At 35.8% G+C, this 72,089-nt stretch overlaps 1 protein-coding gene, 3 long non-coding RNA genes and 1 pseudogene across 4 annotated transcripts; 2 read left to right on the top strand and 3 right to left on the bottom strand.

Annotated features, from left to right (window-relative positions):
- Nucleotides 1-13,810: 13,810 nt before the first annotated feature.
- LOC149496292 (uncharacterized) lies at nucleotides 13,811-14,611 on the bottom strand. The gene is made up of 2 exons (XR_016320789.1): nucleotides 14,379-14,611; nucleotides 13,811-14,154 (listed from the first exon to the last, which is right to left on the bottom strand). It is a non-coding gene; the product is annotated as an uncharacterized LOC149496292 (long non-coding RNA).
- Nucleotides 14,612-15,749: 1,138 nt separating this feature from the next.
- LOC149496293 (uncharacterized) lies at nucleotides 15,750-17,700 on the bottom strand. The gene is made up of 4 exons (XR_016320788.1): nucleotides 17,526-17,700; nucleotides 17,375-17,431; nucleotides 17,139-17,204; nucleotides 15,750-16,148 (listed from the first exon to the last, which is right to left on the bottom strand). It is a non-coding gene; the product is annotated as an uncharacterized LOC149496293 (long non-coding RNA).
- Nucleotides 17,701-34,926: 17,226 nt separating this feature from the next.
- On the top strand, nucleotides 34,927-36,042 carry LOC105640806 (RPM1 interacting protein 13). Its single transcript, XM_089721121.1, has 3 exons — nucleotides 34,927-35,254; nucleotides 35,362-35,448; nucleotides 35,584-36,042. Exons 1-3 carry the CDS (start codon nucleotides 35,042-35,044, stop codon nucleotides 35,725-35,727), a joined length of 444 nt encoding a protein of 147 aa, XP_089577247.1. The 5' UTR covers nucleotides 34,927-35,041; the 3' UTR covers nucleotides 35,728-36,042.
- Nucleotides 36,043-36,612: 570 nt separating this feature from the next.
- Nucleotides 36,613-38,946, top strand: LOC105640812 (DEAD-box ATP-dependent RNA helicase 35 pseudogene; annotated as a pseudogene).
- A 4,629-nt stretch (nucleotides 38,947-43,575) lies between these two features.
- On the bottom strand, nucleotides 43,576-44,652 carry LOC105640807 (uncharacterized). The gene is made up of 3 exons (XR_001047193.4): nucleotides 44,413-44,652; nucleotides 43,979-44,067; nucleotides 43,576-43,837 (listed from the first exon to the last, which is right to left on the bottom strand). It is a non-coding gene; the product is annotated as an uncharacterized LOC105640807 (long non-coding RNA).
- Nucleotides 44,653-72,089: the final 27,437 nt, after the last annotated feature.

The following is a 72,089-nucleotide window of genomic DNA, read 5'->3' on the forward strand; positions in this document are numbered from 1 at the left end:
CTAGAATTCGAGATGCCTGTACAATGAATAGCTCCCCTCTTTATATAGACCTCCTGGAGGAAAATTTGACTCCGTTTAGGAAATAGAATCCTTATTAAGTATGAAATCTTCATTGGAGATCATAACTGATCAGGCCTTGGATTTCCTCTTAGTTAGGACTCTTCTCTCTTCCTAGATAGGTTTAGATCTTGTTTTGCACGTTTAGGAATATATTTGAGGTGGGCCCATGTGAGAAAAAGAGTGGCTTGCGTTTTTAGTTCAAGTCAGCTCTGCCTTCGTAGCACGGGCGTGCCATCTAGCACGGCTTGGGCATGCTAGAGTCTAGATCTATGAATGATTTAGCACAAGCCGTGTTCTGCAACACGCTTAGAGGAGTCTTTGTGGCACGGGTGTGCGCCCTAGCACGGCTAGGGCGTGCTAGGCTCTTACCTTCCAAGATATTTTTCATCACGAGCGTGCTAGACAAACACGCCCTGAGGTTCTTTTGGGCACGGGCGTGCCATATAGCATGGGCTAGCCGTTCTAGCCCCTGACTCTCCACTTGATTTCTTTTAGTTTTAGCATGGGCGTGTTATGGTGCACGGGCGGGGCGTGCTCGAGCTCAAGTATTTTGCTTTATAATGCTCTTTTCTGTTCCAAAAACTTGTAAATGTCTTTCAGATCATGTGGATTATGATTCAATGAAGTTTTGAACAAAAATTATAATTAAAACAGAGTAAAAATAAATTAAAGTGATAAAATTTACTAAATTTCTAAATAAAAACTATACTAAAAATACTTTAAAAATGACACCTATCAGGATTCTCAGAACTTTTGGAAGAAGGATGTAGAGGAGGTTTTCCTCTCCAGTCAGTTGACCTCCCAGTAGTGCGCTTGAATGTTTTTGACTTTTCAGAAGATGGAGGCTAGGGCGTAGCTTTGACCTTGAAAATAGCAAGCCTTCTGTCATTGATGTTCTTCACTTTTTTCATATACTCAATGAGAGACTGAGTGTGTTTCACTACAGCCTTGCCATGCTTGATGGCCTCATCAAGTTCTTTATTGTGCTCTTCAATGAGTTCCTTCTCTATTTGGATCAACATGGCCTCTCTACTTTTCTCTACTGAGATCTGCTCTAAAGTCCTTGTAACTTCAGTTGCAGGCTTCATTTTTTCTTCATCACTTATATCTAATTTTTCAATTTCAGTATCACTAGCCTCTTCAAGTATCACCTCTACCTCATCCTTTCTTGTCATCTTAGGTTCATTGCCTCCAAGATCCATAAAATCCTCTTTATATTGAGGAGCTTCTTTTTCAGTTTCAGCTTCTTTTCTTTCTTCTTTCCTTGATCTTCTTCTTTTTCTTCTTGTTTTTCTTCAGTTTCTTTCCCTTGTCCTTTTTAAGACTCTTCTAACTTCTCTTTTCCTTTTTCTAATCTTCTCTTTTTCTTTTCAACTTCAGTTTGATCCTTTTCTAGACTTAATTTCTCCTTTTCCAAACTGACTCTCTTCTTTTCTGTTCTTACTTTCTCAAGTTTTTCTTTTTCTAAGAACTCTTTCTCTTCTTTTTCTTTTTCTAAGACCTTTTTCTCTTCTTTTTCTTTTTCTTCCTCATCTTCTTCATCTTTTAACTTCAAAGAATTGCTATCCAATTTTGACACACTATAGCACCTCTTCTTTTCCAAATTTACTCCTAAAAACTCAAAAATAGGAGTCAACACCATACCATAAGGCAACTTCTTGGGATTGCTCTGAATCTTATCAAAAATAGCATAACACAAATTAAAGGGCTTCTTCTCCACTATATGCCACATTATGCACAACTCAAACTGATTAATATAGGTGAGAGAGCCACTTTAAGGAAAAATATAGTGCACAACTAGTTTGTATAGCCACTTCTATTCTCATGAAGGTTAGAGCAGTCAATCACACTAATTTGTATTTCTGCAGAACCCTTTTTGGCCATTTTTCTTATAAACTCATCCTTTTTATACTCATCAAGTCTAATGGTGGTTACCCTAGACCCACTGTTAGGAATTTTATAAATGTTGCTTATGTCAATAAAAGACAACACTCTAATTTCTTCATCTGGTCTCACAGAAAACACTTTTGAACTAGTTACTCTAAGAGACCCATAAGATTCCCTAACAACATTCTCATAACAAGGTTTGTTCACAGATAAAAAATCTATCTACCCTTGAAACTCAAACAACTCTCTAAACTTAAATTCTAGTTTCCTAAAGAATTTCCAATCAACCACATAAGAGCACATCAGAAAGTTTGGGAACAAAATAGATTTACCTTTGCCATAAGAAATAGAGTCCTTTTCTCTTGCTTTCCCTTTTCCTTTAGTTTTCTCTAGATTACTCCTTGATTTTCTTTTACTAAACTTAACTCCAGTACAGATTTCTTAACTTCCAGCTCAAGCTTCTTGAACTTCTTGGTTAACTTCATGGGCAGTTTTAATTCCTCACCAGACATATAATCAGAGGAGGAGGAACTGGATATGATCATGGCTAAGATTTTGGAGTAGAAAAGGATTAGGGTTTCATTGAGTGAGAAGAAGGAAGAACAAATGGTGTTTGGTAGAAGAAAGAGAAAATAGTTTAGAGAAGTTATGGTTTTAGGAGAGAGAGAAATAATTTAGAAGAGAAGTTTTGATTAAGAGATAGGTCATGTAAAAAACGTGGGAGAGAGAAACAAGAAGTTTAAATATGATAGTTTTGAAAGTTGAATAAGCTATTTTTGGGGAGGGAAAAATAACTGAATTAACTTTTAATAACCTTAGCCAATAAATTCAAGCAAGTAGACACACTCAATTAAAGACTTGTCACCACCAAAAAAAGGAAATAAAAATAAAAAAATAACACAAAATAACAAAAATAAAAAAAATGATTGATTTGACTTGTCTAGTAAAATTAAAATCTGACGTAGATGGCGACATTAGAATTCTACATTAGAACCATTTTAAGCTCTTTTAAACACAAAAACATTCAAAAAAAAATTCACACAGAATTAAACTTTGCAAAAACATATAACATGGAATAGGTCTTTCATTCTCAAACATAGAAAACATTTAGAACATAATAATCAGAGTTCTAAAGTTAAGAGTGTAGAACTAACATACACAATTCTTTTCTAATTAAGCAGAATTGGCTTTCATTTAAAGGTTTAGTGAAAATATCTGCCAATTGCTTTTTAGTAGGGATGAACTCAACCACTATGTCACCTTTTTTAACATGTTGCATATGAAATGATGTCCGAGTTCTATATGCTTGGTTTTAGAGTGCTGGACTGGATTTTTAGACAAGTTGATAGCGCATGTGTTGTCACATCTGATTGGAATTGTTTCTAATTTCAGACCATAGTCTGTCAATTGTTGCTTGATCCACAGAACTTGTGCAACACAGCTTCTAGCAGCAATGTATTATGCCTATGCGGTAGAGAGAGCAACAAAAGTCTGCTTCTTGCTAAACCATGATATAAGGGCGCTACCTAGAGATTGGTAAGTTCCAGACATGCTCTTTCTATCTATTCTACTTCTTATAAAATCAGAATCACTATACCTAACAAGATCAAATGTATCATCTTAGAATACCACAGACCCAGATTAGAAGTTACACAAAGATATCTCAGAATTCTTTTTACAATAATTAAATGAGATTCTTTGGGATATGATTGAAATTTAGCACATTAACAAACACTAAAGTGAATGTCAGGTCTGCTTGTAGTTAGATATATTAAAGAACCAATCATACTTCTAAACAACTTAATATCCATATCCTTTCGATTTTCAACCTTTTTCTAATTTTGAGGATGGGTTCATTGGTGTGCTACATACCTTGGCATTCTCCATTTTTAGCCTTTTCAACAGTTCACGAGTGTAATTGCTTGATTTATGAAGATTCCATTGTCACGTTGTTTAACTTGAAGTCTAAGGAAGAAGTTTAATTCTCCCATCATACTCATTTCAAACTCACTCTGCATAATCTTAAAGAATTTCTTACAAAGAACGTCATTAGTAGAACCAAAGATTATGTCATCAACATAGATTTGCACAACTCAAATATCAGAGGCTGCCTTTTTCATAAACAGTATAGTATCCACCTTTCCTCTAGAAAAACCATTTTCTAATAGAAACTTACTTAATCTTTCATACCAAGCTTTAGGAGCTTGTTTTAAACTATAAAGTGCTTTAGTAAGTTTGTAAACATGGTTTGGTTTTTCATAAACTTCAAAACCGAGTGGTTGTTAAAAATACACTTCTTCATTTAGAAAACTATTTAGACAAGAACTTTTTACATCCATTTCATACAACATGAAGTTTTTAAAGCATGCAAATACGCAAAGCTTTCTAATGGCCACAAGTCTAGCAATTGGAGCAAAGGTTTCATCAAAATTGACCCTGTTCTTGGTTGTAACCTTGAGCCACTAACCTTGCTTTGTTTCTCACAACATTACAATGTTTATCAAGCTTATTTTTAAACACCCATTTCATTCTAATAATAGAATATCTTTTAGGTCTAGAAACAAGTTTCCAAACTTGGTTTATCTCAAACTGATTCAGTTCTTCTTGCATATTGCATAGCAAGAATCCAATTTTCATGATTTTTAGTATCTTCTAAATTTTTAGGTTCTATTTGAGAAACAAAAGGAGCATTGCCAAAATATCTTTTAAGTTGAGCTCTAATCATCATCCTTTCTAAAGGGTTGTCAATAATATCCTGTTGAGGATGATACTTATGGAATCGCCACTCTTTTGGTAGGTTAGAATTCTCACTTTCTGATTTTGGCATTTGACTTTTACTTATGTTCTGATCTTCATGTCCATGTACTAGTTCGACCTGATTATCAACATTTTGCTCATTTTCGAGCTATTCTAGTTGTTTTGACTGTTCATTATGCTTTTCTTGATCAAAATCTACAACATCATCATTTTCTAAAATTCTAAAAGTAGAATCAGATTCATCAAAAACAACATGGATAGATTCTTCTACAACACACTCTATATGCTTTACTATTACTAGAATATCCTAGAAAAATTTCTTTATAAGATTTTGCATTAAATTTGGCAAGGTGATTTTTCTTGTCGTCTAGAATAAAACATTTACATCCAAAAATGTGAAAATATCCAATACTTGGCTTTCTACCTTTGTATAACTCATATGGAGTCTTTTAAGTTTAAATCTTATCAAAGCTCTATTTAGAATATAGCAGGCAGTGTTAACAGCTTCTGCCCAGAAGTACTTTGGTAACTTAAAATCACTAAGCATGGTTCTGGCCATTTCCTGAAGTGTTCTATTCTTGTGTTCCAGTACTTCATTTTGCTAGGGTGTTCTAGGTGCTAAGAAGTTATGGAAGATTCTTGATTCGTTGCAAAAAGCATCGAATTTCCGATTTTCAAATTCTCTTCCATGGTCACTTCTAATTGAAGTGATGTTGTATCATTTCTCATTCTGTATTCTTTGCAAAGATGAACAAATAAGTCATATGACTCATCCTTATTCTTAAGGAAGATTGTCTAGGTGAATCTAGAATAATCGTCAACAATGAACAAATGCATATAATTGACCTCCAAGACTAGAAGAGTGACAGGTCTAAACAAATCAAGGTGCAGCAATTCTAAAGGTCTAGAAGTAGAAACCATGCCCGTAGATTTGAAAGATGTTCTGGTTTGTTTGCCCAATCGACAAGCATCACAGATGTGATCTTTTTCAAATTTCAACTTTGGCAAAACACGAAATAAATCTTTCTTTGACAATTTAGAAATAAGGTGCATGATTGCATGTCCAAGTCTCCTATGCCATACCCAACTAGAATTGTCAACAGAAACTAAGAATATATATAGGTTATGCATATCAGAAAGGTCTACTAGGTAAATGCTTCCAAATCTTGTTCCCACAAACAGAGTTTTATTATCATGCATGTTCTGTACTTCACAATGAGAGGGTTCAAAGATCACTCTTCTATTTTTATCACAAATCCGACTTACATTTAACAAGTTATAATGCAATCCTTCCACTAAGCATACATCTTCTATTGAAAGATTAGAACCTACAACACAAATACCAACAAGTTTATGTTTGGCTTTGTCACCAAAGCCTGTACCTCCCTTCTTCTTTTCTAATCTGGTGAATTTCTTTCTATCATCAGTCATATGCCTAAAGCAAGCGTTGTCCATGTACCACATTTCTATTTTCAGCTCACTCCTTAGGCACACAACGCTTTCATTTTGTTTTTGGTCTACTGCATCTGCTTTGCTACTTTCAGCTTTCTACGTTGAAGTCAGAGTGCTGATTTTTTTAGAGTCAGAATTGGTAATAGCCATCAAACAGATATTTGTAACTTCTTAGAATCGTTTGAGTCACTCAAGCAGTTACAAATGCCTGCTTCAAATTTTCTTGCTTTGACTTCTTTTTCAACTTAAGACAATTAGGCTTGATATGACCGGGTTTGTTGCACTCATAACAAACCACTTCAGAAGGTTCTTTATGAGTCAAGTTACTATTTTTAGGTGAAAAGTTCTTTTTGATAAACTTTTTATGTGGCCTTCCACCTTTCTTATAATACTTCTTGAACTTTCTAGCTATAGAGAAATGTATGAGGCAAGAATAGAAGTTGCATATATCATTAGCTGTATAGCCGAATATGTATTACAGAAGTGTAAAGAATTTGTATTTAACCTAACTAGAGTTAGGTACATCAATTCCTATCTTATAGGAGTCCAAACTAATAGATAAACTTATCTATTTATAGTTCGCTTATCACGTCCCCTCAAGATTGGGGTGCCATGATGAACAGCGTTTGTTACTCTATTGAGATTGAACATAGCCTTTGACAATGGCTTAGTCAACTTGTTTGCAAGTTGATCTTTGGCTGATACATGTGCAATTCTAAGAAATCCCTTGTGAACTAAATCTCTTACAAAATGCACATCAATCTCGATGTGTTTCATCCTCGAGTGAAATACCGGATTTTGGTAAGTATATATAGTGGATATATTGTCACAATAGATCGAAGGAGTTAGAATTTTCGATTGAACTCCAAGTTCATTTAAGAGATTTTGAATCCACATTACCTTGGATGCTGTAGATGCCACAGCCCTGTATTTCACTTTTGTAGATGACCGTGCAACTGATTTTTGTTTTCTAGATGACTAAGAAATAGGCACGGAACCTAGATACAAAATACAACCAGATGTAGATGACTGATTGGATGGATCTCCAGCCCAATTCGCATCAGAGAAAGCATAAAATGCCAGAGAAGATTGAGGCGAGATTAGAAGTCCATAATCAACAGTAGATTTGAGATACCATAGCAATCTTTTAAGTGCATACCAATGGTGTTGATTTGGATATTGCATAAATTGAGAAAGTTTGCCAACAGTATAACTGATGTCTGGCTGTGTCCACGTAATGTCCACGTAAGATACTACAGTGCTCCTATAGTTTGCCTATATCTAGTAGCTTCATGAGACATAACCGAACTTGATGACTTGACAAGAACATCCTTCATAGCGATTAGTGTAGTAACCGGCTTTGCACCCTCCATTCCAAGTTGTTCCAATAACTTGCGAATGTAATGGTGTTGTGACAAAAACAAACCCTTGGTTTTTGTTTGAATGTCAATTCCCAGAAACAAATGTAGCGGCTGAGGATCTTTGAGAGCAAATTGACAAGATAACATATTGACAAACTTGTCAATAAAACTTCAGCTATTTCCTATAAGTAAGAGATCATCAACGTATACAAGGAAATAACAAACCACAGAACCCTTGGTATAGATAAATAATGAGTGATCATCACTTGATTGAACAAAACCATGCTCAAATGCACAACCTCGAAGAGCTTGATACCAAGCTCGTGGTGCCTTACAAAGTCCATATAAAGCTTTGACCAATTTGCAGACATGATTCGGGTTACTTTGATCAACAAAACGAGGAGGCTGTCTTATGAATACATTCTCCTGTTAGGGACCATGCAACAACGCATTATTCACATCTTACAAAATAGGCCAATTATTAGTGATAGCAAGAGTCAATACAATTCGAATCGTGACCGGTTTAAGAACAGGACTGAATGTATTGCCAAAATCTATTCCCAGTCTTTGACTATACCCCTTTGCAACTAACCGCACCTTATATTTATCAATAGAACCATCTGCCTTTTTCTCAGTTCTAAAGATCCATTTACATCCAATTAAGTTCTGCTCCTTAGATGGAGGAACCAAAACCAAAGTTCCATTTTTTATCAATGCATCATATTCTAAAGACATGGTCTGCCCACATTCAAGAACTTTGGCCTGCAAAACACACGTTGGCTCAATAGAACAAAAAGGATATTTTGTTACATTATTAATATACTTAGGTTTGAAAATATTATTATTTAAGACCTTGTTTTCATTGAATGGGTACGAACCGGAATGGGCAGAACAGTACGTACAGCACTCGAAGGTGGAGTGGCTATTGACGATGATGAAGACGACATCGAAGAACTTGATGACAATGTTGGAACAGTCAAGGACAGTGGAACATCAGCAACAGACTCAGATTGTGCAGGAACAGATGATGCAGAAATGGAAGGGAAAGTTGGAATTGGTGCAACAGGAACGATTGGGATTGCAGTTTGAAAAGGAATCTGCGTGTGTGCTAATTCAAATGACACTAGATCATACCAAGAAGAGGAATTGGAATTTTGAAACTCTGAAGATGATATTGACACACCTGGAAATTGATTTTCAATAAAAATAACATACCTAGAAGTATACATTTTGGTAAACTCCACATTATAACATAAGTAAGCACTTTGATTACTAGAATACCCAAGAAACAGACATGGGACAAATTTGGTATCAAATTTGTTTCGAGCATATGGATGTAAAAAAGGATAGCAAAGACACCCAAAAACACGTAAACTAGAATAATTAGGAGACTTGCAAAAAAATTTAGAATATAGTGACGAAAAATCAAGATTTGGTGTAGGAAGTCGATTAATAAGATAAACTGATATCCTAAAAGCATATGACCGGTACGATTTAGGTAGAGAAGCATTATGAAGAAGTGTCCAACCCATTTCAACCAAATGACGGTGTCGTTGTTCAGCCGTACCTTTGTGTTGCATTGTGCGAGGCGGAGTTTGTAGGTGATTGATTCCATGATCATGAAAGAGCTTTTTAAGAGCCTGAAATTCACCACCACCATCAGTATAAACAAAGACAATTTTTGTATCAAACATATTTTCAGCCAATTTTTGAAAGATAGGAAAAACAAAATAACCCTTAGATTTGACTTTTAAAGGATAGAACCAGATATACTTCGTTAAGTGATCGACAAAAATAAGATAGTATCTATAGCCATCAATAGATTGCACAGGGGTAGGTCCCTATAAATCAAAGTACAACAGTTCCAACGAACAAGTGCTAGATAATGAAGACTGACCAAAAGCTAACTGGTGACTCTTATTATAATGATAGGAATCACAAACTAAATCCTTTAGATGATGACAAAGGTAAATTAAAGGTTGACACAATAAAACTAAAAATCTTGGAAGATGGATGCCCAAGACGTTGATGCCAGAAGACACAAGATGCATGAACAAACGAGCAGTTGGATGACAGAATGGCAACCAGTAAAGAAAGTTCCTAAGCATTCCTTTGTGATTATCTCCCGCGTTTGAAGGTCCTTAATCACAAAACAATCAGGAAAGAATTCAATAGATACTCGATTATTAATACAGATTTGAGGAACAGAGATCAAATTTTCTTTAGAATTAAGAACATATAAAACATTATCCAAGGTGCATTGCTTTTTAGGAAAATAAAGACATTTTAAGCCAACATGTGTTATACGCAAATCTGAATCATCCGTTAAGTGAAGCTCATCAAGACCATCATAAGGGGCATGAAAGGATAGATTCTGAAGATAATTTGTTATATGATGTGTTGCTCCCGCATCCATCATCCAACTAGTGTCAAAAGACCCAGAGTGATTGACATGATTAGCTCGTGGCTGTGGAAAATTGTTTGCATTGAAGTAATCTTTAGCATGATAGCACTGCTTTGCATTATCACCCAGTCTATCACAAATCCAACAATTAATTTTATTCAGTCCCTGCCTTAAAGAGAAATTAGAACCTTGCTTGACTTGGTGTTGTCCTCCAATAGAGAAACCTTCATTGGAACTTGGTCCGTGCTGCTGTTGACAAGAACTACCCCACATCGAACCTGATTAGCAGAGATGGGTGCTGGATCATAGGAAGGATCAACCTTCCACAAATAGATCTCATGAGCCAAGAGCTTGTCTTGCAATTCTTCAAACGTGATCATGGAATCACGAACACGAACAACAGCAGCAATATCACGAAGCTCTGGTCTAATATCATTTGAAATATGAACAATTAAATCAACGTTTGAAATGGGATTTCCAAAAAGAGAGAGATCATCTGCAATGGTTTTAACAAGCTAAAGATAATCAACAACACTTTTATTTGCTCTCTTCGCATCAAATAGCGTTTCCCGAAGAGAAGAACTCTGGTAGCAGACTTATTTGTGAAGGAAACTTGAATTCGATCCCATGCATCTGTAGAGCAGTTTGCTGAAGCAACAACGTGCAAAGAGGAAAAACTCATTGAGGCCATGATGGCAGTGAGAACCAGTTGGTCTTGGCAATACGAAAATTCCAAATCTAGATTATCAATCTCCTTACCATCCCTTTGAATCATAGCAGGAGGAGGAAGCAAGGTTCAGTTAACATAACCAATCAGATTATGACCATGAAGAACCGTAGCAATCTGGCCTCTCCATGTGGGATAGTTGTGAACTATTAGCTTTAATGGCAATTAAGAACCATTGATAGAGATTAAAACTCTACCAGAAGAATGAGTGATATTGGCCGAAGATGAAGAAGCCACTGAAGATTAATGAATCGAAAACAGAGGAAATGTATAAGCTAAGAACAGAAGGCTTATTTGAGCTCTGATACCATATAGAGAAATGTATGAGGTAAGAAGAGAAGTTGCATATATCATTAGCTGTACAACCGAATATATATTACAGAAGTGTGATGAATTTGTATCTAACCTAACTACATTTAGGTAAATCGATTCCTATCTTATAGGAGTCCAAACTAATAGATAAACTTATCTATTTATAGTTGGCTTGTCACTAGCAACAAGAGCTAGGTCATTACTGTCAAGATCAAAAGAACTTTCTTCACTAGAAATTACTTTTAAAGCCAGTCCTTTCTTTTTCTTATCTTCTACAGTCAAAGAAGATTTCATCTCTTCTAAAACAAGAGCTCCCATCAAATAATCATAGGTTACTGGAGTCTCCTTATAGTCCATGACAGTTCCTATAGAATCTCATTTTTTGGTAGAATTCTAAGGATTTTCTTAATAAGCTCATCTTCTGAAATTTCCTTTTTGAGAGTTCTCAAAGGATTAACTATATTTGTGAATTTGAAATTTAGTTCTGCTACAATCTCTACTTCTTTCATGCTAAAAATCTCATATTTTCTCCAAAGGATATTGATTTTGGATTCCTTAACTCGGTCAGTACTCTCATAGGTAACTCTAAGTTTTTCATAGACTTCCTTTGCATACTTACATCCAAAAACTTTACTGGGTCTAACGCATAGTGAAGAATATTGATGGCTTTTGCATTTATAGAAATGTCATTCCAATCAACATCCGTATACACTTTGTTTGTCTCTTGAACTTTTACATTTTCTACAGCTTTCATAGGAATGTGAGGACCAGTAATTATGTTCCTCCAGTAGTTTCTGTCAACTGATTTTATGAAGTTTTTCATTCTTATTTTCTAGTAAGAGTAATTAGAACCATTGAGCAGAGGTGGTGTAGAAATAGATTGAACTTTTAAAGATGTAAGAGACAAGCTCTGATAATAGATTGTGGGTCCTGTTTATGTGTGGCACAAACCAAGAGGGGGGTGAATTAGGTTTTATTAAAAAATTGACTTTTAAAACACAAGATCAAAATTCTATTGCTGCAGAATTAGAAAACGTTTATGAGGTCAGTTATCAAGTTTAAAACTTTCTCACAAAGCTGTTGCAAGATTAAAAAGACTCTATGAAGAACAATTATTATGTTTAGAACTACTTCACAAAGCTTATGCAAAATTAGAAAACATATTATAACTCAAATTATGATTTCTACCGAATATAAAAAGGACAGATTAGAACTTGGTAAAATCACAGGACAGAAATTCAGAGTTCTAATAATCCACAAAGATAAAGCTTATTTACGTTTAGAAATAGAAACTCATTAACAATCTTGCATTTCTAAAAAAATTAACAGTTGCGTAAATAGAATATAATCAAGCAATAGTCCAAAAAATAAAAGAAGATAAACACAGAGATTTGTAATGGTTCGAACTAACTTGCCTACATCCACTCCCCAAGACTCATCTTGAAATCCTCCACTATGTTATCTCTTTTCAAGGGTAAGAGACAAACCAATTTTACAAAGAAATATATCAACACTTAGATCTAACCTTTGTCGCACTAGATTTCTAAAAGTTCTAATCAACCTCTACCCTTTCCATTTTGCAGAGAACAGAAAACTCAGATCAAGACATTAGAATCTCACACAAGGAAAATGTCGCTTGATAACTGTTTACACCATAGCTTTTTACCTAAGCTATTATTATAAATATTTTTCATTTAAAAACCTCTAGTCTACACTGGATTACAACAATCTATATAGACAGAGAGAAACGCAATTATAAGCATGGGAAGAACGGAAAACAGATTTTGAAAATAGAAAGAAAGTCCAGAACTATTCTTCAGAAAGAGTTGTTACTAGATTTCTTTTCTCTTAAAAAAAAATCTCTTGAAGAAAATAGATGCAAAGAATTAAAGGGGGATTGAAGAGAGAGTTTTGAAAGATCTGAAAATGTGAACAATAGACTCTTACTCTTGCCCATAATTTTTGAAAAAGGAAAACGTTTTTATAAGAAGGATGACAATCTAGCTATAAAAGGCGTTAAGGTTTGTCTTTAATGAGCAATGAATATTTCTGATATTTTAAAATGAAGAGTCAATGCATCCGTAACTTTTACAGGAACTTATTTAATAGTTACCAGAAATATTTTTTTCAAATTCTTTTCCATTTAGGTAAACGTAGAAGAAAGTGATTTTAAAGAGATAAAAGATATTTTTGTGCTTATAATGGAATTTTCTCACTATCCTACAATATTTCCTAAGACTTAATAAAGTACTAACCACTAAAAGATCTTCAATAATTTCCATGGTCTTCGATAAAAAGTCTTGGATTGTAAGAGCTTGATTTTTTCAATAAGTTCAACATTAAAATTATGCATAAAATAACTTTAACACATACAATAATATTAAGTTTATTTGGTTTGTCTAATCATCAAAATCTTAGAATAAAATTAACCTTGAGCCAATAATTATCTATTATCATATAAATAGTAATAAATCTACCTGAATCAACTTTGAATGTATAAATTTAACATTTTTTATTATTCAACTGTTCCATCCCTTAAACAAATCATCCGAAAATTCAATAAAAAATTATTCATTAATGGTTTTGTTTAATATTTTTGGATGGATTTGTGGAACTTGAACCTTCATCTACCTTATTTATTAGCGATCGTCTATTTTTTAAAAAGTTCATGCGTTAAGGAGGTGTCATTAAATAAAAAATAATTCAAAGCAAGATCATACATAGTACATGTTACGTTGCTTGGTTTGATGATAAAATACAACTTCTCAAACTCTATATTTTCAAACGTGCCTATATAAAACTAAACTACTTCACACCATATTTAGAGCAGTGGGTAAAGTGAATGCAAGATACCAAACATCTTCACCTGATCCAGTTCATTGTCTGATAATTTTTACATAGAAATTTTGCATCTCTTGCATTTTACCTACATTTCTAATTACAAAGACATTTTAGTCAATCTTAGATTAGCCATAAACATGCTCTAATAAGCATAATTATTCCAAAGTTTTAATCCAACCTTAATAAATACTCAACTTGAACTTCCTTTGTCAATGGCATGATCCTTTTTCCATATACTCAGCAACCTAGCCTGGATCTATTTTGTATACTGGATCAATTCTCTCATCTTGGAAACATATTGTAACCTCTTCAACTTTGTTGTAGGTAAGCAAATCAATCATTCTATCTCTATCCTGCAAATTTCAAATTTTCACAACAATTCAGAAAACATTAGTATTCTTAGCAGGAGTAAGACATAAATGCACTATAATGGCAACATCATATGCATCCAAAGTCTCAAAATTTTGCTTTTGCTACATATTTGTCATGATGAACTATTTTTTAGAGAGCCTGCAATCACAATAATACATAAGCAAATTAGGAAAAGGATGTCGATTGAGAATTAATGCAAGTCTACCTCTTGAGAGAGAATTATACTGATCGGATTAGATCAAAAATGAAAATTTTCAATAAAAAAACCATGAACCGTATATGAGATTTCATTGAAAGGGATGCAGAAATATATAATAAAGCACCTAAAATATCTAAGATTTTATATAAACAGATAAGATTGGAAAATTGAATTTAAATAAACAAATATGATTGCATTTTCAAATTTCAATTTAAGAAGATTCTATGCCGTTAGACCTTTAAAGTTATCATGAAAATAGGAACATTATTATTAGATTAGGTATAATTATTATTTAGAAACATTTAAAAAGTTTGTTTAATGAAAATGGAACTTTAAAAAGGAAAAATGGTTAAAAATTATTAAAAAATTGAAAAATTCGTAAAAGAAGATAAAAGTAATGCTTCAAGAAGAGGATGTCAAATCAGCTTGGTAGAGAATTTTTTACTTATATATATATATATATATATAGTCAAAATTGATCTTTTGGGCAAATTAAGCTTGTGATTCATAATTGTGCTTGCAACTTTGTGTAGACATTTACTAAAACTATAGTTGAGATATGGTTGTTTAGCTTATTAATATTTAATTAAGTATGACATAGAAGAAAAAGACATATGAAATATATTGCATTTGTCTTTATTTGAATTAATGATTTTGAGTTCATAAACATATATTAATTTGAACATTCTAAAACTAATCTTTATTACTGGATTTGTTACATATAAAATCCACATTTTTCTTATATCTAACACATTAAAGTTATACTACATGTTTTGTGAATTTACCATGTGTTGGAAGAAATTATGCTTTTATGGAATTTAAACTTCTATTCAAAATTATTGAAAAAGTTTGATCTGGTGCACTTTTTAGTGTAGAAGAAGAACGGATAAAATTCAATTATATTGAATTCAATCAATTCATTGATTTGCAAATATCAAAAGAAATTCAGGAGCTAAATTAGCCCAAAAGAGTAAATGAGGCCTTTCTAATCCTTTTAAACAAGTTGAGAGGCTAAATTGGCCCAAAAGGTAAATATGACCTTCTATAATATTTGTAAATGAGTTTTCAAACCAAATAGGCTTTGGTTCAAAAGTTATAATTAACCGTTTTTAATAAAAAGGCAAAAATATCCCATTAGCATATCAGACAAAATACATCTTGAACCAAAATCAAATCCCTAATCTTCAACATTCACAAACTTATTATTAATTACAACAAGTCGAGGGACAAAAAGAAAAGCTCTGCAATTTTCAACCATCTCAACTTTGTAATGGAAAGTATAAAGGAACTAACTGGAAAGATTCCATAGACCACATGTTAGTTGTTACCTTTAGTAAAAGTAAATACTACGGTACAAGATAAAATTCTTATTTCTCCTTGATCAAAACTTGGTAATTTAATTTAATTTAAATTAGGGTTCAAATATATTTCAAAAATAAGTTTAGAACTACTATGCTATTAATTAGGCATTACAATTCTTTCAAACAAATACAACACAGAATACAACTAATATTCCACCAAGTCTCCATTCAGCTATCAGGAACCTTAACAATTTACCAAAGCCTCTTGATGGTAATTAACACTAAGTTATTGTAAACTGTAACAAAGTCATCTCCATGTGCCCAACCAGGTATTATGCATGGCAGAAAAAATAGAAGTAAATCAATTCAGATTGTATTATGTATCAAAACAATGCAAAAAACTGAAAAAAGATCCTACATGGTACCTATTATGGTATGCATGATGATTGTAGCCATGGTACAAGAAATAAAGAACCTGCATGTCGAAAGATAAAATGTAACAGAAGTAAAGAAAATAAAGATGTACATGCCATATAGACTGAAGACTAAAGAGCAGTCAATCCATTTTTCTCAAAAAAAAAAAAAAAAAAATGCACCCTAAAAAGAACTCAATACAAAAGAGCCTTTCTATTTGGACCAGGCATTACTCATTCTGATACCAGTTCCCATAAAAACCTCAGTTCCCAACCATAAGAAGTGTCAACAAACAAAATAGAAGTCATTCATTTAAATAAAACATACTAAAAAGACAATAATTTTCGCAAGAATAATGCCAGTAATGCAGATCTTTTATCCCAAAAGAAACAGTTTAGCACATATAATCTACCTTCAACTAAACCATATCCGTGTCACACATCAATAGTTCATAACCAAAAAGGAGAATAGCATCAATAAATATAACTTCTTCTCTCCCCATTATCAACATGGAACAGAAGAGGAGGAGAAATAATGAATTTGCTATGACAGATCACTGAGTAAAAAAGAAAACAAGAAAAGAATTAGAAATATTGTAGTTATCTCATCTCATTTCATCTTCCTATCTGTTAAATCTTTTCATCTTTTTAAGACAATGACAAAACCAATAACTACTCACAGTCACTTACAGAGACAGAGTCAGAGTTTGTGAGCTTTAAAAAAAAAGAAAAAATCAGCTTGTCTAATCTCTAGAACTAGAAATGCAGGAGAAAACTAAATCAGCACATTCAATTAACTATTAACAAACAGTTCAAAATAACTTACCCGGAATCGGATACATCTTTGAAAACATTGAGAGACAAAAGTTGCAATTACTAAAAAATAAAAAATAAGAAAAGATATAAAGGTACTATATAAATAATGGTCTCCAAATTACATTTTATTAGAGGTGATTTAGTAAAGAATAATTGCATATACAATATCAAGCTTGAACAAAACAGTTAAAGTAATTGAAAATGATAAAATTTAACACATATAAGAAGAAGAATACCAAGATTGAAATTGCATATGAGGCTAGCTCTTGAAATGCAGAATCAGCTCAAGCAATAGCAGATTTCTTCAACAAAAGATGAAAACAAAAGGAAAGAATTGAGATTATGGCACTTAGAAAATGATCAACAAAAATAATAACCAAAAAGAAATTTTTAGATTACAGATACTGATTACAGAGCATGAAATTTTTCATGCTTTCCCAAAATCATTATAAACAAAAAAGAGAGAACTCACAATTTAGGCAATAAAGTCTCAAACTCTCTTCTTTCTCTTCCATTCTCTAGAAAATACCTAAAAGTGTAATGGCAGAAAAATTTTTGTTAAGAGAAAGAAAGGTAATTGATTAGTTTATCATCTCAAAATGCAGAAAATAAAAGGCACTTGCTATGCAAAGGAGGCCCAACGCTGATTTTCCAATTGCCGCAAACTTTCTTATCGGTTCTGAAGTTGCGGTAGACTGCCTCCGACGAAAACTCTTTGTTAGGAGCAACAGTGATGAACGAAAAGAGGATTATGTCGGAAAGAGGGTTATGTACGACTGAAAACCTAAGTTTTTTACAAAGTTTGAAGCCTCTTTTTGAATATAAGAATATAAAAAATTTTATTAAAACGATGTCGTTTTATTAACCATAAATCTGTAGCTAACATTCTAGTTACGGGTAATTCCGTAGCTATCTATCTCACGCCAAAATATATTTTTATCTGTAGCTATGTTGATGCTATTTCGTGGCTAATTTCGTGGCTACTGAAACGCGAGAAAAACAATTGCGAAATTTAACTACAAAATTTTTTTCCATAGCTAAATCCTTATAGAATAGCTTCAAAACTCTGTAGCTAATTTTTTCATTTAATTTTTCTTTTTATTAGAGTTTTTCTGTCTCCAGGCATAGCTAAGTGGTAGCAAAACAGCTACATAGTTGCGTCCGTAGCAATATTCCGTAACAATATCAATATTTTTTTGTTGTAGTGTGCTCTCTCTAACATTCCTTTCCTTGACCTTATCAGATATAATATTGAACTTGTTTTTCTCACTTGAAGTGAGAAGGACTCTGGCTGTAGAATGAATGCTAATGACTGTGTTATATGGAAACAGAAACATACAAACGCAGGAAGATAGAAATAAACACGGAAAAATGATGTTTTCAAAAATAAAAAATTGAGATTTGAGGAAATTATTTATTTGTTAATTTATTTATTTATATTTAAGTACAAGATTATATATATGAATATAAAAAAATAAATCATTATAAATTATCAAATGTGTCCAATAATCAAGTTCAATTATATTCAAAAAGGAAAAAACTACTCATTTACAACTCCTATACCTATAAAAAATATATATATTTTTTGGCTTTGTATTTATTTTAAATTTAAAAAAATGTATTTCTGAGAGTTTTCAGTTTGTAAAAATGTTTTTTTTTTCTAAAGTCAAAATGTTTTTCCAAAATATCCAATTTACAAAAACAACCTCATAACATTTCTTAGGGAATTTCAAATCCTTTCGTGCAAGAAATATTTTTGAATCACAAAGACGATAGCTAAAAAGAGTTCCCACAAGGGTTGCTTGTGATTGAAGAATAGTTACTATCAAATACATCTAAAAAACCAACTTTCTAAGCTCCATCTCATCCAAAATATGTTAGAAATTTTTATTTCTCTTATGCTTAAGATTGTATTTTATGTAGTCTATAAAATATTTGGGTTAACTTAATAATCTAAGAGGTTTAATTTAAAACTCATTATTAAAGAGAGACCATTGGAAGAATTAAATCGATATTAAATGTGTTTGGGTTAAGTGTGGTTAAATTCTAATCTGGGCTAGAATTATATATCTTATTAGGGTTATAATATGATTCTAATAACTTCCTACATATATAGACTATGTCTTCTCTCTCTAATTTACGTCATTACGATAACAAATTATTCTCCACAAATTGGGAGTTTGTAGATATAAAGAGAATGAACACGTAAGTTATTTTATTTATTGTAGTTTCAATTTATATATGAGTATCTTGGGTGAAAAAAATTCCAACAAAATAAGCTAAATAAGGAAAAACGAGTCTTTGAAGCATTTCAAGATGTTATCGTCGTCTATTTCTTGTTGAGTTGAAATCTTGCATGTGAGATGTAATATTATTACCAAAGAACAAAGTAATAAGTATAAACTTTCTCCAACAAAAAAAGTATAAGCATAAATGTCTTTACATCAAAATGATAACTGATTATATATTTCTCTCTGTTCTATTTAGATAAGAAAAATTGAGTATGCACAAGGATTAATGTGATAGTTAAACAGTAATTCTTAGATATTTCTTTCCTAATATTCATCCAACATAATATTAACTCCTACAATATTTCTATGTAAGGCCACACATAAATGAGAGAGAAAATGGGTGTATTAATTTCAAATTGCATCATTTAATGAGTGATTTTAGCATGTCCAAGAACATTAATTAGAAATGGAAATTTGTCTAATGTGATTGAAGTACACTCTGAAATTGTTAAGGAAGCAACAACAGCAGTGCAGCATCTAATTATAAATTTGTTCACATAATATCTAAAATTCCTTGAGGTAATTAGTTGAGTTAAGGTTTGTGTTTCAAGGGCTAAGTCTTGCCTGGAGTAAAGACTTTCGACAAGTCCTAGTGGAAACGGATACGGAAAGCTCCTTGGAGCTGATTTCACCTCCCACCTCTACGCATTTAAAGTTTTCACAAATTCATGAACTAGTGCATCGTTCATGGACTGTGCATCTCAAGCACTGCTATAGGGAGGCCAACAAGGTTGCACACAGCCTTGCTAATGCTGGTGTTCTTAGTGAAAAGGGCTATCATATCTTGGTTCATCCTCCTCAAATCATTTCTGACTTCTGATCCTGGGATTGCCAACATGTAGCTTGGCCTAGACTTCTTAGATGTAGCTAAACTCTCCTTTTGTTCTTTTCGGGGGTTTCTTCCCCTCCTATTTAACCAATAAAAAAATAAAATATCTAAAATGAAATCTTTTCCTATCTAAATAGAATGGAGGAAGTTATATTTATTTCCTTCTTATTTGTTTAGGATTATATTTATAGGAAATCCCGCTCCCCATGTATTCCTTTAGAATAAGCTTATATACATGTGTAGTATTATGTAATTACAAATATACCACTAACTCAATTTACATAGCCAAAATATACATCAGTACATAGTCTAACACTCCCCCGCAGTCAGAGCGGGAGTTTCACGAACGCAGAGACTGGATCTGAAATCATCAAACAGGATTCGTGGTAAGCCTTTTGTGAAAATATCGGCCACCTGAAATCGGTATGGAGTATGTTGAACTCTGACTTGCCCACGAGCAACCTTTTCACGCACAAAATGAATATCCATCTCTATATGCTTTGTTCGCTGATGCTGTACCGGATTACTAGACAAATAAACTGCACTAACATTATCACAGTAGACCAATGTGGCTAAGCTAATCGGCACCTTTAACTCCAATAGTAAATTGCGAAGCCAACAAGATTCTGCAACAACATTAGCGACTCCACGATATTCAGCTTCAGCGCTGGAGCGTGATAATGTCGGTTGTCTTTTAGAAGACCAAGATATCAGATTATCACCAAGAAAAACACAATAGCCAGAAGTGGAGCGTCTAGTATCAGGACAACCACCCCAATGAGCATCAGAGTAAGCTGTAAGACATGAAAAAGGGGAGTTCGAAAGGTGCAAACCATAAGAAAGAGTGCCTTTGAGATACCTCAAAATTCGCTTCAAAGCACTCATATGAGCCGTTGTTGGATTGTGCATATGTAAGCAAATTTGTTAAACAGCATAAGACAAATCCGGTCTAGTGAATGTGAGATATTGAAGTGCACCAGCTAGACGACGATATAAGAGAGGATCATCACATGAAGAACCAGAATCAGTACTGAGTTTCGGCTTGGTGTCAACAGGCGTCGAGACAGATTTGCAACTAGACATGCCTGCTCTGTCAAGAATTTCTGCAGCATACTTACGCTGAGAAAGGAATAAACCGGAGGAGTTTCGGTGAACAGAGATGCCCAGAAAGTAATTCAAAGGACCCAAGTCTTTCATGGCAAACTCTGAAGACAGCAAAGACATAATAGATAGCCGAAGCTTTTCTGAAGAAGTGGTGAGAATAATGTCATCAACATAGAGCAGAAGATACGCCAAATCAGTCCCCTTGCTATAAATGAAAAGTGAATGATCAGATTTGCTGTGAATAAAACCAATAGTAAGAGCATAATCAGCAAACCTTTGGTACCAAGCTCGTGGAGCTTGTTTTAAACCGTATAAAGATTTGCGAAGGAGGCAAACATAATCTGGATGTGTCGAATCCTTAAATCCCAAAGGTTGATACAAGTAGACTGTTTCACTTAAATTTCCATGCAGAAATGCATTTTGAACATCCAGTTGATTTATACACCACCGTTTTGAAACAGCGAGACTGAGGACAGTGCGAATGGTAGCCGGTTTAACAACTGGACTGAAAGTCTCATCACAATCCACACCAACCTGTTGGGACCTGCCATCACAAACAAGACGAGCTTTGTATCGCTCAAAAGAACCATCAGACGTAGTTTTGATGCGAAAAACCCACATATACCGAACCACATTAGCATTGGTAGGACGGGGTACCAACTCCCACGTCTTATTTTTAATTAAAGTAGCATATTCATCAATCATGGCAGCCTTCCAATTTGGATCGTTTAGGGCAGCAAGTGGGCTATTAGGTAGGGTGAAAGAAGACGAAGAAGCAAACAAATTAAAATGCTTCTTAGGACGGGTGGTGCCATGCATACTGCGGGTGGTCATGGTTCGGACTGGAGCAGGAGGAGGTGGTGATGTAACAGGTTGTGGTGGCTGTGGAGAAACATTTTCAGATGGGACGGGTTGCGTGACCATAGGTGAAGGAGAAGATGACAATGGAGGTGGAGAAGATGTGGAGTTTTGTAAATGAAATTGTAATAAGGGATGAACACTGTCATCCAAAAAGTGATAGGTAGATGGAAACTGAGGTTTGACGGAAGCGAAGGGAAAAATTGACTCATCAAAAGAAACATGCCTAGAAAGAATGATTTTGTTTGTGGACAAATCATAACACTTGTAACCCCTATGATTAGTCGGATAACCAAGAAAAACACAAGATGTAGAACGAGGTTGGAGTTTATGAATAGTAGGAGAGGGAGACAAAGGAAAACACAAACACCCAAAAACTCGTAAATGACTGTAAGATGGAACCCGGCCATAAAGGAGAGATGTAGGAGATGAAAAATTAAAATTTTTGTGAGGAACAATATTGATCAAATAAGTAGCCATTTGCAAAGCATGAGGCCAAAAAGAAGGAGGCATGGAAGATTGAGAAAGTAATGTTCTAACCATGTTATTTATGGTGCGGATTTTTCGTTCGGCTTTCCCATTTTGAGAGGATGTAAAAGGACATGAAAATCGAAAACTCATACCATTCACATGACAAAATTGTTTGAATTGATTATTATCATATTCTTTGCCATTGTCACACTGTAAACACTTAATTTTCCTACCAAATTGGGTCTTGATGAACACAGAAAATGATTGAAAAATTTGGAAGACTTGTGATTTTCGGCTTAATGGGAAAGTCCACAAAAAATCGGTATAATCATCAAGAAACAAAACATAATACTTATGACCAGCAGAACTCAATATAGGGGAAGTCCACACATCACTATGAATAATATCAAAAGGCATAAGAGTATTAGAATTGGAATCTGAAAAAGGTAAGCTAGCTTGTTTCCCAAAAACACAAGAATGACAACTATTAGAAAAAGAAAAATTACAATCAATTAATTTATTTCTATGAAGATATTGTAAAAGAGGAGGTCCCGGGTGCCCCAATCTACGATGCCATAAATCAGCGGACAAGGTAACAAAAGCCAATGGTGAAGACTTTGAGAGACTTGAAGGAAAACTGCTAGTTATGGGATATAAATCCCCAACGCTATTACATCGCATGAGAAGACTCCCCGTCCATAAATCCTTCACAGAAAACCCAAAAGGATCAAACTCAACAGTGACATGATTATCAATAGTAAAACGACGGACAGAGACTAGATTTTTAATTATTTTTGGTGCATGGAGAACATTAGATAAACATAAAGGAAGGTGGGGTGGTTTAAGGTAAGCATGCCCATATCCTGCAATTGGTATTTTCTGTCCACTACCAACAATAACATCATTATTTTTACTGCTCAAATTAAAATAAGACGAGAGAGTACCTGAAGAAGATGTCATATGCGAGGTAGCTCCTGTGTCCATGAGCCAAGGTTCTTCAGGTGGATTGAGAGACATACTTTGCATAGCAGCATCAATGTCCGTAGGTGCATAGCCAGAAGAAGATGCTTGAGCAGTATAGGCCTGCGGTGGACGAGAACCAAGTATGCCAGGTTGACGAGCAGATGGGCGTGCCCAAGCAGTGGTTGGATAAGGACATGGTGGAGGAACAGCCCAAGCTTGCTGCCCCCATGCAGGCCAAGGAGGATAAGCCGACCAAGGATAATAAGGTGGTTGTTGCTGATGAGAAAAATTATTGTTAAATTGCTGCCCACCTGATTGATTATTTCCTTGGCGATTACAGCCAGAATTCTGATTGCTATTATTATTTCGTCCTCTGCCGCGTCCATTATTGCCTCTCCTGCGATAATTATTAGGGTTGCGAGACTGTCCTCTACGTTGCCCAGTATAATTACGAGGAGCAGTATTGGTGTTGTCTGAAATAGCAACACGAGAAGAAGAAGAATTTTCCTCAGTAACACCTGTAGTAAAAAGTGCAGTGCCAGTGGCAGCAGAAGCAGTGGCAGCCTGCTTAGAATTGCGTGTTTCTTCAAGAATCAATTTTGATCGTGCTTCATAAAAGAGAGGCAACGGGTCACTTTGCTGAATTATGGTTGCTACACCATCATAAGCCTCATTTAATCCAGCAATCAATTGAAGAACAAGGCGTTGGTTTGAAACAGGGGCACCAACATTTGAAAGCTGATCGGAGAGCATTTTGATCTCTTGACAATAAGCAGAAATATTTGGAAAATCGTCCAACAGAACATGAGAAAATTGGCTTTCCAAATATAAGGCACGAGAATTCTTATTGTCTTGGAAAATACCTTTCAGACGATCCCAAGCGTTTTGAGCAGTGGAATCCATTTCAAAAATAGTATTGAGAAGATCAACAGAAATTGTCCCATAAATCCATTGAAGAACTGTAGCATCCAATTGAGACCGCAGTCTTGGATCGACTTCAGTAGCCGTAGAAGATTCCTTGTCTGTATCAGATGACAAGGGTGGAATAATGAAATCGAGAACTTTATAGGCACAGCAATGAATTTTGAACAATTCCGCCCAAGAGGAATATTGCCCCTTTTCAGTCTCAAGAATGATTGGAATAAAATTTCGGATATTGTTAACAGCAAGGGCTGGATGAAAATCATGCTTGCCTGCCATGGTTTAGAAAAGAGAAGAAAAGAGATAAAGATGAAGAAAAGAACTAGGGTTTAGAGAGAGCGGCTTGAAATTTCGAGCTCTGATACCATATAGGAAATCCCGCTCCCCGTGTATTCCTTTAGAATAAGCTTATATACATGTGTAGTATTATGTAATTACAAATATACCACTAACTCAATTTACATAGCCAAAATATACATCAGTACATAGTCTAACAATATTTTTTATTAATAAAAAATTTGCATAAATATGGAATTGTTATTCAACTATTCGAAAATACTTTGAAATTTAGGTTAAAAAATAATTGAGTTGTATCTTTTTAATTAAGTATAAGCGGTTGGATTAGATAGAAGACTAAGGATGTGATGATTTTATTATGAGTGCATTAGATAAGAATCAAGACAATATTTTTCAAAATGAAATTGAAAATCTTCTTTTATATTTTAAACAAGACAAAATACTAGAATGGTAATTTGGAAAGCTCAAAGAGAATATAATGAACGTTATTTTAGTATTCCCCATAGGCACTTAAATAGGAAAAAAATTACAATTTTTTATCAAATGACAATTTTGTTAAATGGTTGCAAATGAAAGTTCTTAGTAACATATTTTTTAAAATACAGAGAATAAGTTGTTTTTTTAACATATAAGGCCTAATAGATTGGAATGACATTGTAGGTTATATAGTAGGGTAGCCCTCCTTTTTAAATAACATTCACTAGATTAAATTGGTGATAATTTTTGCGGCTTGAAATGACTTGAACTCAATATCTTTTACGAGAGGTAAGAAGACTAATCAGATCACACATAATTGACACAGAGAATAAATTATTTATTTCACTAAAAAGTAGTAATTTTACCCAAACTAAAAACAAAGAGAATTTAGTGGTGTTAAATTGTCACGACCCATTTCCGTGGGCCGGACCGGCACTAGGGCCCGGGTAAGCTTAAGGCCCCTGAGGCCCATAGTAAGCCTGAAACACTAAAACTTTACCAGCTCAATATAATATTAAACATTCAGCCCATATAATTATATTGTTATCATACACGACTAATTGTATACAGTTTCTACAACTGCGGAGTCACTAACTAATAGACATACATAGATTTTTATACATCTAGATACATAGCAAAATATTTATTGGTCTAGGAAAATTTTCTTTCTAACTCTGCAACGAAAGAACATAGCTTAGTCGAATTAAAGAGAAACTTTCTTCCTGAAAAATTAAACAAGATATGTGAGCTTTCTAATGAGTAACTACTATTGCACAACACACACATTCACACAAATGTATATATATATATATATATATATCAATCTAGTCATCCGACTAGTATATGCTCACGCAGCCAGTCACACAAAATGGCATGTCACCAGCACTCACAAACAATATCACCTTCAAATAATCACATCACGTGGAAATTAGTCAGTGGAGTCACCAAACCCCCGATGAGCCGTCCTCCCACATGGCTCATCCTCTCACATGTGCACCAGGGAGCCGATCCCCCATACTGGTCGACCGGTCTAATCCTCACTTGACCAGCCCTCTCATTGTTTTTCTATCCTCTCTTTTCTTTTTCATACCAACAGGAGGCAACCCGGTCGTCTCCATCAAATCTAGATCATCAGGCGCTCACAACAAGAGGCCACCCTGCGGGCTGCGATCAAATCTAGATTATCAGGTGCGCCCAATAAAGAAGCCAACCTGTGGTTAACAGTAACGGTAACAGAAGGTGCACACGGGGGCGCCGATCTCCCATTTACCCGGTCGACGGTCCAGTTTCATAATTCATCATAATCCGGATCTATGCTTTTTCGACCGTCCTCACAAACCCATGGTGACCCACTTCATCCCAATTTCACACAATCAAAGCACGGGAATATCACATCACAATTAATCAAACATTGCAGTCAAATGCAAACATATTGATCGATTAGACACTGTAATGCAATGCGCACTTAAACATCCAAAATCAATGTAAATAAATAAATAAATAATAGTATTGACAATAAACAACAATGATAAAATAAATAACAATAATAACAATAAGGATGAAAATAAATAAGTAAATATGTAAATAATGAAATCTATAATAAAGATAATAAATAATCAGAGCACCAGATTTATTATGTACCAAATTATAGAACTACTCTAAGTAAACTTATTAATTATGTTATTAATTAAAATTTAGTCTAGTTTCTGTCAAAATTTCGGCAACACCTCCCCTAAAAATCGGACTATCTACCTGCTCACATATCACAATATCATTATCTCTTTCTCAATCAATGCACACAGCCCATCCGTCGGGCAATCAATCAATTTAAAATCCCATCCTCCTTCCATAACAACAATATCAACACTCAACTTAAAAATTTACAAACTAATTCTAATAATATCCATATAAGATCATTTATTAATTAAATTATTAGCTTTACGGTAACTAATTTTATCAAATTTCGATTCTAGCCGTTAACCAACTAAAATTCGCCTTACTTCTCTTATGCACAATCGGCTAGTTTTAATCTAATAGTTATCTAATTAACTAATTAACTAATTAACTAATTCTAATTTATTCTTTCTCCTCAAATCACCTAGTCATAATAACAATCATGTAATTTATTTGACAATGTTCTAAACTAATTTACGATTAATTTATCCTAAAGTCCTAAACCAGTTAACAAATCATGTTCGCTATCCAAATTCGCACACTAATCAATCTAATTTATTTACAAAAGACTATAAATATTCATATATTTTTAAGTTAATTCAATAAGTTAATTTCTTGTTATGCAATTTATTCTATTTAATAACTCGATTAAATTCATTTGTCAATTAATTCTTTATATATAAAAATTAAGAATTGAGTCTTAGAACGTACCCATTGGGAATCGGGCGACGATTCCATGATCAGCGTGAAGAGAAGAGGATTCTGTCTCTCGGGGCCTCGCCGGAGTGCCGCCGACCGGTCACCGGACCGCCGCCGCCGGCCGCCGACCGCCGTGCACGGTGGCCGGAAACGTCAAACCGCCCGGAAATTCACGACGATCACACTACTCGACTCAAAATTCACCAAGGATTCCATTTCTAGTGTTAATTTCATGGGATTGGTCCTCTAATTGGCTGGATCGGGTCCGACAGCCGCTGCACCTCCTCCGCACACAACCACGTCTCAAGCTTCGCTGAAATCGCAAAGTGATAGAGGGAAATTACTCACAGCGTCGTGGAGAGTTGATTGGCGCCTGTCTCCTCCACTGGGACCGCCGGAAACCGTGTAGATCGCCGTAGATGGAGAAGAGCGACTGTCGCGAGGAAGACAGCTCCATCCGCGCCGCTACAGGCCCGATCGACGTGAAGGGAGGCTAGAATCGTGACCACCGAAGTCAGACGAACCGATCGCCACTCCATTCCGATCGAGTGGTGGCCGGAAGTGTAGCGCAAGGGGGAGAGGAGCCTGTCACGCCATGGAGGAGAAAGAAGAAGGGAGGAAGGGGAGGAGGGAAAGGAAAAGAAAAGAGAAAAGGAAAGAAAGTGGCTTCTAGACCATTCCGGTTCGATTTGAACCGGTTTGGTCTGATTTAATGGTTTGGTCTCATTTTGTTTGGTTTTCGAGTTTTTCACTCAATTTTTGAATTATTCGTGGGGTTTTCGACAATTCAAATTGATTCCGGGTCCAGTTCGATTTATTTAATTATTTTAGTTGGGTCATAAAACATTTCTTCAACTTACTTTCTAATAATACAACAATAATAATAACACTAAGTTAATTCAGGATAATTAGTTTATATAGTAGCATTCCATTTTATTTCATCAAAATTTCCAGACAGTCTGCTATTGGGCTTGGGCCCAATTCAAATTCAGGCTCAAGTTAAACTTTCTCGGTCTTAACAACCCATACTATCAAAAATTTGGGTTTTTGATTTAATAAAAATTCCAAAGTTTCGAAAATAAAAATTCAGGGTGTTTCAATCTCCCCCCCCCCCTTAAGACAATTCGTCCTCGAATTGAAATCTAGTAAGAGAGATTAAGAATGAACACACAAAGAATTTCAAAGCCATAAGAATTTACTTCCAACACCAAGGGCACAGCTCGAGAGTAAATAATATGAACCTAGGAAAGAAAAGGGTCAAGTATTCTAATTGTAATTCCCTCGCCAACCATCTTATTTAGTGCCACCTAGCTAACACTCACAAGAGTTTGAGTTTATTACCTAAATCTTCAATCACTATCTTTAGACAGCTACTGAACTCTTTAGAAAATCTTTCTTGAATAAAATTTGGCAATAAAATCAGGTTTAACAGAAAAGTACATATCATATATCATAGATTTCTCTCAAAATTATGTAACTTCATTTGAAAATTTAAATTTTATTAGACATTCTTCTGTGAAGGCCAAACATAATTTACAAAGGCAAACAATTGTAATTATGATTTACTTACAATCATAAGAATTAACTCGTTCAATTCACATGTGTTATTTAATAAAACCCTTATTAATCAAAACTTTTGAAAACTTGTTGCTTTACTTCAAAACTTTAGGCAAAATCATCTGCAATTTTCGCTATCTATTATATCACAGGCCGCTTCGAAATAACTGTTTTTGCCTCTCATCTATGCAAATTCGATTGTCCTTATAATATCTTTACTATAGATTAGTTCATCTGTTATACAGCTCCTAAATCACTGCATCCCTTAGCTATCTCAATCCTGTGAAAATTTTCACTCCTTCCACTTAACCATCAACTTCTCTTTCCAATGCTTATTCCTTATGTCGCCTTAATATTCATCACGAAAATTTAACTTTCATAATAATATCTCTTAGTAATTCGCACTTCCGTTCTCAACCTAAATCTCATCTGATAACCTTTCATTTTACTAATGTTGCCTAATCACCAATAATTCAACTTAGTATTTATTACCTATCTTAAATATTCACCTTTATCTAATACCTATCAACAAAGATCTTTCAATTAAATTCCATTAATTCCCAACCTAATACTACCTTACCATCCAAATATTACATTAAGTTGATCTCAATAACTCCTCATTGTCCAGTTTATTTTTACTATTAACCTCTCACTTCCTGTTCATGGCCTAGATTAGAATTTACAACCCACGGTTCTAACATTTTAATTAGAACCTTAATTAAACAAAAGTTCAATTCTCTACGTGGAATTATTAACTCAAGATTCGCATATACTTATCACTACCTTACGTCAATTTCATATTCCACTTACCTATTTTATCTATCTTTAGTCAATCAATCTTTCCCTTATTCAAGTCTAGTAAGGAATTTATAAGTTCCTCAAATTTATCTACCACTTACTCCTAATGTATATATTACAATTTGTTACCTATTATGTCTTACCCTTAAACTGTCCAAGTTCATTTCTATTGTTCTCTTTCTCACTTATACATTAAACAATCACATACTCCAAATCTAATCCCCACTTAACTTCTATACCAAAATCGGCTACCCGACATTTCCAGCGTTCATGTTCTCAACTTGACTACTAACTGTCTATTAGTTAATATCATCATCACCACTTGTCTTATTCTTCTTTTCCAAATCTTCCTTAAAATTCTATTATCCTCGCAATTATTTCATTTTATGATCTAATCCAATTGGCCCCGTGATATAAATGGACAGCTTTCAAAAATAATTTTCTATATAAATAATCAATTTCAAATTATTTATCATAACACAATTTGAATTTAAAATAAATAAGAAAAAATGGGGTTTTAAATTTAAAATGTCAGGTAAATAAAATGAAGACAAAAATAAAAAGGTTTATATTTTTGAATAAGCTCTAAAGAGATTCAGTAGCTGTATTAAAAACTAGACACAGATTTCTACTTACCTCAGAGTTATTATTTATGTTCATGAATCTACCATACCAATGAAGATCCTATTTATTCTCTACACTATCTTACTCACTGACAGGGATAGAGTTCACATGAAAAGTAGTGTACTGGGTGATCAGGCCAATCCACTACCATCAGGTATTACTCTATTCCCTAGCTTAAGGGTTGATAATTGCCTTAGCCCCTACAGGTATTGTGATGGGTTCATCCTACTATCCATTACTTTCACTCTAATCCTCAACTAGTTCTTCTATAGTTTATAGATTTTTACACAATAGGTGTGGGTTTTCCCACCTCATAGGGTCTAGTGCGTCCACCATCCCTAAAGAGGGGAATCACAAAGTTCCCTTCCTTATGTTGGTTACGGCCGATCCCAACATAAAGAAATTTCCTATACTCCGCAGTTGTGTCCTAGAACCCTAACCTAAGCTCTGATACCAACTTTGTCACGACTCGTTTCCGTGGGCCGGACCGGCACTAGGGCCCAGGTAAGCTTAAGGCCCCCGAGGCCCGTAGTAAGCCTGAAACACTAAAACTTTACCAGCTCAATATAATATTAAACATTCAGCCCATATAATTATATTGTTATCATACACGACTAATTGTATACAGTTTCTACAACTGCGGAGTCACTAACTAATAGACATACATAGATTTTTATACATCTAGATACATAGCAAAATATTTATTGGTCTAGGAAAATTTTCTTTCTAACTCTGCAACGAAAGAACATAGCTTAGTCGAACTAAAGAGAAACTTTCTTCCTGAAAAATTAAACAAGATATGTGAGCTTTCTAATGAGTAACTACTATTGCACAACACACACATTCACACAGATATATATATATATATATATATATATATATATATATATATATCAATCTAGTCATCCGACTAGTATATGCTCACGCAGCCAGTCACACAAAATGGCATGTCACCAGCACTCACAAACAATATCACCTTCAAATAATCACATCACGTGGAAATTAGTCAGTGGAGTCACCGAACCCCCGATGAGCTGTCCTCCCACATGGCTCATCCTCTCACATGTGCACCAGGGAGCCGATCCCCCATACTGGACGACCGGTCTAATCCTCACTTGACCAGCCCTCTCATTGTTTTTCTATCCTCTCTTTTCTTTTTCATACCAACAGGAGGCAACCCGGTCATCTCCATCAAATCTAGATCATCAGGCGCTCACAACAGGAGGCCACCCTGCGGGCTGCGATCAAATCTAGATTATCAGGTGCGCCCAATAAAGAAGCCAACCTGTGGTTAACAGTAACGGTAACAGAAGGTGCACACGGGGGCGCCGATCTCCCATTTACCCGGCTGACGGTCCAGTTTCATAATTCATCATAATCCGGATCTATGCTTTTTCGACCGTCCTCACAAACCCATGGTGACCCACTTCATCCCAATTCCACACAATCAAAGCACGGCAATATCACATCACAATTAATCAACATTGCAGTCAAATGCAAACATATTGATCGATTAGACACTGTAATGCAATGCGCACTTAAACATCCAAAATCAATGTAAATAAATAAATAAATAATAGTATTGACAATAAACAATAATGATAAAATAAATAACAATAATAACAATAAGGATGAAAATAAATAAGTAAATATGTAAATAATGAAATCTATAATAAAGATAATAAATAATCAGAGCACCAGATTTATTATGTACCAAATTATAGAACTACTCTAAGTAAACTTATTAATTATGTTATTAATTAAAATTTAGTCTAGTTTCTGTCAAAATTTCGGTAGCACCTCCCCTAAAAATCGGACTATCTACCTGCTCACATATCACAATATCATTATCTCTTTCTCAATCAATGCACACAGCCCATCCGTCGGGCAATCAATCAATTTAAAATCTCATCCTCCTTCCATAACAACAATATCAACACTCAACTTAAAAATTTACAAACTAATTCTAATAATATCCATATAAGATCATTTATTAATTAAATTATTAGCTTTACGGTAACTAATTTTATCAAATTTCGATTCTAGCCGTTAACCAGCTAAAATTCGCCTTACTTCTCTTATGCACAATCGGCTAGTTTTAATCTAATGGTTATCTAATTAACTAATTAACTAATTAACTAATTCTAATTTATTCTTTCTCCTCAAATCACCTAGTCATAATAACAATCATGTAATTTATTTGACAATGTTCTAAACTAATTTGCGATTAATTTATCCTAAAGTCCTAAACCAGTTAACAAATCATGTTCGCTATCCAAATTCGCACACTAATCAATCTAATTTATTTACAAAAGACTATAAATATTCATATATTTTTAAGTTAATTCAATAAGTTAATTTCTTGTTATGCAATTTAGTCTATTTAATAACTCGATTAAATTCATTTGTCAATTAATTCTTTATATATAAAAATTAAGAATTGAGTCTTAGAACGTACCCATTGGGAATCGGGGGACGATTCCATGATCAGCGCGAAGAGAAGAGGATTCTGTCTCTCGGGGCCTCGCCGGAGTGCCGCCGACCGCCGTGCACGGTGGCCGGAAACGTCAAACCGCCCAGAAATTCACGACGATCACACTACTCGACTCAAAATTCACCAAGGATTCCATTTCTAGTGTTAATTTCATGGGATCGGTCCTCTAATTGGCTGGATCGGGTCCGACAGCCGCTGCACCTCCTCCGCACACAACCACGTCTCAAGCTTCGCTGAAATCGCAAAGTGATAGAGGGAAATTACTCACAGCGTCGTGGAGAGTTGATTGGCGCCTGTCTCCTCCACTGGGACCGCCGGAAACCGTGTAGATCGCCGTAGATGGAGAAGAGCGACTGTCGCGAGGAAGACAGCTCCATCCGCGCCGCTACAGGCCCGATCGACGTGAAGGGAGGCTAGAATCGTGACCACCGAAGTCAGACGAACCGATCGCCACTCCATTCCGATCGAGTGGTGGCCGGAAGCGTAGCGCAAGGGGGAGAGGAGCCTGTCACGCCATGGAGGAGAAAGAAGAAGGGAGGAAGGGGGGGAGGGAAAGGAAAAGAAAAGAGAAAAGGAAAGAAAGTGGCTTCTAGACCATTCCGGTTCGATTTGAACCGGTTTGGTCTGATTTAATGGTTTGGTCTCATTTTGTTTGGTTTTCGAGTTTTTCACTCGATTTTCGAATTATTCGTGGGGTTTTCGACAATTCAAATTGATTCCGAGTCCGGTTCAATTTATTTAATTATTTTAGTTGGGTCATAAAACATTTCTTCAACTTACTTTCTAATAATACAACAATAATAATTCAGGATAATTAGTTTATATAGTAGCATTCCATTTTATTTCATCAAAATTTCCAGACAGTCTGCTATTGGGCTTGGGCCCAATTCAAATTCAGGCTCAAGTTAAACTTTCTCGGTCTTAACAACCCATACTATCAAAAATTTGGGTTTTTGATTTAATAAAAATTCTAAAGTTTCGAAAATAAAAATTCAGGGTTCGATGAGACTATTTTTTTAAAGAAAAATAATTTCTGATATTTTCAATTAATAAAAATTATTTAAAAAGTTGAAACTTAGAAAAGAAAAATATTTAAAACAACACAATAATTATAAAAAAATAACAGTATAATTAAACAAAATATTTCATCAAAAAAATTATAAGATCATAAAAATATTTAATTATATTGAATATTTAGTTTAAAATATTTATTACTTCTCAATTATATTAATTTGATTTAAATAAAATATTTCATTATGTACAATTTTATTTGATTTAAAATAATTTTTTATTTTGGGAAAAAATGGTTTTCTTTTTTTAAAAAAAAAAACATGAGCTTTTGATTCCTTTGGTAGAAGCTGACGAAGGTAAATCATACAAAAAAATTGATTTTTGATCAAATTGTATTTACTTATTAGTTGAAAGGATACATTTAACCTTTTTTTTTTTTTTTTTTTTGAGAAAGGGATAAATTTAACCTTATTTCATAAAATTATGTTAAACCTTTAACCCTAAACCCTAAATTTTAGACTCTAAAATCTTAAAACTCAAACCATATGTTCTTTGTGAAACTCTAAAATCCTAAATTCCCAAAAACTTAAACTCTAAACCCAAAACCCTAAAATATAAACCCCTCAATCCTAAAATCCTAAATTCTAAAATCTAGTTTATATATTATTCAGTCTAGATTTTTTTTTCCTAGAGTATAATATTTAAAAAAAAAAATGATGATGATGTTAATAAAATAATAGATAAATGAGAAGATGTTTGGGCTAGTTGAAATGGGCTCAACAAGAAAGATAATTTAGAAAATAATAATAAATAAATGAGTCGATTTCGGCTAGTTCCACCCATGATTTAACTGGGCTTTAGTCTAGAGGTTGAAGACGCTCTTCCATTTTATTGGCCCAATTTCAGATCATTACTTTTGAATTTTATACATGGCAGTATTTCACACTAGGAAGAGCCTAACGGTCATATACACGAACCCCACGGTTCGAAAATTGATTTTCTTCATCATGAAGATAAATAGACAAGACGAGCAGAGAAAGCAAAATTTTGATAGATAGAGAGTGATTCGATATGAAAGAGATGGAAAAGGAAAACGAGATAGAGATACAAGAATCACCACTTCGGCCCATTTTCTGTCTAAAAAGGAAGGTAGATATGAAGCCATTTGACGAGATTTATGATTGCTTTATTCTTGATTTTGATCCAGGCGAGCCACTTCACTCTATCTCCAACCTCTCTCTTTCCACCGATGATGAACTCTCTATTGTTGCAGAAAGAGGCCAGGTTTTTTCTTTATTTTAACATTCTTTTTTCCATGATCTGAATTGGGTTTTCCCTTTTTAACGATGTAAGTTTTTTTTTTTTTTTTGGGTTTAAATTTGTATCTACAGGTTGCTTGCAGAGATTACCCACATCCAAGGCATCTTTGTCTCAAATACCCATTTGAGAAAACCCCACATGAGAACTATTGCCATCTGGTATAACTTGAATCTCCATTTTAATAAGATTGAATAAAATTTGGGTCTTTAATGCGTTTCCCTTTTGATAGGATAGCTTGAACTTGCTTAACAGATTGTAAGACGATTTATAGTTTGTCCTTTAATGGATTGCAGTGTTACTGCTATGCTTGTGATACAGTTGCACCTTGCCTGTACTGGACAGATCCTAAATCAGCACATTGTAATGCCACAGAGCAAATTGATGCTTGGAAGTCGGAAAGAAAGTTGAGGAAAATAGAGAGTCCTATTCACAATTGAATAGACTGCTACTTTTATTGCCATCTGATTTTTGTTGTTCTTTACATTTTGCAGCTAATGGTATATGAAATACACAAGGCCAGTTGTTAAGTATTTTGTCACCTATCAGTCAAATTCACGCTCTGAATTTGATACTTTTGTGCTAAAGGTAGGTTTGAACAAGTGAAGTAGTAGTACTTTAAGGAGGATGATGATAATTATGTGATTCCATGTTTATAATTTTACTATATAATCTTCAACATGTAGTGCATTAGCTGATGATAATCAGCAGCAACATGTATTTGCTTTGCAGAAATAACATTTGATTCTCAACAAGTTTTCTGTTTTATGCCGTATGCAGAAGTATCATTTTTTTTTTTTAATTAATCTTGAAGTCCAGCATCATAGATAAATGAATGAAACCTTGCAAGCGAATGGCTAGGTTTTTATATTTGTATGTCGTCTGAAATTATCTAGTGATTTCATAATTGAAATGAAATAAGAGAAAAATACGATTTTATCCCTACTTTTTGGCATAATTAATTAATTTGTCATTAAATTTTAAAAGTTACATTATTTAATCCTTGTGGTTTATCTCTACTAAACGAAGTTATCGTTCTGTCTATTATTTAAAATTTAAGTCGTTAATAGATCCAATTACAAAGATAAAATAGTGTAGTTTTAAAATATAAGGAAAAAATAATTAATTATATCAATACGTACACAGTCGATGTAAAGTATATATATATATATATATATATATATATATATATATTTTTTTTTTTTTTTCTTATTTGTTTTTTGATAGTAACCATAGCTAGAGTCAGCATCCAGGTAAGTTAAGCTGAAATTTGTTTTATTAAAATATTAAATTGAGGTACCTATAAGTTGCGGTTGAGTTGGCACTGCAAAGTCGAGATACCATGGTTTATAAAAAAAGAAAATTCCAAAGGTATTTTAATAACCATAAGTGAGAGTCTATTTTCGAGTATTTTCCGTTATAAAATATTTAATATCAAATTGAAAGTGTGTTAATACAAAAGCAATGATGGTTTACTTGGGAGCTAAGGGTTATTTAGTTGAACAATAAAACTAGTCAAATAATAATCGGGAATGGATTTCCTGATCCTAGTCCTAATGCAATAATCACCGATTCTCTGTTATAAATGCTCCACCAATCACTGCAGAGCTGTTTACATTGCCAATCGCCTCTTCAAACGCTATTTCGTGTCTATGGTTTTATCGCTCGCTCTTGCCTACTCGCTAGTTCAATTTAAAATTGAATTAGGGTTTTCGTCACTGATCTAATCTGCAATATTCATTATTATGTCGCCGCTTGTTCGTTTTGGTAGTAAAAGAAACCAGGGGGAAGATATGGAATATATTCCTGTTTCCAAACGCCGCGCAATTGAAGCACAAAGTTCCTCCAAAGAAAAGGAAGATCGTCTGCTTTGGAGGAGGATATTGAAAAATCAAAGCTAGCTGAAGTAAACCGAGTCTGCTCGTTAAGGCTTCTCAGCTTAAATGGGATCAACCGGCAATAAGTCAAACGGCGCAGATAGTTCAGCAAGAGAAGGAAATGATAGAGCATTTATCAGATAGGAAAACCCTAATGTCTGTTCGTGAATTGGCTAATGGAATTACGTATACTAAGCCTTTGTTTACTGGGTGGAAACCGCCGCTTCAATTAGAAGAATGTCCAGAAAGCAGTGCGATGAAATTCGAAAACAATGGCATATTATAGTTGATGGGGAAGATATTCCTCCTCAAATAAAAAACTTCAGGGAAATTAGATTTCCTGAGCCGATTTTGAAGAAGTTGAAAGCTAAAGGATGTGCAGCCTACTCCCGTTTAGGTTCAAGGACTTCCGGTTATCTTAACTGGAAGGGGCAGGATTGGAATATCTCTTACAGGGTCTGGGAAGACACTTGTTTTTGTGCTGCCAATGATTATGAGGCTTTACAGGAGGAAATTATGATGCCTATTGCGACGGAAGAAGGACCCTTTGGATCGATTATATGTCCTTCTAGAGAACTAGCTAGACAGACTTATGAAGTAGTGGAACAGTTTTTGATTCTATGAGGGAGGCTGGATATCCAGAGTTGAGGCCATTGCTTTGTATTGGTGGAGTGGATACGAGGTCGCAGTTGGAGGTTCAGAAAAAAGGGTTCAGATTGAGGGACGTACTAGCAAAGAAGAAAATGAATCTTGATAAGTCGGTATTTGACATTGGATGAGGCTGACAGGTTAGTGGATTTGGAATTTGAGGATGACATAAGGGAAGTCTTTAATCACTTTAAAGCTCAAAGGCAGACTCTTCTTTTCTCTGCCACCATGCCCACCAAAATTCGGAACTTTGCCAGAACCGCATTGGTAAAACCCGTTACTGTTAATGATGGAGGGGTCGGTGCTGCAAACCTTGATGTGATCCAAGAGGTTGAGTATGTAAAATAGGAAGCAAAGTTCGTTTACCTTCTTGAGTGCCTAAAGAAGACCCCACCTCCTGTTCTGATATTTTGTGAGAACAAGGTTTATGTGGATGACATTCATGAATATCTTCTCCTGAAGGGAGTCGACGCTGCGGCGAATGCAAAGACCAAGAAGAGAGAGAATATGCAATTGTCTCCTTCAAAGCAGGCAAGAAAGATATCTTGGTTGCAACTGATGTTGCTTCAAAGGGTTTGGACTTCCCTAATATCCAACATGTTATAAACTATGATATGCCTGCAGAAATTGAAAATTACATTCATAGAATTGGACGAACTGGAAGGTGTGATAAGACAGGAACTGTAACTACCTTTATAAACAAAAACCAGTGTGAAACAACACTTCTCGATTTGAAGCACCTATTGCAAGAAGCAAAACAGAGGATCCCACCTGTCCTTGCTGAGTTACAAGATCTAAACGCGGATGGAGAGACTATTACTAATGCAAGTGGAGTTAAGGGCTGTGCTTATTGTGGTGGGCTTGGTCACCGTCCCCATGATCGTCCTAAGTTGGAACATCAAAAATCGCAGCAGCTTGCAAATTCAAGAAGGGATTACTTAGTTTCTGGAGGGTATGGAGGAGAAATCTAATTAATTTCTGCAGTCTTCGCTTGATCTGGCATGCAAGTTTTTGTACCTTGTTTCTGCTCAAGTCTTTTAGTGGAACTATTGGGTATCGAGTAAGATTTATGCTTTGGAATACATGAATGTAGTTTGGTATCGAGTAATATGGGATGAATGTGTTCAGATTTTAGTTTGGTAGCTTTTTTATAACCTTATCGCACATGATTTGCTTGAATTATTGTGTTCGTTCAAAAAAAAAAAAATAAATAAATACAAAAGCAATGATAAACTTAAATTTTTAAAAATAAATAAAACTTATTCTCTCTTTATTCAAAAATAGTTAATATATAATTGAAATTACTCTTGCCTAAAATAGCTAATATTAGTTAAAATTTGTTATTATATAAAATGGTTTTTTCTTTTAAAAAAAATTAAAATAAACAAGCAATTTTAAACGGTCGAGTAAATTAATTACTGAATTATTGTTAAATTCAAAATCGAATTATCTGTAAAACAAATCAATCCTTGTTAATTACTACGATCATAGCTTTGCTATTGCTGCTTTTTCTTGTTTTTTCTTTCTTTCTTTCTTTTTTTCGTACTTTGAGTTTTATTTTCTTGTAAAAGTTACGAATTCTTAAATAGGAGTTAAATGTTAATTTGGCCGTGTAGTATTACCAGTAATTCGTAATACTGTTTTATTTTATTTTTTTTATTGTTTTATTTTCTTTGCGCCTAATGTGCTGAAACAACATTTCAACATGAGCATTCTATCCTTCGCTCCCAAAATTGATAAAAGCTATTGTAATCAAGAAGATTCGAATTTGAGACCTCTTAATTTTTATATAAGAGACTAGTTTAACTATTTTTCAAAATTAATTAATTTGTCCCTGTATTTTTTTTAATGTTTTATATTTTTATGTAGCCTAGTCTTTGAATGACATGCGTTGCACATTGACTATACTCGTTATTTCAACTCGTTCAATTTTTTATGTCATTACTTACTTTTACTTATTATTTATACTCATTTTTTTAATATTAAATATTGATATAATTTTTGTCTTGTATTATTTTGATTTTTACAATATTAAACAAAATTTCATATCACTACAAAAAAAAAAAAACGCGTTTTTGTGACCGATTTGTGTTGGTTGCAATTTTGCGACCAACTGCAATGATTGTGATAGTGAATATCTTCCGACCGATTTGCGACCAAACTGCGATAGAATTTGCGATGGATTTGCGACCGATACGCAATCCGTCGCTAATTGTAGCTCTAATAATTTCCGCCAGTTTGTTTTCCATTTTGCGACATGTTTAAGATGCATTTGCGACTGATTTTGCGACAGATTTGCGACCATATAGTTATCCGTCGCAAAATTGCTCGCTGCAATTTCAGCACTAAATTTTTGCGAAGGATAAGTGACCGATTTGCAACTAATTATTGGCGACCGACACTGGCGGTCGCAAATCGGTCACAATTTTGCTCTAAATTAAAACTACATCGCAGAATTTAAAATTGTGATAGATTTTTTATATAATCGGTCGCAATCGGTTGCAAAATTTAGGTCTTTAATACTCGAGCGCCCTCCTTCTTCTTTCTTCTTCTTCTTCTTTCTTCTCCTCCTTTCTTCTCCTCCTCTGTTCGCAGCGCCGTTCCCAGCCGTTTGCCGCCTCCTTCTCTGCTCCATTGCAACGCTGGTCGCCAGAGAGTGTTGTCTTCTCGTCGTTCGCAGTCGTCAGTTTAGGAACGTTTCTTTTTTTTTTTTCGTTTTCATTTTTTTTTTGGGAACTTCTATTTTTTTTTTTTTTTTTTTGTTGTTCTTATAGTTGCATGACAAAAAATAAGTTGTTATTTAGTTGTTTTAGTTGTGATTTAGTTGTTATTTTGCATTGTGTGGGTTATTAAAATAAATGACAAAAGGAAAAAAAGAAAATGTGATACTGTAATGATAATTTTGGAATTTTTTATATTTTAGGCAAAATTATATATGTAATTTAATCAATGTTTAATCAATGCAATTTTATTCCTAGATGCAATTTTATAAGTAAAGTATTCAATTAATGCAATTTTAAAATGTAAAGTGTTGAATTGATTGAAATAAAAATAAAGAGTGTCATAACACTTTTTGTAAAATTTAAATATATCTAAATAATGAAAGAAACATAATAAAAAATTCTCACACTATTTGTTATTTATTGCTAAACACTTGTCAAATTCTTAGTAAAATTAAAGTTGAAGAACATCCTTTTGTAACGTTAGTAAAAGTAAAGTAAAAACAAAAAATTACATCTTATTAATTAATGTTAAAAAAGAACTAAATCAATTAATATGTGTAAGTAAATAAACATAATTATGTAACTAAAATAAATGACAAATAAACATAATTGTGAAATTAAAATAAATGATAAATAAACATATTCGTTTTTTTGTAATTATGAAATAATTCATCTTATTTGTTATTGTTGTTGTTATTATTCTTTTTTTTTTTTTGTTATGAAATGAATGATGCATTTGTGTTGGAGGTCTAGTAGTGGCCATTTTGCCTTTGGAGAATGTTGGTATGATATAGAAGTGTTTATTGAAGTGTGTTTTGATTTGAGATTTGATTGTGTTATGTCAAAGTGTTGCCGAATTTTTTTTTTTTGAAAACTGAATATATAGAATCGTACACTTACTGATATTATAGTAAGTTTATATATATATATATATAACCTTAGTATTGAATAAATGAACTTAGTGAGTTCATTGTTTAAGTTACGATTTAGTTTAAGTTATATCATCATTCAATGTTTACAATTAATCAAGATACCTCTTCTTATTGAAATTTTATTTTTCATTTTTGCAGAAGCATTTTGTATGGGAAGAGGCAATTACGGCTATGCTAAAAGTGGCCTAGGAGAAATTATGCGTTGACCGATATGCTGACTTCACCTATAGGATGCGAAAAAGCAGTAAGAAGCAGCAGTGCGTGCTTCAAGAGATATGGGAGAGCTGGCAAAAGGCTTGGGAGGATCCTGCATTCAAGAGAAAGCGGGAGATATTTGCACAAAACAGGCGCAGTGAGACTGGCGGTGATGGATCAAGACCTTCTTGACACACAAGCGGATCAATATCTGCTATAGAGACATCTCGATTATTATTAAGTCAAGTAGTCACGGTATATGAAATTGATATTTAATGAAATGACACTATATTAATATATCATGCATAAAAATTCATTACAAGCTAAAAAATATGGTCGTGAGCCCACACCGATGGAGGTGTTTACATACACTCACACGAACGACCATGATGGAAATATGTTTGTCGACAGACGTGCAGTGGGCGTCAATGTAAGTAACAATGAAGAATATTTACATTTACCTTCTAGTCGTTGCTTACGTGTACAAAGTTCAATATAATAAAGCTTGCAACTGCATTGATTAATTAATTTATTATTTTCATGAGAACTATACTACAGCTCGCGAGCGTCTTGTTTCTTCTCATGCTGAATCTGAAGCTGAGTCAAGAATTGATGAGCTAGCACTTTATTTGGAGGCTGTAGGGGGCAAGAAGAAGAGGAAAGTATATGGCATTGGGTCTCAGGCATCACAGTTTTATTGCGGCTCAGCATCTAACGCTTCTGCAGCCAGCCTAGGACCACAGCCCGAGCACAGTGCAGAGAAGTTTACTGCATTACGGGCTCGTGTTGATGAGCAGGAGAGACAGCTTCCAGGGCTTAGAGCGCATGTCATGCGGCTGTTCGGTGAGCGTGGTACTGGTACTTCTTCCTCTGATCCTGCGCCTGCTACAGATCGAAATGTTTCGACATCTCAGCAGCAGTCACTACCATCTCCTGATCCTAATACTGCACACGATACCTTGGTCACTCCTGCTGACACTACAACACATCCAACAGGTACTCCTCCCGGTGATTCGACATTGGATCGTGCAGATGACCAACCTCGTAGATTTGATTTTGGATCTTTTTAGCTTCTTGTGGTTTTTTCAAATTTTTACATTAATAATTACATTTTTATATTGTTATTGAATTGCTTTTGTGATATATATATATATATATATATATATATATATATATATATATATATATATATATATATATATATATATATATATATATGCCGATTTTCACAGGTGTAAAAAATTATGATTTTATAATAGTATTAAATTTTTTTTTATAATTGTATATTGCGACGGATTTGCAACCGATTTGCAACGAAATATATAACCGTTAAATTTAAAATTGCGACAGATCACCGACCAGCAACTTTCAAAATTTGCGACCGATGTGCGACCACCATTCATAATTGCGACAGACAAAGTCTGCGACCAATTTGCGACAGCGTTTCAGAAGAAAAACACGACTAACGTTTACAACCGATTGTATAATTTTGCGACCGAAATATCGGTCGCTAATTTGCGACCGATTCACTAAATCAATTGCAAATTATTTTGCGAAGAGCACTTTTGCGACTGATGGTTATCGGTCGCTAATTGTGTTTAACGACCGATTTCTTGCAAATTGCAGAATTTTTTTGTAGTGTATGAGATTAATATGAATATAATGGTTAATTAATTAAACACACTTCAATTCAATTTATATCTTTATTTATCTAAGGAAAAAATAAAATCAGTTCCCTAAATTTAATTTAAATTGACACATATATCTCTCCTTCCTAAATAAGTGATTCATACATCCCTAAATAATAAGTTTGTCCAATAAACAGACTCTTCCATACAATTTCTAGGTTGTTTACCATAAGTCAACCTCAAAATAGATGGTCTTTAGAGACAGAAAAAAAAGACATTGTACCCTTACTTAAGTTGTATTTGTTATAACCATTTTTTTTTTAAAGGAAATATCAAAATATACATTCTAAAGAAAAAGAAACATCAAAATGGATGGGCCCAAATTTGAAGCTGGTAAAGATAGAATGAATGTCTTCAACCAGTAACAACCTTACCTCTCACAGGACATCTTCTTTCTTACGGATCTCCTCCATTCTCTTGTTATCTATCATGCCTCTCGTCTCGCCTACTCTTCATTTATGTTCCAACAAATTGAAAAACCTATGATCTACAATGGAATACCATTATCAAAGGCTTCTATATCAGTTCTCAACCACAATCTACAATTGTAGACTAATTACCTAAATTAAATTCATTAATATTTCCGGCAGGTAAATGAAGAGAGAAAAGAGCTGGTAAAAAAACATACTGTAAATAAAAGCAAACATCTGGAGACAACTTGAAGTGATGTGATATCGTCATGAATTTCATTCAAAACATAAGCAACAACCCACAGTCCTGGAAGTACAAAAGAGTACAAGTTAAAAAGTGAAAGCTAAGGAGGTGGATCAATTTCTGTGAACAGTCTCTTTGAATTTCTCTTCATCGAGAAATTGAAGTATGAGAAACACAAGGTCAACCAACTCAGAGATCTAAAAACTCTTACAGATTAACACTTCAAAAACCAACCAAAAACTTCTAAAATCTCACCCTTAAAAACACATCACTAACCAAACAAAAACCAAAATTACATATTAAAAAAATGAATTCAAAAATTTTAACAACGATAAAATAGTCATAAACCAAAACCAGACAAAATCACAGATAAGCATATAATAGAATGACAAAAGAATGATACGGTACCTATACATAGATCAGAGAATTTTTGGAGAAACCAAGAGAAACGAGATGTCATTTGTGGTGTGCTTTCTCTATTTATTCTTTCTCCTTGTTCTCTGTCTCTCTCTACTTATTCTTCTACTTTCTCTCCTTAGCACTTCTGGTGAGCATTTATACAGAAAAAAAAGGCTAAGGATTGGGAAGCAACAAAACTGTAACAATCCAATGAGTGTCCATGTGGAGGGGCTTGTGGAGGCGGCGAAGGGAGAGGAAAGAAGAGGAACGAAGGAGGTGAGACCAGCAGCGACAGACAAGGGAAAGAGAAGGAAGAGAAAAGGCAAAGGGTTTTCCGTTTTAAGAGAAGAGGCAAAGGGCTTTCCCTTTTAAGCGAGGACATTTCAGTCATTCCGTATGCAATTGACGGCAAAAATGCTAAAATATTGACAAAACCATTAATTATTGGACGGACTATAACCTTAGTAATGACTGAATCACTTTTTAAACAGATTTATGTGTTAATTTCGTTATAACTTAGGGACCTATTTTTATTTTTCCCTTTTTATCTAAAATTCATTTTAACTATATATGTATAATTCTGCAGTATCATCTGATAAATACATTTCAATATATATAGATCCATAGATATAATAATAAAATATTATATATATTTTAAAATTAAAATTTTAAACTGTTCATCATTCCACAAATACATATACTCATTTTATTTAAAAATAAAATTTTAAAAGTAAAAGTTTAAAAATTTTGAAAGGCTTAATTATATATATATATATATATATATATATATATATATATATATATATATATATATATATATCCTATTTTAAAATTTTGAAATGCTTAATTATCTATATTAATAATATAAAATAATAAAATATATAAAAGAATAATACATAAAATATATATTATACGATATTAGACTCCTAAATAAATTCTAACTAATAGATAATTTAGGATTCTCTATCCCTATCTAAGTACAATTATCCTTATCCTAGTATATATATCCTAAATTAACCCCTAAATAGGGCTAATTTTGAATTCTCTCAATTCTCAATTTCTGAGAAGTTAACCATTGGTGCGGTGAGTCTGGAACACACCTATAATTCCCGATAATCTCAACCTTTTTCATCTTGAATACTACAGCCTATGAATTGGTCGAACACCATAACATGGAGGGTTTGGACAATAACCATAGCGAAGTGGCTGAACAGGCCGTGATACCTCCTCCATAGACAACCGTCCATCAAGTGGCGGTAGCCTTAGCTCAAGCATACTCGCAGTTCACCACTATGCTAAAGTGCCTTCTCGAGACCCCCATCCAAGTGGTGAACTAATGCCCCTAGGTGGACCAACGAACTAGTGCCACAGAGCATGGTGCGTCTCCACCATCATCTAAGTGACAAAGCCACTCAATATCTGAACAACTCCATGAGGCGGAGTCAAAGGCGAATCTTAGTTGGGTTGCTCCTTATAGTCAGGAGCTGAGCCACACACAACTAGTTATGGATAATGCCAATCTCCGAAATGTTGTCAACGAACTGGTCAGAGAGTGCAGGGAAACAGGAGAGGTGGCAGACTATGGTGTCAGGGAGGACTCCCCCTTATCGGCCAATATCTTGGGTGTGGCTTTCCCCCCAAAAATTCAAAATTTCGACCTTCCAACTCTATGATGAATCTACCAATCCCGAAGTCATCTAGCGACTTTCTGAACCATGATGTACCTTCAAACTAACTCGAAAGATCTTATGTGTAAGGTCTTCCCAATTACACTCAAGGGGCAAGCCCAGGAATGGTATCAGACCCTCAAAACGGGATTCATCCAATCATTCTCCCAATTGGCTGTAACATTCCGAGCCTAGTTCATAACGAGTATACCATCGAGGAAAATCTCATATGACCTGATAAACCTAAAAAGGGAGGATGGCAAAACATTAAGATAGTATGTCTTTAGATTTTAAAGAACGACAATGTAGGTAGAGAACCTCAATGATGAAGTGATAATTAGTGCCATGGCAAAAAATTACAAATATAACAAATTATTCGAGAGTCTGAGTATAAACCCTCCTCTAACCTTTGTCGAACACATGGCTCGAGCCCATTAATACACAAAGCTAAACGAGGCCTATGAGGCTCAACACCAGAGATGATTGCCAAAGGAAGAAAAGCCCAGATACATAAGACACACCTCTCTAATGTGGAGAGGTTCGCCCAGAAGAAGATCGCCTCTCCAACACCCATGAGCTAGCCATGCTGTTAGAGCACCCTACTTAAGAGATAATAGATCATAACAAGACTGAGAGTTCACCCTATTAAACAGGTCACACTCGAAGATACTATCTTGGGTAAGATCATGGAAACAACGTTCAGCTCAACTATCTCAGAAAGATGAAAGAAGATACCTGGGGCTATCGAGACAAGAACAAGTATTGTGAGTTTCATAGAGATGTCGGCCATGAAACTGAATCCTGTTTGCAATTGAAAAAGGAGATTGAACGCCTTATACAAAGAGGTGAACTAAAAGAGTTTGTTGGGCATGTTCAGAAAGAAATCGAGAGGAAAGAAAAATAGACGAGGCAGTGCAATACCTTAGGCATGTTTCACACAATTTTTGGTGGTCCATTAGGGGGTGATAGTAACTCAGCAAGAAAGAGGATGGCTAGAGAAGTTTATTCTATCCTACCCCAACAAAAACCAAACGTGAGACCACATATCTTATTTTCTGAGGCAGATGGCGAGCATATACATACCCCGCACAATGATGCCCTGATAATAAAAGGAGTTATAGAAAATTTATTGGTAAAAAAAGATCCTAGTAGACGATGACAATGTGGTTAACTTGCTAACTATGAAATCTTTACAGCCTTGAAGTTAGACCAGGCAAAGCTGAAGCTTGTCTAAACACCTCTGGTCGGGCTAGCTAGGAAGCCAGTCCTAGTAGCCGAATCTGTATAAATGACCTTAAGGGCATTTAATATCCTATTTGTTAAAAACCATCCAATTTATAATCAAAATTTGCCACCATTTATAAAATGGAAAACGTCAGTTTTTCATCAGCAACAATTACGACTAAAATTGGATTATCTAAATTATAATTTTATAATTTTATAATTTATAATTTTCTACATCTAACTAATACATTTCTAAGTAATTCAATCAATTAAAGAAGTGAAATTAAAAATAGATATATATAATTATTATATATACAAAACTAAAAACAACTCAATATAAAAACTTAATTTCAATAACTAATCTTTTTCGATTGACTTTAACAAGCCCAGCCTCAAAAAAGAAAATAATTATCTAGCTTACCTAATCAATTGCCTAGACATCGTTGCTCGGTAATTGACTCCCGTCCTATGTTCAATCTCTTTCTATGGTTGCACCTTATTCCACCTCCCTCAATTGTTTTGAATACCCAAGTATTCGATGATCTCAATTAGTTAGTGTAGGTTTGAACTCTTCCTTCTCCCACAGTCTTTCTGAGAAAATCAAGTAGCGTAGCTTCATAATTTTCGTTAACAGAGAATCAAAATGGGTTTGCTTTTACATATTTGCGCTTTTCATTTTTTATACGTATGTGTCTTATACCTCTTTCTACGGTATCATACACTTGTACAGCTTTGGGGACCCATAATGCTTTGTATTTTATTTTATATTAACCGAAATTGTGGGCGAGTTGAACAATTGATCTTTACCATTTTAAAAATTGTAAAGACACATATTACGAGACTTTCTATACCTACTATATGTAAATGTGAGAATAAGAGGATAATGGGATTTTCAATAGTGTCTTTGGTGAAATTTGAAATATTCTGAAGTAACCTTAGTCATGACTAATTAAAATTTTTTAATATTTAACTTTAATATTTATTGTAATTTTAAATATTTTAATTAAGAGGGATAATGATAAGCAAAAAAATATAGAAAAGTTTATTTTTTAAAAATATATCTATACATAATTAAGCTTTTGAAAATTTTTAAAATAAAAAAAAATAAAAAAAACCCTTGACCTGAATAAAGTAAATATACAAATTTATTTTTAATTTTTACAAAATAAAAACCTTAATAAAGCCATTATTTTGAGACAGAAAAACTTCGACATAAATAAAATAAATATACAAATTATTTTTAACTTTTCACGAATTAAAAACCTTGACAAATTTTGAAACGAAAAACTTTGACCTGAAAAAAATAAATATATAAATTTAATTTTTTTATGAATTAAAAACTTGAAAAACCCATTATTTTGAAATGAAATAATGAGAGCATTTAATATATAAACTCATTATTTTTTACGAAATATTAAAAACCTTGACATTTGAAACTTCGTGGTTTGAATTTCTTTTTATTGTTTTAAAAATTTTTAAATATGTAAATATTTCAATACAATAAAGTTAAAAAAGTTTCAAACATTGATCGACCTAGATGAAATTCGTTTGAGGATATACTATTAATTCAACTTGATAATGCTATCTTAAGCAAACAGTTGGTACAAACTTATTTATAATTTTATATGTAATCTCCTTTTAAATGCTCTCATTTATATAATGAATGCTTATATAAAACATGTAGTTTATTCATTCTGAAATGTGTGATTATTTTAGTGCCATTTTCAAAAAAATTATTTAGGAAAAATTGACTAAGTGTTTGGAAAATTATATGGATTGTGATATGATGATGTTAAATATAGATTTGTTTAATTAATATTTTCCTCCTATAAATTTTTATTTAATTAAAATTTCTCTCCTATGGCCAAAATAAACAGATATGTATGATGGTATGCTTTTCAAACATAACAATCCTATTATAAGGGTATTACAAACATGAATATGTCAAATATTAAAATATTAAAATAAAGGTATTCTTCAATTTTGCTAATGAACACTTAAAAATATATTATTATTCATTAATTAATCTAACTCGGTAAATAGTTTTTTGGATAAAAGTCGGTGAATAACTTAAATATGTAGGAGTAGATTTTTTGAAAAAGCATGGAATGCTTTAAATATTATGAAAATCAAAGACTAATACACCTGAAATAAAATTTGGAGGGTTAGTAGCCCACTTCATCAAACCAGACACAAAAACAGCTGCTCTAGCTAATGAATGAGTAGTTTGATTCACTGCTTTTCTAAGAAAAGAGACTGACAGTGTGGGAAAATCATCTATCAACTATTTATAATCAGAAATCAAAGAACCTACATAAGAATTATCTAGCTGTATCTTTTTTAAAGCTTGTACTGCCAAGAGACAATCCGTTTCAACTACCATAAATATCCTTGAAACTTATCCTTTAACCAATTCATAGCTTCCCTTATACCCATAACTTCTGCCATTAAAGGACTGTGGACCTATTGCAAGTTCATCATACAACCACCCCTACAAACTCCCTCTCTACTGCAAACTATCCAACCCACTCCACCTACACCTGTATCACGATTGAAAGCGGCATCAACATTACATTTGAGCTGTCCCTCCTCTGGTGGTGTCCATTTTCTCATATTTTCCAAAATTACACGAGATAATCCTGGACCATTTAAAATTTGTGCCTCCTGCCACCTCCTTAATGAAAATTGAGATTGTTGCATCAGTCTTTCCTCTGTGACCCACTTATTTCTCCAAACTACTGCATTTCTATTTAACCACAACTCTCATAAAATCATAAAGGCTTCTTCCTTCTGTGACTTATCCCAATATGTCCACATTAAATCCATCCAATCAGGAAAGCTACTAGTTATACCTAGCCTGTAACACCCTCCGCCCAGTCTCGTGAGACCCGACGAAGGATGCCACATTCGGTGTCGGAGACACCGTCTTAACTTAACATACAAATCATATAGTTAGATTATGAATTAGAAGTAAACCACTATCCATTCATAGTTAATTATACTCAATCTCTTCTTCGGATCTACATAAACTATTATCCCCCTCTCTGTAGCACCATTCATGACCCGATAAAATAATATCATTTTAAGATTCAAAAATTTTGGGGCGTTACATAGCCACCCAACATTAGATAATAACCAACATCTTTTTGCAAAGGAACAAGTAACCAGCCCATGCAAAATTGTCTCATCATTACACCCACAAAACTGGACAAGTACTAGAAACCTCTACTTTTTTCATAATTAAATTAACTTTACTGGTTAAAAGGTGCGTGGTATATATCAGAACTCCAGTGCATTTCCCCTTCTGAATCGGAATAATATTAATAAAAGCTCTCCACACAAAGTTTCGAACCTTAGCTGGTACCTGCACGCTCCAAAGCATCTTTAGTAACTCCTTTGAAGATATTATAGGCAAATGTCTATGAGAATAAAGAGCATTATATCCACTGTTGACAATATAAATACCGTTCAAAGTAAACTTCCAGCACCATACTGTTGGATATTAGCCTGTTGGGATTAATGCTCTGATACCACTTGTTGGATATAAGTGTAGTGATAAACTCCAAGATTGATTAATAATTTATAACACCAAGAATAATAATGGGAAAGGCAACCAAAATAATACTAACACAAAACACCAAATATATTTGTATTAATAAGAAGGAAACATTCACAAAGCTTAAGGAGAGGATTACTTACTTGGTTTTTGCTTGGTGTTTGCTTGGTTTTTTACAATTGAGAGGAGGGGTGGTATTTATAGGCATTTCCACCTCCTCAATGTACGACTAAGATTTGTCTACAAAAATGGATGGTTTAGATTACATGGAGAATTCTAGAACTATGTTGACAGTATACAAAATATCTTTTGAGTGGAGTAATGTGGAGTATTCTAGAATGTGGGCTTGGACCTCCAACTTTGGGCTTAAGGTTTCCCAAGTCTTGGCTTATTATAGCAGCCCATTTTGGTGATAACTAAATTAATCGGTGATATTTTAATACTCTCCCTCAACGATTAATTTATCTTTCTTCATTATTCCCAATTGTTGGCGAAAATCTTCATATTTATTTGTGTTTAAACTTTTTGTTAAAATATCGACTGGTTGATCCTCCGTCTTGATATATTTCATTTTAATCTCTCCTTGTAGAACCTTCTCTCTGATAAAGTGATAGTGAACCTCCACGTGTTTTGTTCTCGCATGAAACACCGGATTCTCAGCCATTTGTATAGCCGAACGATTATCACAATTTAACGGAATTGGATAGTCGATGGGTTGATGCAGATCGTTTATAAGCTGTGACAACCAAACACTTTCCTGAGCTGTTGTTGCTGCTGCCCGATACTCAGCTTCTGTTGTGGAAAGTGACACTATAGGTTGTCTCTTGTTGCACCAAGAGATTACTCCTGAACCAAGACTAAATGCATAGCCTGTCGTCAAGCGCCGAGTGTCGTGATCTCCTGCATAATCAGCATCGCAATATCCTTCCAACTTGATAATTTCACCTCTCTTGTAAAAGATCCCATAATCGATTGTACTTTTGACATATCTCAATATTTTTCGAACTGCTTCCAAGTGAGGTTTCTTAGGCTTCTGCATCAATCGGCTGACTACTCCAACTGCAAAGGAAATGTCCGGCCGTGTCATAGTGAGATAGATTAAGCTTCCCACTAGTTGTCTATACATAGTAGCATCTTCGAGATCATTCCCTTCATGAGAACATAGCTTGATATTAGCATCCATTGGAGTAGATATTGGCTTGCATTCCATCATTCCAAACCTCTTCAGTAGATCTCTTGCATACTTCTGTTGTCTGAGGTACAAACCTTCCTTGGCTTCTTCTATCTCCAATCCAAGGAAATGCCTGAGCTTTCCTAACTCTTTCATCTTGAAACGAGTAGCCAAATTCTCTCGGATGAGTTGAATCTCTTCACTGTTGTCGCCAGTGACTATTAAATCATCAACGAATACTAGCACTACAGCTAGTCTTCCTTCCCGGTCTTTCACGAACAAACTGGCGTCTGCTAGTGCCATAACATATCCATTCTTGACAAGGAATTCTACAATCTTGCCATACCAAGCCTGGTGCTTATTTTAGACCATAGAGAGCTTTCCTTAGCTTGCACACATAGTTAGGATTTTCATGACTTCTAAACCCTGGTGGTTGCTCCATGTAGATTTGACGATCAACTTCACCATGTAAGAATGCGTTCTTTACATCCATTTGCCACAAAGGCCATGACTTACTAGCTGCCAAAGCTAGTAATACACGCACAGTAGTGATCTTGGCAACTGGACTAAATGTCTCATCATAGTCCAAGCCATATTGCTGAGAAAATCCACGAGCAACCAGTCTTGCTTTCTATCGCTCAATTGATCCATCTGGGCGAGTTTTGATTTTGTAGACCCATTTGCAAGAGAAGGGTTTCACATCTCTTGGTTTTGGCACTAATTCCCATGTTTGATTTTCCTCCAAAGCAGCAATTTCTTCTTCCATCGCAATAGTCCACTCCATCTTCTTTGATGCTTCTTCATAGGTTGTTGGCTCCTTTATCTCTGCTATAGCAGCATCTGCATATTTTAGATTAGGCCTTCTTTCTCTACTCGATCGCCGAAGTGGAGGATAATCTGGATCTTGTTCTTCTTGACTTGGCTGTTGTTGTTCGTATGTACCTATCTTCCATGGGCTCTTCGATTTCTCTTGAACTCTGGATGGCTCTCCTTGACCTTTCTCTGGGATGAACTCTCCCTCTCCTATCTTCTTTTCAACTTTTTCTTGAATTTCTTTTGAGTCTGGTAGCAGAGTTGCTTTAGATGACCACCAAGATGATGTGATACGGATCCACTACCACCAACCACCTATGGGGCTCAAGGGAACAAGAACCACAACAATGGCAATCCATTAGCACTTCCTAGTGGACCAATTACAAGGAGCCGTGCAAAGAAGTATGGAGCAACCATGTCCTTACACATACAAGAACAAGTTACAAAAGAGCTCCATGCTTCCTTGAGCTTTATGTTTGAGTGGTAGCCATTTCGTATCATGATGTCTCATCAAAGACCACGTTTCGTGAAATATGGCACTTGTTAGTTGTAGGATCACAACATCTCCAGCCTTTTCTTTGCTCATCATAACCAATGAATATGCAGCGAAGCGCCCTTTTGTCAAACTTGCTTCGAAGTTCATCCGGAGCGAAGACATAACACACGCATCCAAAAACGCGAAAAATGACTTACAGTTGGTTTAATGTTCCACAATTTCTAAAAATGGGGATGTAAACTCCAGTCTTGCTTGAGGTAGTCTGTTGGTGATGTACACAACTATCTTTATGCACTCTGCCCAAAATCTAGCCGGCACATTCTTCTCATGGAGCAAACTCCTGCAAATCTCCACTAGGTGTCGATTCTTTCTCTCAGCAACTCCATTTTGTTACGGTGTTCTTGGACATGTGAATTGCCTTCGAATGCCTTGCTCTTGACAATATTTAGTGAATTCATCAAACGTGTACTCTCCACCATTGTCGGTGCGAAGGCATCTAATTTTATTTCTGACTTCCTTTTCAACTTTGTTCTTGAAAGCTTTGAATTTTTCAAAAACTTCCAACTTCTCTACCATGAAATCTACCCAAACATATCTCGAGTAGTCATCGATGAAAGTGATCATGTACCTCATATTACTGTTTGAAGATTGCTTGATCCGTCCAAGAACATCTGAATGTATTAACTCCAATGGCACCTTGGCTCTATGTTTTGACTCTTCAAAGGGAAGTTGGTGAGCTTTTCCATATTGGCATCCAGCACATATAGTGTCTTCTCGGCATTCCAACTGAGGGAGAACTTTAAGCATGGACTTCTTCATCATCACCTTAACCTTGTGATAACTGACATGTCCTAGACGAACATGCCATAAGTCAGCTGTCTCACTCTTTCTTGTTCTGTCAACATAGGCTTCTTATGCTGACATGACATAGATTGATTCTACTCGTTGTCCTTCCATGACTGGATCTCCGATTAATTTAAGGTTACGATAAACCTTCACATTATCAGGACCGACCACCACATAATTACCTGCACTTGCTATTTGTGATACAGAGAGCAAGTTTTTCTTCATCCCTGGCACATGGTAAATGTGAACCCCTCCCCAAATATCGAGGCATAATGAATGCAGGAAGAAATGCACGTGAATGTATGAGTCGCCACCTTGTTTAATTGTTTTAGGGTAAACTAGGAAAAAACCCTAAGTGACTCCAATTTTAATTAACCTAGTTACTAGATTAATTATCCCAAATGTTTAAGGCATGGTCTACGAACCCGAGGTGGATCCCGAGACTATGTCATGCTGATGAACTAACCATGAATGAATGCTTTGCAAGGTGAAAGATGATGTAATTGGGACCAATGAAAAATGTTTATGTGATTTTGACTTGCCGCCCGGGGTTAAATCCCAAACGTGCCTACGTACTTCCGTTTGAATGGAAGATCAAAGTCAACGTAGTTCGATAGGCCTCTTTTAGAGGGCTTTGAATGGGGATGCTTTATGCATGAGTGCGTGTATGCTTTGTGCATTTTTGTTTAGGCATTGTGCCAAAGAATTGATTGTTTTAGGCATTTTGCCAAAAAGTTGATTGATTTGATTTTAGGCATTTGATGCCAAAAATGTTGATTTTGATGGCTTTTAGCCAAAAAGATTGATTTAGGCAATTTGATTGCCAAAATGATTGATTTTAGGCGATTGTCGCCAAAATGATTGATTTTAAGGCTTTTAGCCAAAAAGAGTGATTTAGGCAATTTGATTGCCAAAATGATTGATTTTAGGCGATTGTCGCCAAAATGATTGATTTTAAGGCTTTTAAAGCCAAAAAGATTGATTTAGTTTTAAGGCATTTTGCCAAAACTTTAATTTAAGCGTTTTATTACTAAAAAATGACTGATCTTACTTATTGGCAATTTGTTTACCAAAAGTAATTAATCAAACTGCAATGTAGGCAATTTAATGCCAAAAGAACGTGAATAATTTAGGCTACTTAGTCACAATTATTGATGAACTGGACTTAAGCCGAAAATTGTTCGAAATAAAGGCAATCATACCATAGCCATTGATAGACTAGATATTTTAAGCCAATATTGTCGGATTTAAGCTTTAATACCACGATTATTAATTAACCGGGCATTTAGCTTAATCATGCTTTAATTGAGGCAATTTGCTTGCCTATATGATGACATGAATGCATTTATGCAGTTGTAGAATTAAAAGGAGTAGAAGAGAAGCATGCATGAAGTGCTAAAATTAAATAGGCAGAGTTTTGTTTACGTACCTGATTTAATCGTCGACCACTTCTTAACTCCAGGTTAAGTTCCTCGTTAAGGGAATTAATTTTAATTTAATTTTAAGTGACCAAGTATCACAACAATAAAATAAAACTAAAATTAAAAAATGCAAGAAAGCAGTAAAGAATCGCAAAGAGCGTAGGGAGAAGGAGCGTCCGTCAACACAGACTGAGTGAGTAAAAACGGAGCACCGGGGCTGCTTTTATAGGGAAAAAACGTGATCCCGGGCGCCCCTGCCCGCCTTCGAGGGCGGGCATGCCCGCCTGGTCTGGGCGAGCGTGCCCGCCTGGCTTGGGCGAGCACGTGTGCCTTTTCCCCTTTTTCTTTTTTCGTTCCGGAGGCTTTTTCGGGAGTTCCGGACCTCCAAAAAATATTCCGAGACCAGTTCCGTGATCCTCGTAATTTTTCGGACATTTCAAGTACCATATTGGCACACTTCCGGTGAACTTTCAAAATGGCCTCCGGTCCAGTCAGGCTATTTGCAGTCCAAGAAAATTAGCTCTTTGAGCCTCAAAATTTGAGTATTCACAGTTGCCCCCCACTGGCTATCATAAAAATGATTTATGAGAGCCAGTGGCTATCTAAAGGAGCAAATTTTGAGGGTGGGCAGAGGAGGAAACCCCGCCGCTGTTTTTTTTTCTTAAATGAAATGATCAAATGCATGGATTTATATTTGCAACTTAAAGATGTTTTTTTTGCCTCTTAGAGGACTTGAAAAGATTGAAAAGATGTTTTGCCTCTTTGAGGACTTAAAAAAGAAAATTTTGCCTCTTAACGAGGGCTTGAAAAGAGATTTTTTTTTCTTTGAGAACCAAGGGTCCACCTAAAGTCGAAATGATCGAATGGCTTGGTTTTGGACGAAAAAATGGTTGGTTATTGGTTAGGGTTTCACCCTAGGTCTGTGTAACAGAGATTGACGATGGTTGGGTTTCACCCTAGGTTGTGTATTTTTTTTTTTTTTTTAACACTTGCCCCTGAATCCGACTTGGAGGACTTTGCCCCCTGCTTGAGAGAATTGATGCCCTTATTAGCTGAAATAGAATTTCTTCTTAATGAAGGAAAAATTCCGTTATTACTTCTGTGATGGGAGAATGGTGAAGGTTCTTATCACTTCTTGCCCCCAGAATGGTGCTGACCATGGAATACTTCAAAACATTGGTGTTGTACTTGTCCAATCGATTGAGGAATCGAAGAGAACAAAGCCACTTATATGACTCGGGAAAACGGACGATGTGGATGACCTCGCTCGTCTGAAAGGATCGAAGAAACGATGGTCCTAGTGGAGACGAGGTATTAAAGAATTACCTCTCAATGATTATGTTTGACATTTTTTAGGGTTGTTTTGGAAACCCCGGGGATTGAATTGACATTTTCCTCTCTCTCTTTTTTTTTTTGAGGAATGACTCAAAGAGTGACGCTTTCAAAACGAACTTTTGAGAATGACTCGATTTTTGTGACTCGTTGTGGAATGACCACTGGAGACTTGATTTTAGAGACTCATTGGAGACTCGATTTGGAGACTCAAATTTTTCTTGTAAGGAACTCAGTAATTCTTGGAAAAAATGATTTATATACTCCCAAGGAGACCTATGAAAGTACCCTTTTTTTTCCGCCTTAACTTTTGCCTAGTAGCCGCCCTTTCGGGTTTTCGACTCTAGCAGGCTCTTTGCCCTAACTTTTGCCTAGACCGCCCTTTCGGGTTTTCAGCCTAGCGGGCTCAATTCTTGCCTGAAGCCGCCCTTTCGGGTTTTCAACTCCAGCTTTTATTTTTCTTTTCTTCTCTTTTTTTTTTTTTTTATATTGGCAAAGAGAAAATGTTATTCATGATGCAAACTTATGTTTGTGACCGCGCAGCTGCCTACGTATCTCCAAGAACTCTTCGGGGGATGGGGAGAATCAGGTCTTTCGTAGTTCCTTCCAGGATGCGAACTTCGTGCTCGGCTGGTGCGGAATTCATCTCCGACTTGATGTTAGTGTGGAATTCCTTTCCGTCTTGGTGCGGGATTTATTTCCGACTTGCTGTTGGGGCAAAATTCAATTCCGCCTTAATGCTGATTGTGGAATTCATTTCCGATTTGATTTCTTTGGGATTCCTTCCCGACTTAATACAGAATTCATTTCTGACTTGATTTCTTCGCGGGATTCCTTCCCGACTGGATGTCTTTGCGGGATTCCTTCCCGACTTGATGTTGATGCAGCATTCATTTCTGACTTGATTTCTTCGTGGGATTCCTTCCCGGCTTGATGTTGATGCAGAATTCATTTCTGACTTGATGTCTTTACGGGATCCATTCCCAACTTGATGTTGATGCAGAATTCATTTCTGACTTGATTTCTTCACGGGATTCCTTCCCGGCTTGATGTCTTTGTGGGATTCCTTCCCGACTTGATGTCTTTACGGGATCCATTCCCAACTTGATGTTGATGCAGAATTTATTTCTGACTTGATTTCTTCACGGGATTCCTTCCCGGCTTGAGTGTTGAAGAAGCTTTTATGCTTTGAGTTTGTGGCTTCGCCATGTTTGAATTTTTGAGGTTAATTTGATTCCTTTTCTTGAACTTTATCTTCCTCTGAATTTGAAACTTATTTCCTCAATGGTTCTCCTCTCCATAAGGAATTTCGAGGAGACTCTTCCTTTTCCTTGTTTTGAGAAATGATCCTTGTTTTATAAGGGCACTTGTACTTGGGCCATGCTTGGCCTGCTTGATTTTCAAGGTGTTTGTTGTCATCCAATTTGTGGAAATGACTGCTTCTTTTAACTTGCTTTTTCAAAATGTGATCAGCCGCTTGGTCTTTGTCCTTATGGCTGAGATGATTTGTCATCTACCCTTGGTGGGCTTGAATTTAATGGAGAACTTGCAGTTGACCCGTTTTTGACAACTTGATTTCCTGTAGCTTTGTCCTTGATTTCTTTCTTTTGTGCAGAGGTTCCTTTTGACCCATTTTTTCCTTTGCTTGTTTAGAAGCAGCCTCTCCATAAGGAATTTCGAGGCAACTTGATTCCGAGATGACTTGAGTAGTGTATGGATAGCATTGCGACTTTGTGCAGATCCAACCCAATTCCAAACATAACTTCTTTATTCTGTTGCTTTTAAGCTCAACATTCAGACACCTCTCTGTCAGAGCATCTTCCATTCCTGGGTTTTCGGAGAAACCATTCTGGCCCTAACCCCTTCAATCGGCTTTGCCTCGGTACTGTTTGAAGTCTTGCGTACCCTTTGCTGGATCCTTTCCATGATTACCCTTCAAAACTTCCCCTTTGGTGGTGCTTCTTAGGATGCCCCCAACTTTGATTGATGCAGAGCAAATGAATGCATTTTTCTTTGCCAATTTTTATTATCCTTTTTTTTTATCATCATTTTTTTTATATATTTTTTTTTGATTTTTTTTTTTGCTTTCACAGGAAAGGATAGGGAAAGAGTATAAACATGATTGGAACGTAAACTGATCCCTTACCTTTTTATTGATAAGACAAAATTTGTGTACAAAGGACACTTAGATTTACAAATGAAAACTTGAATGGAAATGAAAATGAAAAGAAAGAAAACTAGACCCTAAAAGATAGACTCTAAGTGGACTGTGATGGACTAGGATTGGATTGACTATAGTGACTTTGTTCTTCTCGATGCTTAAATCGATCAGACAGGTTGTTGTTTGAACAATTCCTTTGTTCTTTTGGAGGTTTGATCTCAACCTTCTCAGACACAAACTTCATTCATTCCTAAGCAAAAGTTCGAAAGGATCGAACGATTCTTGTTCAGCAAATTTTTTTTTTAATCCCATGGTTAAGCAAGGAATTAGTTGATGTTCAGCTTGCTCTTGGGGATGATGGACCCATTGTCAACCAGGTCTTGTAGACGGTTTTTTAAAGTCCAGCATGATTCGGTCTTGTGCCCATGTCCTCGATGGTACTCACAGTATTCATTGGCTTTGAAATTCCGGGGCAGGGGGTTTGGTAATGGCCTTGCTTCTAAGGGCTTCAGTAAATTTGCTTTCACTGCTTCTCGGAACACCAAAAGGATTGGCATGCCGAGATCAGTATATTGCCTCCTTGGCTGATTGTTTCCCAAATTCCCAACACGTAAAGGATTCGTAGGGATTATACTGGCTATTTCATTTGTCTCACTGGACCCAGCATGATTCTGCCTCTTGTATGAGTCTTCTTTGAGTTGACCCAACTGGATTAAGTCTTCCACCTTAGTTGCAGTTGCAATGAGCGATTGGAACGTAGGCAAGTACTGTGTTTGAAGCTGTGACTGGTAGACAGGCAGTAAATTCTTGATTATTATGTCAACTTGCTCCTGTTCAGAGGGTCGGTTGATCATTTGAGCAGCTTTGGCTCTCCACCTCGAAAGGAACGAGGAGAAGGGCTCATTGTTCTTTTGTTTAGTGGTTTCCAACTCCCTCCGGGTAACATCCACTTCGATATTATAATGGTACTGTGTGTTGAAAGCATTGCATATGTCCTCCCAATTCTTCATTTTGGAACGATCCAAGCTTACAAACCATCTTAATGCGGCACCAGTCAAAGATTGCTGAAACAACTGAGCAAAGAGCTCACTGTTCAGGCCAAACGGGTTGAGGGCACCCACATACATTTTCAGGTGCGTTTTGGGACAGGTGGTTCCATCAAACTTGTCCATGTTGGGCATTTTGAACTTTGTGGGCAGTCTTGCTTCGGGGAACAGGGACAAGGAGTCCATATCCACCACTTCCTTGTGTGTCTTAAGGGCAGTGATTGACCTTTCTAGCAGTTCTAATTTTTCTCTCATTTTCTGAGCTTCCAGCTCAGAAGCAGTTCCAGAGGGGGTGTCCTCCAAGTTAGGGGTAGGGTTTGTCGGTTCTGCAGTAGGTCCTTGATTGGAGGCAGCAGGTCCACTTCCCCCAGCGGAAGCCCCATTTCCATTACCACCACCTAGTTCAGCTATCAGGGCAGTCCTGTGGGCAGCCAATGCCTCATTCATTCTGGCCTCCAGCCTGGCCTCCAGTTGTTCAATGAGAGTTTGGATGTCAGTGATTGATGCCATTGATGCAGTCGGGGTTGTTGGACTTATAGGTGAGAGCTCAGTTGGTGTTTCGGGTATAGGTGGTCTTTGGAGGGGTACCTGTGAAAGGACATAGTCAGAATGATTAGACTATCCTATATAAGGTGTTTTCATAGGGTATGTGAGATAGTGTAGTGTACGGGTAAGGTATTTGGACTTGACCCTTGTGATGTGGGGTGGTATGACCAAACAATGTAGGGTAGTGTTGGTATGCTAGGACACCTAGGATAGGACCCAATGGGATGTGATATGTAAGGTAGAGTGCTTAGGGCTGGACACCTCGACTTTTCGAAAGGTCCTGAGTTCTCAAAGAAAATTTTTTTTTTGTGAGGTATGGGATGAATGCGTGAATGCGCACAACATCACAACATAATCTGTTTAATGATATGATTCACATCATTGGGTGCATACAGTCCTAAAGGATAGGTTCTATAGGCTATGACTCAAATAGAGAATTGGCTTATAAGGGACCCTTGAACCTTGAGTATGGATATACCTAACCACAAGTGAAACAAAGAGTTTCGCGTGGGTCCAACGGTACGCATACCCATAGGCCACCCCCAAAAGGATTAGGAGTGGTTTGCGGCAACAGGGAGGACGCTTTGGCTGTCCGTCGACATAATCAAAGAGACCTGCCGATCAGCGCTACTTGCTATCCAGACTCAGAAGTTTGAACAGAGAGAGAAGAAATTCATTTGAAATTCATTTTTTATGCAATGGAGAAAAAGATTCTCGATCGTGCAAGTAAATCAACAAATTTAAAATGTTTTAATCAACTTTGTCAATTAAGTTCAAATCTCCTCATCTGATATTATCTCGTATTCTTAAAGAAAGAATACTCGATTCATGTCAAGGTATCCTGCAAGACAAAACATGATAAAATAATACCCTAAGGAAGGGCCAGGTTAGTTCATACAACAATTGTAGTCCTCTTCATGTAAAATGATTACATTAACCAGTCCCCAGTGAAGTCGCCAAACTGTGAACCCCTCCCCAAATATCGAGGCATAATGAATGCAGGAAGAAATGCACGTGAATGTATGAGTCGCCACCTTGTTTAATTGTTTTAGGGTAAACTAGGAAAAAACCCTAAGTGACTCCAATTTTAATTAACCTAGTTACTAGATTAATTATCCCAAATGTTTAAGGCATGGTCTACGAACCCGAGGTGGATCCCGAGACTATGTCATGCTGATGAACTAACCATGAATGAATGCTTTGCAAGGTGAAAGATGATGTAATTGGGACCAATGAAAAATGTTTATGTGATTTTGACTTGCCGCCCGGGGTTAAATCCCAAACGTGCCTACGTACTTCCGTTTGAATGGAAGATCAAAGTCAACGTAGTTCGATAGGCCTCTTTTAGAGGGCTTTGAATGGGGATGCTTTATGCATGAGTGCGTGTATGCTTTGTGCATTTTTGTTTAGGCATTGTGCCAAAGAATTGATTGTTTTAGGCATTTTGCCAAAAAGTTGATTGATTTGATTTTAGGCATTTGATGCCAAAAATGTTGATTTTGATGGCTTTTAGCCAAAAAGATTGATTTAGGCAATTTGATTGCCAAAATGATTGATTTTAGGCGATTGTCGCCAAAATGATTGATTTTAAGGCTTTTAGCCAAAAAGAGTGATTTAGGCAATTTGATTGCCAAAATGATTGATTTTAGGCGATTGTCGCCAAAATGATTGATTTTAAGGCTTTTAAAGCCAAAAAGATTGATTTAGTTTTAAGGCATTTTGCCAAAACTTTAATTTAAGCGTTTTATTACTAAAAAATGACTGATCTTACTTATTGGCAATTTGTTTACCAAAAGTAATTAATCAAACTGCAATGTAGGCAATTTAATGCCAAAAGAACGTGAATAATTTAGGCTACTTAGTCACAATTATTGATGAACTGGACTTAAGTCGAAAATTGTTCGAAATAAAGGCAATCATACCATAGCCATTGATAGACTAGATATTTTAAGCCAATATTGTCGGATTTAAGCTTTAATACCACGATTATTAATTAACCGGGCATTTAGCTTAATCATGCTTTAATTGAGGCAATTTGCTTGCCTATATGATGACATGAATGCATTTATGCAGTTGTAGAATTAAAAGGAGTAGAAGAGAAGCATGCATGAAGTGCTAAAATTAAATAGGCAGAGTTTTGTTTACGTACCTGATTTAATCGTCGACCACTTCTTAACTCCAGGTTAAGTTCCTCGTTAAGGGAATTAATTTTAATTTAATTTTAAGTGACCAAGTATCACAACAATAAAATAAAACTAAAATTAAAAAATGCAAGAAAGCAGTAAAGAATCGCAAAGAGCGTAGGGAGAAGGAGCGTCCGTCAACACAGACTGAGTGAGTAAAAACGGAGCACCGGGGCTGCTTTTATAGGGAAAAAACGTGATCCCGGGAGCCCCTGCCCGCCTTCGAGGCGGGCGTGTCCGCCCATGCTGGGCGGGCGTGTCCGCCCAAGCTGGGCGGGCATGCCTGCCTGGCTTGGGCGGGCATGCCCGCCTGGCTTGGGCGGGCGTGAGAATGGGCGGGAACGTGTGCCTTTTCCCCTTTTTCTTTTTTCGTTCCGGAGGCTTTTCCGGGAGTTCCGGACCTCCAAAAAATATTCCGAGACCAGTTCCGTGATCTTCGTAATTTTTCGGACATTTCAAGTACCATATTGGCACACTTCCGGTGAACTTTCAAAATGGCCTCCGGTCCAGTCGGGCTGTTTGCAGTCCAAGAAAATTGGCTCTTTAAGCCTCAAAATTTGAGTATTCACAGTAAACCATCTGTAACTCCATTTTCTCCTTACTGGAGGGAGAAACAATGGTTGTCTTTCCAATGTGAGCTATTGGCAATCTCGTATTATTTGCTGTGACTACAACACGACCTCCATCATAATCGGATACATCCGATAATTTCTCCTTGTTTCCTGTCATGTGATTAGAACTTCCAGAATCAACTATCCAATCATCATCATAGTTGATTCTATCACTTACAGATATTAATGACGACTCCTGCTTGGGTCCTTTCATCATCATCTCTACTGGCTTCTGTGGCGAATATTCTTCCTCCTGAACAAAGAAATAGTAAATATCCCATTCCTCTTCACTTTGTTGCTTGTTCTGGGTTGATGCTGTGTTTCCTTCTATTCGTCTGCTTCGACATTCTCGGGCGAAATGTCCTCTTTTGTTGCACTTATAGCAACGATCACTTTCTCGCCAGTCGTCTTTCCTTTGTCCTGGCCTTGCTCTCCCTTGCTGTGATGGTCTCCACTTTTGCTTTCTCCATCCTTGTTGATTGCTCCTTTCTTTTCCACCATCTATTATCGTAACGTTTCGAAATCCCCTCTTTTTAGCAAAGAGAGCTTTCTCATCATCCTTTAAAGTTACTTTAGACATTTTTTCGTCTAAAGTCTCTTCATTGGATAGATATTCTCTAACTCGTCTAAGGTTGGTTGTGTAGCCCAACCACGAGTAGTCACAAGACCCTTAAATTCAGGTCTTAGACCATGGATGATGATCCTCCTCATCCTTGTCTCGTTGATCTCGTTGTCTGGATCTAATTTCAAAATCTCCTCACATAAAGATTTTACTTTAGAAAAGTATTGACTTACAGTGAGGTTCTATTGCGAGATTGAGAATAACTCGTTTTTGAGCCGTTGCAATTTTGCTTCATTCTTCTTGGCGAAAGCAGACTTGAGAATGTCCCATGCTTCTTTTGGTGTTTTAGCCAACTTGATCCGTTGCATCTGCTCATCTTCTACTACAACTGTCAGCACATACATTGCCTTTCCGCATTTTGTCTCCCACTTTTTCAGAGCTTTCGCATCCCCAACTGGTGGTGTAGTATTATCTCCTCCGACGATATCCCATAAGTCTTGACTTATGGGATAATATCTCATACGGGTACTCCAGTTCTCGTAATTGTTGCTATTTAGCTTCTCGATGCTATTAGCAACTCCAAAAAAATCTGCCATAAGGTATTGATGTTTCTGACACTAACCAATGCACAACAGTCCTTGACCAACCAAGATCACAATCCTTGCTTGTCAATCTTGCTTCAACAACAGTCCCCGACTGTTAATTTCAGCAGAGTAACGATACTCTACACTTATAAATGAACACCACAAATACCACGGCTACAACAACTACCACCACAACCAAGCTCTGATACCACTTGTTGGTTATCAACCTGTTGGGATTAATGCTTTGATACCACTTGTTGGATATAAGTGCAGTGATAAACTCCAAGATTAATTAATAATTTATAACACCAAGAATAATAACGGGAAAGGCAGCCAAAATAATACTAACACAAAACACCAAATATATTTGTATTAATAAGAAGGAAACATTCACAAAGCTGAAGGAGAGGATTACTTACTTGGTTTTTGCTTGGTGTTTGCTTGGTTTTTTACAATTGAGAGGAGGGGTGGTATTTATAAGCATTTCCACCTCCTCAATGTACGGCTAAGATTTGTCTACAAAAATGGACGGTTTAGATTACATGGAGAATTCTAGAACTATGTTGACATTATACAAAATATCTTTTGGGTGGAGTAATGTGGAGTATTATAGAATGTGGGCTTGGACCTCCAACTTTGGGCTTAAGGTTTCCAAAATCTTGGCTTATTATAGCAGCCCATGTTGGTGGTAACTAAATTAATCGGTGATATTTTAATACATACATCATCAACTGGCCTTTGTGGCAACGGTATGGATAAAATAGCAGCTGCATCATCAATGGAGAATAAAGCTTGAATTAAATCCATTTCCCACCGCAACAGCCCAGGGTACATTAAATTTGCCACATTAACATGCTGTAGTCCTATCTTATTAATAGAAATAACCATTCAGTTATCAGCTCGTGGCAGCCAAGGAGTACCAAACACAACAATTGTACTGCCATTACTGATCCTTCAAAAGCAGCATTCCTATGATATCACCCTACTCGCCAATATACTTCACCAAATATAGCTAGGATTTCTGCCTAAAAAATACTTGTATCTCAAAAATACCTCACTTTATATAACCTTGCCATCAACGATTGGGAACATATTAGAATTTTCCATCATATTTTTGATAGCATAGCTAAATTAAAATCCCTCAATAGTTTAAACCCCACTCCTCCATCTTCTTTCTTAAGAGAGAGATTAGCCCATGACCTCCAATTCAATCCAGTATGACCCCCACTTTTGCACCAAAAACCACACATGGCTTTTTCAATAGCAGAAATAATATCCATAAGCAATAAAAATACAGACATTAGGTAATTTGGAAGAGCTTGACAAACCTTTTTCAATAAAATCTCCTTGCCGACATATGATAGCATTTTACGTTTCCAGCCATTTAATTTTGTCCAAACTCGATCCAAAACATATGAAAAAACCTCCTTTTTACTTTTGCCTACAATCACAGGGAGACTGTCACACCCCGACTCTAATCACCAGAGGAATTGTCCGCTTTGGTGTAGTCCACAGACGCCCTACACCTCAGTGTAGTCCCCGTACGCCCTACACCTCACGGTTTTGTCCCGCAGGTGAAGTGGGAAACTTCCCAGGAGGTCACCCATCCTGAGATTTCTATTAAGCGAGCACGCTTAACCCTGGAGTTCTTCCAACACCCCAGCCATTCCACCAAAAGGCACCTCTAATGATTAGTTTTCCCCTTTTCGATATATGATTCGATTCATTCCTGTGTCCCGCATTCCACTACCCTAGCTAGCATGCCATTCCCCCGATCGCTTTGCTGGGTCGGGATGTCACAGGCCCACCAGCTTCCGCATGGTTCGTCCTCGAACCATATATCTACTAGAGGGGGTCCGGCTCTGATACCAACTGTCACTCCCCGACTCTAATCACCAGAGGAATTGTCCGCTTTGGTGTAGTCCACGGACGCCCTACACCTCAGTGTAGTCCCCGCACGCCCTACACCTCATGGTTTTGTCCCGCAGGTGAAATGGAAAACTTCCCAGGAGGTCACCCATCCTGAGATTTCTATTAAGCGAGCACGCTTAACCCTGGAGTTCTTCCAACTCCCCAGCCATTCCACCAAAAGGCGCGTCTAATGATTAGTTTCCCCCTTTTCGATATATGATTCGATTCATTCCTGTGTCTCGCATTCCACTACCCTAGCTAGCCTGCCATTCCCCCGATCGCTTTGCCGGGTCGAGATGTCACAGAGACCCAAATAGGTTCTTGGCATATCTATCCTTCGAATACCTAATAGATTACAAATACTATCAGCCATTTCCACCATTGTATTCTTACTTAAAAAAGCTTAGACTTCTGATAATTCACCTACTGTCCGGATGCAATTTCATACAAAGAGAAACCATGCTAAATTATGAAGGATTCCGCAATATCTGCACGGAAAAAATACAATGCATCATCCGCAAAAAATAAATGCGAGATTGTTGGGGCGGGGCTTACAATATTAACACCATGTAGTTGTCCATGAGCTTCAAAATTCTGCAATAAAATTGACAGTCCTTCAGCTACAATAATAAAAAGTATGGAGAAAGGTGGCCCAAACAGTTTTCCTTCATGATATTATCATTCAGAGAATTTTTTGAACCTACACCGCACTGAAACCAAGCTTCAACATAATTAAATGCAAAAATTCCCACTCTACACGGTCATAAGCCTTACTCATATCTATTTTTAGCACCACATATCCATCTTTCCCCTATATTTTCCTCTTCAAGTAGTGCATAGCCTCAAACCCAATCATGACATTATTAGTAATAACACGGCCAGGAATAAAGGCACTTTGATTTTCTGAAATAATATACTGTAACATATCCTTCATTCTATTCGCCATGGCTTTACAAAGAATTTGATCAACTACATTGCACAATGAAATAGGATGCAAATCTGTAACTGTAATAGGCTCCTTTTCTTTGGGATTAGAATGATATTAGTTTGGTTTAATCCTGGTGCTGAAAATAGACCATGATTCAAGCACAACAAACAAGCTTTACAAACGTCATCACCTACAATAGACCAAAAATATTTAAAGAAGTTCGGATTTAAGCTATTCGGTCTCAATGCTTTATCAATGTCCATGGAGAAAGCTGCCTCCTTTACGTCCTGAGTTGAAAATGGTGCTTCCAATAATTTATTTTGCTCACCTGTTATCCGACCATGAATACAATCTAATATCGCAGTAGCATCACCTAGGCAGAAGTAAATAAATGCAAAAAGTAATTTACAATATGCTCCCCCAAACTTGAATCCCAATCCAACCAAACTCCTTCATCATCTTAAAGCCTTGTAATGCGATTTCACTTTTTTGCATTGATGCCATAGTGTGAAAAAAACGTGAGGTTGTATCCCCTTCCTTCAACCAAAATTGTTTTGCTTGTTGTCTCCGATATGTATCTTGTTGCTTTAACACCTCCATATAAGCTTACCTTGTTGTTCGAAATAATTGTATAGTGGTGGCGCACTTATGATGATATAGAGCCATTTTTTGCTTACTAAGACAGAGCTTGTCACGAAATTGACTTCTTCTATCCTTTCCCCACTAATCTAAAATGACACCACATTGTCGAATACGTTCCATGATGGAACAACTCGTACCTTGCACCCATGCTTCCTGGACTGCATCTTTAACATCAACCTCTAGAAGCCATGTGTTTTCGAATCGAAAAGGCCTAATGGCATACTGAATTATCTTGACTCTAATCATTAAAAAAATTGGCGCATGATCACTATAAACAGCCTCTAAATTATGTAGCTATGCATGTGGAAAATTAGCTCTCCAACCCATATTAGTGAGCGCTCAATCCAACCTTTTGCACACTCTATCCGCGGAATCTCTATTATTTTCCCACGTGTATTTGTTACCTACATATCCAAGATCAAACAACTCATACTCTTGTACTACTTATCTAAAACCATCAATCATCCATCTATGTTCCTAAATTCATCCTAATTTATCTCCATAAGTTAGGAGATCATTAAAATCACTAGCCACTATCCAAGGCAAATTCGATCTTCCTTTAAGAGAAATTAGTAAATCCTAGGATTGACGACGTCTTTGTCTTTCCGGAAAACCATAAACACCCATAAATGGAAAAACTTTGCCCCCTGAGCATCAACCTTAACATCGATAATGTTTTTATTATAGCCAAGTAAAGAACACATATTCTTATCTTTCCACATTCGGGCTTCGCGGAAACCATCATTAAGCGTGTTGAATCAGTGTCCTAAAATCGAATAAGTAAATTAGGAATGAGAAGATTGGTCTATGGTTCGGGGAAACCACCCTCATGTCCAGTTGGATCAACCACAAAAAGACCTTCAAACCCCAAAACCTTTCGAACCCGATCCACCTTATCCCACCCTACCATTGTTTCCATTAAAAAACCAATTTGGGCTTCTTTAAAGACACTAAGTCCTGTAACTCCAAAACTGTCTCCTGATTCCCAAGCCCGCGATAGTTCTAACTCAAAAACTCATTGAGCTAGGTGGGCCTAATCACCAAAGCCTACCATACCGCCATCTATATTTGCCTCAATTGTTGGAGTAGAGACAACCTCCTTGGGAACATGCTCTTGTCGATGTCTTTTAGGATCAACCACAAGTAACATATCATTATCTTCAAGAGTCACCAAATTTGTGTCCATCACATCCTTTTGGTTATTCACAGCCTATTTGAAATAACTGTCATTGGACCATGCTGATTTGTAGCACCACTTATTTCTCCCATATTGACATGTCTTGCATGGTAAGATCCAGTATCTTTCAAATTGTGGACTTTTTGTCCAACATTATCTCAATATATTCTGCTACTACCTCTTATGGCACTACCGTCATCCAAAGTTGAATTTGTTTCGCTATGCAGTGCCAACCCTACCCTAGCTGCACCCACCAAACCACCACCCTGACCACCAACCGGACCTCCCAACATATCTGCTTCCAATCGTAGTTGTGACATCTTGACCCAGCAAAGTGATCCTAAGAGGGCGGGTAGAGCGAAGCTCCTGGCTAGCTTCTAGGATGGCAAGCTAGCTAGGGTAGTGGAATGCGGGACACAGGAATGAATCGAATCATATATCGAAAAGGGGGAAACTAATCATTAGAGGCGCCTTTTGGTGGAATGGCTGGAGAGTTGGAAGAACTCCAGGGTTAAGCGTGCTCGCTTAATAGAAATCTCAGGATGGGTGTCCTCCTGGGAAGTTTCCCATTTCACCAGCGGGACAAAACCGTGAGGTGTAGGGTGTGCAGGGACTACACTACAGTGTAGGGCATCCGTGGACTACACCAAAGCGTACAATTCCTCTGGTGATTAGAGTCGGGGCATGACAATAGCCATTTTGCACTGATTTGGAAAGGTCTTTTTGAATCAGTTTTCATCCATGCACCATAGGGAAATTTATCACGAGGAGTTAGTGGCAAATCAAACGGCTTACTACAATAGCAATCTAAATGCCCTAAATGGCCACAAAAATAATAGAAACTTTAGAGCTTTTCATATTTAAAATCAGTCCAAAACCAATCATGGCCATCCCTACTAAGTTGTGTTCGACGTTTTAACGGATGTCGAACATCAACACTTACATGAATTCTCATATAGTCCCTCCATATAATGGAGAAGTTACGTGGATCAAATTCAAGATAAGTATCAATAAAATCTCCAACATTAGAATAGACCCTTCCCGAATTGAAGCCATTGGGTAAATTATGCAATTGCACCAGAAATCAACCTTTGTAAGTTCCACAGTTCTTGGATTTTCATTAGCATATAACACTACAAAAAAAAAAATGCCATTTTACGACCGACCAATCGGTCGCAAAATGGCAAAAATCGGTCACTAATTTCACTTAGCGACCGATCTGAGACCGATAGATATCGGTCGCAAAATCGCTCGTTGCAAAGATGTTTGCGACCGATGATTTCTTCAGTCGCAAATTAGCGACCGATATAATCGGTCGTAAATTTTGGTCGTGTTTCATTTATAAACGCTGTCGCAAATTGGTCGCAGAAAAAATCTATCGCGATTTTAAAAATCAGTCACAAATCGGTCGCAAATTGTAAATTTAAAATTTTAATTTTTGGTAGCAAATCGGTCGCAAAAGTGAAAAAAAAATAAAAAAATTAAATATTATTATGAAACCATAATTTTTTCGCACCTGTGAAAATTGACATATATACATATATATCACACACGCAGCTCAAGAACAATATAAAAATGTAATTTTTATTGTATTGAACAAAATATCAAAATACAAATGAAAAACTAAAAAGGTCAAAAATCAAATCTACGCTTGTCACGACCCATTTCCATGGACCGAACCGACACTAGGACCTGGGTGGGCTTAAGGCCCCCGAAGTCCGTAGTAAGCCTATATTATGCAAATCTCAATTACTATTCATAACTGTGGATACAGGCCCAATAATTTATTTCAATTATGTATCACTAGTACAGTTCATCTACAACCCACTAGAATACAATTGCGAAACTCTACCTGTACATTTACATCATCATTTATTTATTACAATTTCATTTTAATCAATTAAGTGATTTTAATTAATTAATAAATCAACAATAACTTAAATTAATTTAATTAATCAAACTATTCAGTAGATCTAGCCAAATTAAATTAATTTAACTAATCAAAATTGCTAAATTAAATTAATTCATCAAGATTACTAAAATCCATCTAATTAACTAAAATTACTAAAATCAAATTAATCACTAAAATTATTAAAATTAAACTAACTAAAATTACTAATTTTAATTAACTACCATTAATAAAATTAAATTAATTGACTAAAATGTATTTAGATTAATTTATACCCCAAATATAATTTGTCGAATTTTCGCTAGATCGGGGATTTTTACACATGCTGGATCGAAGCTACGTGCACCGGAAGTGGCCGGATCCGACTGACAGTGGCAGAGGGAGGTGGAGACAGTCGATCTGGTGGTTGAAGACCCGCTGGAGAGGCGGCATGGCGGTGGCGCGATGGGGTGGTGGTGCTGCGTTCGTTATTGGTGGCTGGAGACACATTGGACCGACGGCTGGGCTAGGCGGTGGCGCGATCTGCTGGTTCGAAAGGAGGGAGAGGCAGATCGGCAAGAGCTGCAGTAAGAGTGGCGGCGGAGTGGCGGTGGCGTGCGATTCTACTGCTCCGCCTCTATCTCTGTCTTGCCAAGAACCTAGACGCGAAAGAGAGAAAAGAAAGCAAGAAGAAGAAGAAAAGGAAGAAGGAGAGAGGAGGAGGAGATGAGGTCGACGCAGGAGAGGAAAGGAAGAAGAAGAAAAGAAAAGAAATAAAGTATGTCCAATTTCTAGATGATTCCGGTTCGATCTGAACCAGATTGGTCTGATTCAACGAATTAGCTAGATTTTAACTCGATTTGCAGGTTTTTCACATGATTTTCAGGTTATTCATTTGGTTTTCGAAAAATCAATTTGATT

Source organism: Jatropha curcas, chromosome 5, assembly GCF_041381405.1.
Source record: "Jatropha curcas cultivar XTBG-Jc1 chromosome 5, XTBG_Jcur_1.0, whole genome shotgun sequence".
Classification (NCBI taxonomy): Eukaryota; Viridiplantae; Streptophyta; class Magnoliopsida; order Malpighiales; family Euphorbiaceae; genus Jatropha; species Jatropha curcas.

Excerpts from the sequence above, each read along its gene's own strand:
- LOC105640806 (XM_089721121.1), top strand. The coding sequence starts at position 35,042 with ATGAAAGAGATGGAAAAGGAAAACGAGATAGAGATACAAGAATCACCA. Across the intron at positions 35,255-35,361 it reads TTGTTGCAGAAAGAGGCCAG|GTTGCTTGCAGAGATTACCC; the intron begins GTTTTTTCTTTA and ends TTGTATCTACAG. Across the intron at positions 35,449-35,583 it reads ATGAGAACTATTGCCATCTG|TGTTACTGCTATGCTTGTGA; the intron begins GTATAACTTGAA and ends AATGGATTGCAG.